The sequence below is a fragment of the Apium graveolens genome, chromosome 4 (genome assembly GCF_009905375.1).
Source record: "Apium graveolens cultivar Ventura chromosome 4, ASM990537v1, whole genome shotgun sequence".
Lineage (NCBI taxonomy): Eukaryota > Viridiplantae > Streptophyta > Magnoliopsida > Apiales > Apiaceae > Apium > Apium graveolens.
In genome coordinates this window covers 281455100-281527188 of record NC_133650.1, presented here as the reverse complement: position 1 = coordinate 281527188, position 72089 = coordinate 281455100, and the positions used below count along the sequence as shown (strand labels likewise).

At 36.8% G+C, this 72089-nt stretch overlaps 7 protein-coding genes across 7 annotated transcripts; all 7 read left to right on the top strand.

Moving 5' to 3' along the window:
* The first annotated feature begins 11867 nt into the window (after window positions 1-11867).
* LOC141719722 (uncharacterized) lies at window positions 11868-12769 on the top strand. Its single transcript, XM_074522095.1, has 2 exons — window positions 11868-12120; window positions 12285-12769. The coding sequence occupies exons 1-2, from the start codon at window positions 11868-11870 to the stop codon at window positions 12767-12769; spliced, it is 738 nt and encodes a 245-aa protein (XP_074378196.1).
* A 4836-nt stretch (window positions 12770-17605) lies between these two features.
* Window positions 17606-19434, top strand: LOC141721081 (anthocyanidin 3-O-glucosyltransferase 2-like). Its single transcript, XM_074523823.1, has one exon. The coding sequence runs from the start codon at window positions 17758-17760 to the stop codon at window positions 19219-19221; it is 1464 nt and encodes a 487-aa protein (XP_074379924.1). The 5' UTR covers window positions 17606-17757; the 3' UTR covers window positions 19222-19434.
* A 444-nt stretch (window positions 19435-19878) lies between these two features.
* LOC141721083 (anthocyanidin 3-O-glucosyltransferase 2-like) lies at window positions 19879-21629 on the top strand. Its single transcript, XM_074523825.1, has one exon. It carries the CDS (start codon window positions 20053-20055, stop codon window positions 21511-21513), a length of 1461 nt encoding a protein of 486 aa, XP_074379926.1. The 5' UTR covers window positions 19879-20052; the 3' UTR covers window positions 21514-21629.
* A 365-nt stretch (window positions 21630-21994) lies between these two features.
* On the top strand, window positions 21995-23890 carry LOC141721082 (anthocyanidin 3-O-glucosyltransferase 6-like). Its single transcript, XM_074523824.1, has one exon. It carries the CDS (start codon window positions 22188-22190, stop codon window positions 23646-23648), a length of 1461 nt encoding a protein of 486 aa, XP_074379925.1. The 5' UTR covers window positions 21995-22187; the 3' UTR covers window positions 23649-23890.
* A 689-nt stretch (window positions 23891-24579) lies between these two features.
* Window positions 24580-26475, top strand: LOC141721080 (anthocyanidin 3-O-glucosyltransferase 2-like). Its single transcript, XM_074523822.1, has one exon. It carries the CDS (start codon window positions 24736-24738, stop codon window positions 26188-26190), a length of 1455 nt encoding a protein of 484 aa, XP_074379923.1. The 5' UTR covers window positions 24580-24735; the 3' UTR covers window positions 26191-26475.
* Window positions 26476-27315: 840 nt separating this feature from the next.
* LOC141717181 (anthocyanidin 3-O-glucosyltransferase 2-like) lies at window positions 27316-29118 on the top strand. Its single transcript, XM_074519286.1, has one exon. It carries the CDS (start codon window positions 27478-27480, stop codon window positions 28951-28953), a length of 1476 nt encoding a protein of 491 aa, XP_074375387.1. The 5' UTR covers window positions 27316-27477; the 3' UTR covers window positions 28954-29118.
* A 7096-nt stretch (window positions 29119-36214) lies between these two features.
* On the top strand, window positions 36215-36616 carry LOC141719721 (UDP-glucose flavonoid 3-O-glucosyltransferase 6-like). Its single transcript, XM_074522094.1, has one exon. It carries the CDS (start codon window positions 36215-36217, stop codon window positions 36614-36616), a length of 402 nt encoding a protein of 133 aa, XP_074378195.1.
* The last annotated feature ends 35473 nt before the right edge of the window (window positions 36617-72089 follow it).

The following is a 72089-nucleotide window of genomic DNA, read 5'->3' as shown; positions in this document are numbered from 1 at the left end:
TCTTCACGGAACTCCTTCTTCATGCATATCTCTTCTTATGTTTATCTCGATCTTCTTTCCTTTAATCAGCTACTATCCTTATCTGATCGTCCTTCAGCACTTAAGTTCTGATATCTAACTTCTGATGATTATCTCCTGATAATATAAGTACTGATATCCTTAAGTCCTGACTTCCAGTATAAGTACTGATCAATGGTTAAGTACTGATTTGTCCTGTTAAGTAAGATCTGAAATCTAAACATAAATTATATTAGCCATGACATTATCAAATATATCTAACATAGAGGATAACTCAACTAACAAATAAGAAAAAGATATAAACAGTAATGCAAAGTAAATAGCAGAAAAGTTCTGGATTATATTTAACATTTTCCATATTCCAAAAGAAATTTATAAGTGAATACAAGATAGATGTTCCTCTAGACTGAACATATAACTACATTAGTCTATCTTGATTCATAAAGCCCTAATCATATTACATTAAGTTTTGAGCTAATTGAATTCAGTTGTCTTCCCTTCCGAATTCACCTTCTTCCAAATCTTGAAGCAATTCCTTGTCAAAGACACGATCCTTTTCAGAAGTGAAGCTGGCTGGTCTGACTGGTTGAACTCCAACTGACTTTAGCTTATTCTTGAACTGATTGTACCTTTTAATTTTCTTTTCACAATAAGCTTGAATCAAATCAGCTGCTTGAGTTTTCAACATGGATGAATATCCAGCAGTTCTTAAGTGATGTTCCATCCAGACAAGATGCTTAGCTGAGTAGTCTTTAAGAGATTGTGAATCGAGCTGGCAGATTTGAAGACAGTCAGACTTAAAGAATCTTACCTGATGAGGATTATTGACCACTTGAGGACTAGCCCTGCTGGAAAACTCTTTGAACCTTTCTCGAAGAACTTCATTCAATTTTGAGCTTCTTTTGACTTTATTGAGAAGAACCCAAATCTCTGATAAAGAACGATTCTCAAACAGATGAAGTGATACCTTAAAAGATCCTTCGCTCTGACAATATACAAATATGCTCATTTCATTTAGAGATCTGTCAAAGGCAGCTGTGATCCTTGAGACTTCAGTCTTTATAGCATTCATGTACACGTTATTGTTTGGATTAGAGATCTCCAGCTTGTCCAGAAGATGTTGAAACTGCCTATCATTGTTTGTGCTCAGCTGAGGCATATCAAGTACTCTCCTAGCTTCATCCCATTTTTCACCAATCTTCAGTCTGATATCTCTTCTCCTTTCTTTAGCTTTAATGTCATGAAGACGTTGCTTTTCAAGAGTTTATGTTCGTTCAATGTTTTTCCTCATATCAATGATCTGGGATACCTTTTTGAGTTCAGTTTCTTTTCTTTTCAACTCTGACTGCTGCTGCTGAAACTCTTTCTCAAAACAGGATCCACTGGAGCTTCCTCTTCCCATTCTCCAAAATTACTTTCCTCCTCAGCTTCAAAGAAACCATCTTTATCTTCCAAGACTGGTTCAGTGGGAACATCAAAAATATCAAAGTCATCCTGTTCCCCACTATAGTAGACATCATCAGCCTTCCCTGTGCCTCCAACAGATGAACCTTTTTCTTTTCCCTTTTCACTTCTCCCTTTCTTCTCCCCCTTAGTTGAGGAATCCTCTACAGACTTTCCCTTAGACCCTCCATGACCTCCATCACCTCCAGAGCCTGAGCCTCCACCAGACGGCCCTTCAAAGAAAGTTCTTTGTTCTTCATTAGGGCAGTGAGAATTTTTGATCATGAAGTACAAGTGCTTCATCCCTTCATTGAGATGTTCCATGCCCGTCTCTATCTTCAGAAATCTGGAGGAATCCAGTGAATGATTCATTTCAACCAAGTCTTCAAGAGAAGTCATTCTTGTATGGAGAGAGCAGAAGTTTGAAATATCTTCAGCTGATAACGTTGGAGATGCCTGAATTGAGTTAAGCTTTGGTACAACAGAGGTCTTCAAATCTGATATTTCAGTCCTGATGAGAGCCATCTGATTATTGACAGAGGTGGAAGAAGAAGACCGTTCAGCCACTTGTGCTTTGAATGATTGAGCCTCAGCCTGACTTTTTGCAAGTTGTTCTTTCAGTTCAGCAATTTGAGCTAACAGATTTTCAGTGTTTGTGTCTGTGTGTGCGCTCATCTGAATATCTCTCCTGTTTGATTCACTCAACTCACGTGCTTGTGTATCTCTCAATATTATTGCTCGTGAGGAGTCTTCCTGATGCTGATCGTCTGTACCTGCAATTGAAATCACCCTAGCCTCTTCAAGAGAGGTCAGTGGTGGTGCAATGGGAATTCGCGAGTCCCGATCCTCAGTCAAACCTATCTTTTCATGTGAAATAGATGTCTGAATTGCTTCAGGGATAGATTGACCGAGTTACCCTCCACTTTCTCCAGATAAATCTGCGAGTGGAGAATCCCGTGAGGGAGCCAGAGGTGTTGGATCTGGGAGGGGAGAAAATGACTCTATTAAAGGTGGCTGAGAGTCAGATTTTCCCTCAAAAGCATGTGACTGCTCTTCTGCCGTAACTATGGCAGGCACTGTAACCGACTCAATGTGCACTCCTCGCTCCGTGTCCTGAGTATCATCTATTGGTCTGTATGCTTCCATTGTGAGTAATGGAAGTGTGTTTGACTCAGTATAGGATGCCATGGCGAATTTCAATAGATTCATCCTGTTGATAGAATGTCTCTAGTAACTGTTCACTGGCCATATCAAAGTCCATGTCCTGTTGGGAGGACAAGGATGGGCTTTCAGATGCCTCAGTAAATGATCTTCTTTTCTTGGGAGGAGGCAGAGCTGAGGGTTTATTCACATCCACCAACATACTACTTCCTACTAACCTTCTAGGCAACATTTTAGACAGTGGGGGAGAGGTTGAGATAGGTTGTGACTCTGTGTTTGGCTCTATGACCTGGGATTGAAGCTGTGGTTCTACAACTTCATGGTCAGTCCTATCAACCACTGGGGGTCTTTCAACAGAAGTAGGAATAGTTTGAGTTTGAGGAATTATTACCTGCAGAGGAAGAGCATCTGATGTTTGAGCCTGGGTGGTTTGAACCACTGGAGGTTGAGCTTGCTGTTCATGACCAGGAAGATTGAAGATAGGTAAAGGAATGTAAGTGGTCATGAAAGCAGATACAAGTACTGGAACTTGCATGAATTTGAAGGTTGTGTCTTGGCGTGTGTGAATCTTTTTGCTTACTGGAGGGGGTTCAGTTACTGAAGAGTTAACAAAAAGAGCTTTATGCTCAGGTGAGAGAAGATGTTCTGCTATGAGCATGAGAAAACGAGCGTAGTAGCACGAAACCCTATGATTTGTAGAATGATCACGTAAAGCAGTAATGAGACGTCTCAGAAGAATGGGTAAAAGTAGTTTGCCAAAATTGATCATTTGATTGAAAACAACCGCAAGACCAATATACTGCAGAGTGGAAGTGATGTAGTGAAAGTTGGATTTAGTGCAGTTGGCAAACACTTTGGAAAGTGTATCAAAGAAAATATCCCATTCAGAAACCAAATTGGATTTAGACAACTTGGTTAAATTAATCACCCCCTGATAGTGAATAGCATGGAAAAAGTTTGAAATATTATTTTCAGAGGGTAAATTACAGAAATTGTCCATTGGAAAATTTAACGCTCGATTGACGACTGTTTCATGAACTACATACTGTGTGTTTGCCACGGTGAATGAAAAAGATTTAAAATCATCGGCGACAGTAGAGGTTGTGCAAATCAGTCTGAGCAGATCGACATTTAAAAGCACATTTAATTTAATAGCAGAGCTAACAATCGAATGGTCATTTAAAAATCTAATCCACGGCTTAAATTTTTCCACATCACATTTTTCTGGATTAAAATAACCAACAAGATTATGCGAGACAATTTGGAAATTAAGAGCCATTTTAAAAACAAATAAAACAATACACACACTGTCAGAATTTTAAGAATTAAATTAAGAAAATTCGAATTAAAAATTAATTAATAATTCGAGTTAATTCAATTATATCAAAAAAAACTTAGAAACAAATGTGTCTTGACCACCAAAATCAGATATGCAACCAGATAAGTCAAACACACAACACAACAACCAATGAAATGAAAGATTGGATTTTGAAAAATATATATTTTTTAAAAAAAATTGGCAGCACTTCTGTATGTATATACGCGTATGTATATATCTCAGAAGTGGAGTTTTGAGAAGTTGAGTAAACACTCGAGCAATGAAGTATCAATGGAGGTTTGTGATCGAATTGAGAGAGAGAAACAAAAGAGAGAAAAAAAACTGTTGGAATTTGAAAACTGAACTGAATTGATTTTACAAAACAAAACAAAAAATCGTTAAGTAGAACAACTGGTATGACAATCGAGGAAAGTCATACTGATTGTCTTCCCGATTGTCATACCAGGCAATTGAGAAAACAAAAATACTAATAATATAACTGGTATGACAATCTGATAGTCATACCGATTGCCATACCAGTACAAAATAAAAATAAATATTATCTGATATAAATTTTTATTACTGGAAAGACTATTGATAGTCATACCGATTGTCTTGCCAGTTATAAAATTAAACTGAATTAAAATTAAACACATATATGTATTGAAATGACTTTCAACAAGACAATTTCAATTGTCTTGCCGATTGTCATTCTAGTATAAAATAAATTTATACACAGAATTAATACTTACAGTTTCAGAATAAATTTATAAAAACAAAAGCAATATTTCAGAAATAATTATATTTTATTCAAAAAATAGATTTTTGTTGAATTTTAGCAAATAAAATTCATAGAAAAATATTTTTAGAGAAAATAAAATATTCCGAGATATTAAAATTAACAAGTAGAATAAATAAACAAGATAAGATAATAAAACTTACATAGAAATAAGCAAGAAATTATGGAAAATATGATAAAATAAATTTGCAAATGAATTTTTTTTCATTTATGAAAAATTCATTTGTAAATTCATTCAAGAACAGATTTCAGATATGCACAAGTTTAATCACTAAAGCTATTCAACATACCTAATTTACCAACTAATTTGGTAAATGTGGATTCATCAAGAGGTTTAGTGAAAATATCTGCTATTTGTTCTTCTGTTGGAACAAAAAATAGTTCAACAGTACCATTCATGACGTGCTCTCTAATAAAATGATACCTGATGTCAATGTGCTTGGTCCTTGTATGCTGCACAGGGTTGTTGGTGATGGCTATTGTACTTGTATTGTCACATAGAATAGGTATTTTATTCAATACAGAGCCATAGTCCCGTAGCTGATTCCTAATCCACAAGATCTGAGCACAGCAGCTTCCAGCAGCAATATATTCAGCCTCGGCCGTTGAATTGGAAACTGTTTGTTGTTTCTTGCTGTACAATGAGACTAGTCTGCTACCTAGGAATTGACAACTCCCTGAGGTGCTTTTTCTATCAACAACACTTCCTGCGTAATCTGAATCTGTATATTCAACAAGGTTAAAACCAGATTCTTTAGGGTACCAAATACCTAGATTTGGTGTTCCCTTAAGATATCTCAAGATTCGTTTAACAGCAACGAGATGAATATCTCTAGGATCCGCTTGGAACCTTGCACATAAGCATGTAGCATACATAATATCTGGTCTACTTGCAGTAAGATAGAGTAACGAGCCAATCATACCTCTGTAGCTTGTGACATCTACCTTAATGGAGTTTTCACATGGTCCAAGCTTGACAGCTGTAGTTGACGGAGTCCTTGCTGATGCAGAATCCTCTAAATTATACTTTTTGAGGAGTTCCTTGAGATACTTGGATTGAAAAATAAAAGTTCCATCTAACCTTTGATTTACTTGCAATCCAAGAAAGAACTTCAGCTCTCCCATCATGCTCATTTCAAATTTGTTGTGCATTAACTTAGCAAATCTCTTACAAAGATTATCATTAGTAGACCCAAATATTATATCATCCACATAGACTTGGACTAATATAGTATCATTCTTATGCTTTTTAGAAAAGAGAGTTTTGTCTATGACACCTCTAATAAAGCTATTTTCAATAAGAAATTCAGAGAGAGTGTCATACCATTTTCTCGGAGACTGTTTGAGTCCATAGATAGCCTTGAAAAGAAAGTAGACAAAATCCAAATGATCTGGATCTTCAAAACCAGGAGGTTGCTCTACATACACCTCTTCATCCAGCTTTCCATTCAGAAAGGCACTCTTGACATCCATTTGATAAATTTTAAAGTTAGAGAATGCTGCGAATGCTAGAAATATCCTAATGGCCTCTAGTCTAGCCACTGGAGCATAGGTTTCATCATAATCAATGCCTTCAGCTTGAGAGTACCCTTTAGCTACCAGTCTTGCTTTGTTTCTTGTAACCACACCATCTTCATCTAGTTTAATCCTGAATACCCACCGAGTACCAACAACTTTCTTGTGTGTAGGTCTAGGTACCAGTTTCCAGACTTGTTGATGTTCAAACTGATTGAGTTCATCTTGCATAGCAATCACCCAATCTGGATCAGTCAGTGCTTCTTCAATCTTCTTAGGTTCCATCTCAGAAAGAAATCCTGAGAATAGACATTTATTTTGAGTAGCACGTCTAGTTCTGACTCCAACATCTGGATCACCAATAATCAACTCAAAAGGATGAGCTTTATTCCAGACAGTCTGTCTTGGAAGATTTGATCTTGATGATTCGCCTCGAAACTCATTGGGATGTTGTGTCCTACTAGTTGATCCTTCAGCATCTCCCCCTGAGTTGTTGTTAGGTTGACTTGATGATTCTTCGTCAGTAACAGTGGTATCTCCATTTTTGCCAATGTTTCCATCACCATTACCTTAGTATCATCATGATTAACAGGTTCTTCACCAGCAACAACCTCAGGTTCTTGATCATGTTCTGATTCTGAATCTGACATATCATCAAACTTCAGTTTCTCAGAAGATTCTTCAGTTTGGATACTAGGGAGTTTAGTGTCATCAAATGTAACATTTACACTTTCAGTTATTTTGTGTTGATCAATGATATACACCCTGTATGATCTTCTTCCATGTCCAACAAAAATACCCTCATATGCCTTTGCCTCGAATTTACCACGACGATCATCTCCATCCTTGAGCACGAAGCATCTGGCACCAAATACATGAAAGTATTTGATAGAAGGTTTCTGTTCATTCATAATCTCATAAGGAGTTTTCATGAAGTCTTTGTTGATTAGAGTTCGATTCTAAGTATAACATGCAGTATTGACAGCTTCAGCCCAAAAGTACATTGGAAGACCTGATTCACTTAACATCATTCTTGCAGCTTCAATCAATGTACGATTCTTCCTTTCTACCACTCCATTTTGCTGAGGGGTTCTAGGAGCTGAAAATTGTCTGGTAATCCCTTTGTCTATACAGAATCCATTGAGAAGTGAATTCTTGAATTCTGTTCCATTATCTGACCTTATTGCTCTAACAGGGACATTAGAATCTAACTCGATCAACTTGATATGATCAATCACAACTTGTGGTGCTTCATCCTTAGAGTGAAGGAATAAAACCCACGTATACTTGGAATAGTCATCAACTATCACAAGACAGAAACACGTCTTTGACATCGAAAGAACATTAACTGGTCCAAATAAATCCATGTGCAATAATTGCAGAACACCAGTTATGGAGGATGTGTTAGTGCCTCTGTGACTTGCTTTCTTTGACTTTCCTTTCTGGCAAGCCTCACACAGTCCTTCTGGGGAGAATTCCAGCTGAGGCAGACCTCTGATCAATTCTCTTTTGACAAGAGAATTCATTGTTTTGAAATTGAGATGGGAAAGTCTCTTGTGCCATAGCCAACTCTCATATGACGATGCCTTTGAATGGAAACAATTGACTTCAGGATTGCTTCCAGAGTTCATGTCAGCTACGAACAGATTTCCTTTCCAGATTCCCATCAAGGAGGGTTTTCATTTTTCTTGTGCAAAATCTGACACTTCAGCTTGTCGAATAAAACATTGTAGCCGTTGTCACAGAACTGACTAATGCTAAGCAGATTGTGTTCAAGTCCTTGCACAACATACACATTTTCAATGATAACATTTCCAGCTAGCAAACATCCATATCCCTCAGTTAAACCTTTGCTGTTATCTCCAAAGGTAACCACTGGGCCAGCTTTCTCAACCACATTTGATAGCAGGGCTCTATCTCCGGTCATATATCTTGACGATCCGCTGTCAAGAATGCACACTACCGGTTGTACCTGTTTAATGCCCTGCAATACAAATGGATTAGACCTTCTTCAGAACCCAAGCTTGGTTGGGTCCGGCATACTTGTAAAATTGGCCTTTATCAGGCAAAACAACATTCTTAACTTTAATGTTCTGAACTTTCTCAATGACTGGATATTTGACCTTGTAAACAGCCTTGACAAATTTCTATTTAGGCTTAGGCACAAATGTCTCCTTTCTAGCTTTAGGAGGACTAGCAGTCTTAGACCTATCATGCTTCCTATTATTCACATGCTGACGAGGAGTAGTCTTATCATTAGAAACATGCTTACCATTAAAATAAGCATACATCAAATTAAAAGCACAAGACATACAATCAGGAACACCACATGCTTTATGAGAGGGATTAACAACATGTAACTTATGCATGGTAAACATGGCATTTTTGTTATCCAACTCATGTGTGTCTGAGTTAGTCTCAGTTGCTTTCACAACTTTGACTGGAACCTTTGACACACTTGACTTGGAAACAACTTTCTCATTAGCAAGATCTTCAGCACAGATTTCTTCTTGAATAATAAATGAGGTCTCATCAAATGGTTCAGCAATTGATTTTTTATAGAGGGGTTCATCAACACCCTTAAGCACATGTGGTACTTCCCTACCTTTAGCACAAACATGAGGAGGGGAGTTTATGCCTAATTCTCCAATAGCAACATTATAATCATAACCTACTCCAGATGTTTGATTAATAGCTTGCTTATTATAGAACTCTTTAGCCTTAGAGGAAGAATTAAAGTAAGCTTTGACCTTAGTCTCAAGACCGGTGATCTTGTCTTTGAGAATAGTTTCGAGTTGTCTATAACAGTCAACTCTATTCTCTAGAAAAGATACTTGTTCTTTTAATTTATCTTGATTAATGTGCACAAGTCTTAATTCATTGACCTCTTTCTCAAGGTCTTTGATTTGTTGATTTAACATTTCATTATCACGACGAGCACAATCTAAGGAACCTCCTAGATGATAAACTAATTCAGCATCAGTAAATTTTACCTCTTTTCTTGACGATGAGGTGTTTGCATCACTAGCCATGAGAGCAAGATTCCCAACTTCTTCATCTTCACTGTCAGTATCATCCCAGCTTCTTCCCTTTGCCAGGTAAGCCCTTTCAGATTTACCCTTCCGATTAGAATCATAAGAGTTCTTTCTAAATTGTTTTGGCTTCCTGCATTCTGTGGCAAAGTGTCCCAACTCATTGCAGTTGAAGCATCGAATGGTGCTTCGATCAACCATCCCTGTTTTGTACCCACCACTGCTGGTGTTAGAGGATGAAGATCCACCTTTCTGGAATCTGTTGTAGTTGGACTTGTACTTGAACTTGGGATTCCTCTTGAATCTGACATTGGAGAATCTCTTGACAATCAGGGCCACTGACTCATCTTCCAATTGCTCCAGTTCTTCCAAGGAATAAAAATCATCTCCTGATTGATTTGTAGTAGGAGGATCAAATTCTGCTACTATCACATTTTCTTCAGCCTCGGAAGACTGTACCATTCTTTCTGACTGTTGAGATTGTTGTTGTTGTTGTGGTTGTTGTTGTTGTTCTTCAACTACTAGAGCAGTAGACGTGCTGACCACTCTTCCTTTCCCGTAGACTTCCTTCTGCTAAATCTGCTCCAACTCATAAGTCTTTAACACACCATAGAGCCTTTCCAAAGAAATCTCACTCAGATCTCTTGCTTCTCTTATGACAGTGATTCTATGTTCGAGATGAGTTGACAGTGTTAAAAGGAACTTTTTGTTGACCTCCCTGATTGAATAGTTTTTGCCATCAATGTTCAGTTTGTTGATCAATGCATTGTACCTCTCAAACACTTCAGTGATTCCTTCTCCTGGATTGGATTTAAAGTATTCATACTCAGAGGTAAGGATTTCTAACTTGTTCTCCTTAACTTCCTCTGTGCCTTCATTAATCACCTCAATAGTTTCCCAGATGTGTTTGGAATCTTTACGGTTCATCACATGTCTATTCATCAAGGGATCAAGGGAATATATTAAAATTAATTGAAGGCTAGCATCCAGGGAGGCTTCTTCTTTTTCAGCAGGAGAAAAATCCTCAGGATCTTTTACATAAGTTCTAGCTTTGGTAATCACCACATCATCTTCTATTACCTCCGGTTCAATAACCATCGGAATTTTTGGACCCTTCTTTAACACTTCCAGATATTTGGGATTTGCAACTTGTAAAAACAATAGCATCTTCTTCTTCCACATAACATAATTTTCTTTATCGAATAGTGGAATTTTAACGGTTCCAACTTTTTGTGTAGACATTATGATTTTTTTGAGTAAATAAAAATTCAAGGAGTGAAAGAATCACAAAAGTCTAGGATCTTGATTTGTTCGTTAATCAGAAGGCTCTGATACCAATTGTTAGGTCTCAATATGTTTGTAGAAGGGGGGTTGAATACAAACAATACCGTTTAATCGAATAAAATACGGAATAAAAAAAGTGAAACAAAATTCAAGTTAAATAAAACTATTATTAAACTTGAAAGGTGTTACAACAACGGTATCGTTTACAAGGGATTAATCTCAAATAAATTATTCCAAATCTAGAATAAATTCGACATGAACTTTTTCTATTTTTGTAATAAAAAGGGTCAAATGTTAAATGCAATTTGAGATTAAGTTCTAGGGATTTTGATCCGCTAGATAGTTACACAAGAACAAGAAAAGGATTTCTAGTGGATTAGATTTAACAATAAATACTAGAAATAAATGATCTGTGAATTTGCAATAAGTTCTCTCCTGTTTTTCTCTGTTCTGTGTTCTTCTGTGTTTGATATTCAATGCACTGCTTCTGTTGAAAATCAGCTTCAATTCTTTTATATTAAATCAATCCTTGATTTAACTGGCAAGACAATCCTTTTAGCTTAGCATGACAATCCTTTTAACTGGTAGGACTTTCGGTAGGACTATCCATTGAACTGATAGAACTTTCGGCAAGACAATCTAAATGAACTAGCATGATTTTCGGTATGACTATTGATTGTCATACCGATTGTCTTGCTAATACAAAAGATAGTCTTGCTGGATTAAAACATATTTTAATCAAATAATAATTCTGAATTAATTAATCAATTAATTCAATTAATCAATAAATTAATCTTTGAAGATTTAATTTATTCTTTTAATTAAATTATATGACTTAATTAATTAATAGAGAATTAATACTAATCTTGAACAGCAACCATTCTTCTGAAAATCTTCTGAAAATCACTGTCAATTATGAATCAATTCCACCACTTCAATGTTGACACTCGATGTACTGTCTGGTTCATGAGTGACTAACTTCCGTGACGTTTCTTCATGCCTTAACTTTGATACACTTGATTTTCTTCAGACTAAATCCTTGTAATTAATTGATACCCTGACTAGATCTCTGTCACTTGATTAAATCCACAATCTTGATTTATATCACTGAGGCTTGATCAATTTCTTGAGCTTCTTCCAGTGAATTAAGTCCTCAAGTCTATAGACGAACAATGTTACTTAATCCTTTGACATATGTTACTTTGAGAGATCTCTCTGACGATAGAACCACTATTTACTTGTTACATCCTTATTTGAGTTGAGTTAAATCCTCGAATTAACAAATAGGCTATGACATATGCCTTTCATCATCCCTCCAGAAAATAACAGCTGCATTTCGAATGCTTGCTTATGGAACGCTGCAGATTCGGTTGATGAATATATTAGGATTGGGGAAAGTACAGCTATCGAGAGTCTTAAAAGATTTGTAAAGGCAGTAGTTGAAGTATTTGGTGATAAATATTTGAGACGTCTAAATATGGAAGATACAACGAGATTGTTGGCAGTGGCAGAACAACGCGGCTTTCCAGATATGTTAGGAATTATTGATTGTATGCATTGGAAGTGGAAAAATTGTTAAACCGCATGGCAATGAACTTATACAGGTCATGTTCGTGAACCTACGATTATTCTGAAGCAATAGCTTCATATGATCTATGAATTTGGCATTCTTTTTTTGGATTACCTGGATCTTTAAATGATATTTATGTGTTAGATCGATCTAATGTTTTTAGTGAATTAGCAGAAGGTCGTGGACCTGAAGTTAATTTTAGTATCAACGGGCATGAATATAAGATGGGATACTATCTCGCCGATGGTATATATCATTCTTGGCCAACATCTGTTAAAACTATTTCAGATCCTCAAGGTAACAGAAGAAATTATTTTGCCGCTGCACAAGAAGCTGTTAGGAAAGATGTTGAGCGAACATTTGGAGTGTTGCAATCTCGATTTACAATAATACGTGGACCTTCACATTTTTGGGAAATCGACACAATGAAATATATAATGATGTCTTGTATAATTTTGCACAATATGATGGTTAAAGACGAAAGGGAATTGCATATAACAGATTATAATTATGACATGGATACCGACACACCAATCATTTTTATGAATATTGGCCGTAGAAGAGACATCAAAGAATTTATTGAGATACATCGACAAATTCGAGATAAGCAAGCTCATATCCAGTTATAGAATGATCTTATCGAGCATCTTTGGAAAATTCATGGAGGTGATATATAATAATGTCCTATTCTTATTATATTTTTCTTTCAATATATATTTTAAATATTGCATCCGTGTTGTATTTTCCTTTTAAAGATAGAACATTTCTTTCATTAATTGTCAACAAATTCAACAAAATTAGAATATGTAGGTCATGCCAATATATAGGCTACACGATCTTAACATAACAATCAAACTAAGCCATTTTTTCAAGATACTTGCTTCGAGAGAATTGTAGTAACTAGCAAGATGAGGTTCCATGATACTTGTGTCTTTTTCCATGTTAGAGGCCTCGTACAATTGTCTCTCTCGCTCTTCTTTTCCTCTCTTCCATTCATGTCTTTCCTCCTCTATTTTGACTACCTTGTCAAATGCCTCCAGTCTTTGTTGTGCGATGATCGTTAAATTTTCTTTCATTTCATTGAGTATGACTTTGAATTGATCTTCTTTAGCTTCGAAGTTCAAATTTTTTAGTTTCTTTGTTGCCTTTCTTCCAATAGGCCTTTCCATCATTTCTTCACTTTCGGTATCAACACTAGCACTCACTAGACTTTCGGTGGATGGTGTGGTAGGCGACTTATCATTTGGAGATTTCTTGTTTTTTTTGACTTGGACATATTGGATGAAAATTTTGGCGAATGGCACAATTCCGTCCAACAATGCATATAAGGAAAATCATGGTTTTGAATTTTTTGATACATTTCACATGTTTCACGAACCTGAATCAACAAGAGAAAGATGTTACAATCAGAATATGTGAACAATGCATATAAAAACTGCTGCAATAAATCTCCAGGAAGGTAAAAAATTGCTGCAATAAATCTCCAGATTTTGCAAAAATTGTAGTTGGGAAACTGTAAAAAACTAATGCGAAAAATCTGCAAAAATTTGCAGAAAACTGCTGCTCAAAAATTGCAGAAAATCACATAATTCTGCTGAAAACTGCAACTAAAAACTGCGGAATTCTGGTTCAAAAAAGCTAATGAACATGGACTGCATATGAGAGTTTCTCAATTAAATAAATACATGTACCTTGTCTTCTCTAGTCATACCACTTTGATTTTGGTCGTCTATTTGATTATAAAAGCTTTGAAACTTACTCACACAAAGTTGTATCGAGGACCACCGATTATATAAGGAGCTTGAAGTTCGTTCGGTGGGGAACGTTTTGTATTCGTTGTAGTAGCTTGCAATTTTAGACTAATATGTTTGTTGTGTTTGATTGTTGCCTTGAATTGGGTCCAAACTTATATTTTTCTAAGCGGATATAAGTAGCAGATCTTCTTCGATTGTGAAATTTTTCGATCTACCCTTTTTTGATTTGCTTGTCAACTCTTGTGTTTGTGATAATGGAGGTGCTTGCGAACTCATTTCTTCATTATCATTATAGACACCATCATTTAGCAATTGAGTGAAAAATGATTCCATTTTCTACAACAAAATCAAAGTGTTTAAGAAAGGCAACAAGCAAACATAGGGGAAGTAACCTTTTATACAAATCAAACACTACACCATCCTTGCAGGTAGCATTATGACACATCATTCGTTTTATGTTACCAAGTACAATTACAACTTCTGGACATACAAAATGGTACTACTTACAACCAACAAACAAATCAAAACTTAATGTTCAACAAGTAAGATTAAAACAAGAATTCAACAATTACATATCCAATTGCAGGAATAAAAAAGGAAAATCAAAACAAGGGATAGCCCTATTTTCCCCTTTTTATGCACAAACATTGAATTAATTTGTAGTAGACATACCTTGGGTGTTGGTTTTCTAAACCAAAGAAGAACTTATGTGAATTGGTAAAAAGATACAGGTCTTCAAGAAGGGACATAAGTTTTGCCGGGAATTGGGAAATATCAGAGGGCGGGAGTCTATGTGGAGAGATTATAGAGAATGAGTTTGACTAGTGAATTTGGGGAAGCCATATACATAATTGTAAAAATTTAGAGAAGGGGGGAGCAGCGTTGGAGTGACCTAATTTTGTATATATACATAGCCACGTCAATTATACATAAGGGGTGAGTGCCCTTGGAGATGCTCTAAGATGTTAATTAAGGCAGAAGCAAGGACCTTTCCCTTTACTGCATGTGACGACCATAAAAAATACTAGTACATTTCTTTTGATTTTAAACCTATCAATTGTAAATAATATTCACAATTAAGATTACGATAAATAAAAAAATCTAGTCGTCTCCTTCCTCTCCTCCCCTCTTCTTGTTCATCTTCAAGTAAATCGAGGGGATTCCACTAGTTTTCTCTGGTGAAAAACCCCAACCCCTTCATTCTCTTTTGTTCTTGTTAATTTCCTCCAATAAAACTCATTTTTTTATGTCTGTGTGTCTCTCCTTTTGGAGTGTGTGTTTTGTCTCTACTTTTGAAGTGTTTTGTTATGTTTTTGTTTAATTATGGTTGGTTGAGTTTATTTGGTGTTGAATTGGTTGAGAACGAGTTTATTAATATTCTTGGTGATATGTAAAGCCTACATCGAATCTAGAGCAGTGGTGATTATTGCAAGAGCTCACCTTTCACAGCCAAAGATTGTTCATCTTTCACGGGTTTACACTTTCGGCATGTCTATAGCTGGTATCCGGCATCTAACAATGGTTGTTATGTGATATGGTCAATTACAATGTTGTTATTTTCAGAGATGTTGGTAGAATTTGGATCGCTTGGGATGTCTTTGATTTCGTTTTTAATTTTAAGAATTTTAAAATTTAATGTGTTAAACGATCAGAAAACAAATCATCTAATTATTTTTAGTATGTTATTTATTTTACCATCTGGTTGTATCGACAGTTGACTGTATTATATTCAAGTTAATAATTTTTTTTTGCATTTGTCAAAAAAAACATTTAAAATATATATTTTAAAACTAAAGTTAAAAAAAATGCAAAAAAGCAAAATAAGTTGAGAAAAAATACGTGTTACTAACGTTCAACTTATCAGCTTATAAGTTATAAATTCAACTTATAATTTGACAAACAGTTCTCGATAAATAATTAAGGGCTTAAATCAGATAAGTCACTTATAAGTAGGCCATTATATTTTTTTTCTTATATCTATTTGCAAGATATGAAATTTATCTACATAAGTGTTTTTAACTACTTATTGCAAATCTAACCATACAAAAAGAAAAAAATGCTTAACACTATGTACAAAAAAATTTATAAAATTCTTATAAAAAATTAAAATTATCTTAACATTATAAATTATATTTATTTGCTATGATGGTTTATATTGTATTGTAGTTTACAAATTTAAAATAATGAGAATTTCAGGAGTTTTGGTAGAAAATATATAATTAAATTGATCAATATGCTATTTAAGATATGTACCGAATATCAGGACAAACAAAAGTCTATCATATTTTTATGTTCTCTGTAAGTTCAAATAATTATTTTGCTCACAAGATATTAGTTTGCCTGATCGTTAAAATTTGAAGGATATCAATTAACAAAGTAGAATTACATAAAAAATGTAATTAAAGATTTAATAATTTTATTATTTTAGAAACTTAATATAAATCAAACCTCATTTGTACAGGTTATTAAAGGTTTATATAGGTGAAAAGGCATAGCAGATGTTAGGAGTTATGCGTATAATTATCATAGTTACTATATTTTTTAAATCACAAACTAGATCTTTCAAGTAGAAAATGAGAATCATTAAATCTAAATTTTAAAAATATAAATAATCAAAATTTCCGTTTCTAATCCTTCCCGCTAACATATTTTAATATAATCTTGTTATTCATGTTTGATGGATTATGATTTGGAGGAATCAAAAATTACAAAACATATATGATGGCATTCATCCTATTAAGTACTCCTCTGTCTCATTTATAATTTCATAATGTTTTTTTTTTCTGAATAAAAGTTTAAATAAAAGTTTTATGTTTAAACTTTTATTTTAAAACAAAATTTTTTAAAAAAATACTATAAAACTATATTTTATAAAAATCTCCAAATATATGTATAAATAATAAACCTATACAACCTAGGATGGAAATAGTATTTTTTATGTGATAGTCGGAAAATTGAGTTATAATATAATAATGACTCATTCTATTTCCGCTTATTATGCAACAATCCGCCACTTCTACAAACGTATTCTTAATACCCAAGTGTATGTGGGCACATCAACTATATATGGAAATGACAACTATCCATTAGAATACAAGATCCTCCTTCCTCTAAGTTCTAACACTTTAAAATTTTGGGAAGACTGATTTCTTGATATGATATCAGAATAAGTTAGATGACACATGTTTGATCGTGTTAGAATATAAGGGGTTTTAGAGCGACCGGCCGGGTTCCTCGACACTACCAACATAATATTCATAGCAAAATCATACTCCCTCCATCTCTCCCAAATGTTTACATTTGGGTTGGGCACGGAGTTTAAGAAAAATGATAAAATAGTGGAGGAAAGCTAAAATAGTGAGTAAAGTAGTGTGACCGATTAATATTATATGTATAAAGTGAATATAGTGGAGAAAAGTAGTGGTTGTAATTATTTTAAAAATTATAAAAACTTTACTATTTTTGAAAAGTTTTGAAATGTAAACAATTGGAAGGGACATCAAAAAAAGGAAAGTGTAAATAAATGGGAGGGACGGAGGGACAGAGGGAGTATCACTTTTAAATAAGTAAAAAAAGAAAAAATCATATCAGTTGTTGGATAGAATACTAATACTTGTAACCTCAAACAAACGTATGTGCTTCCGTAATCACAGGATATGCCTCAAAATGGCCTCCAGTATAATAGAAATGAGAAAGTGGACTTTGCTTCTTAATAAACAATACACGAAATCAGACAAGTCTTATAATTGATTATTAATTGGTTTATTAATCGATCTATACTAGCTTGCACTGATGTCCACTCTTCCAAAAGGTCAATGTACCTTTTGTAAACCTTTTCTTGCGCTAATTTTTCGATACTGAAAATGTTGAGAGCAGAGTTAATCTTTATCCCAGCGCCTGAAGTTGGCCATCTGGTAGCTGCAGTAGAACTTGCAAAGCTGCTTGTTTGTCGCGATGAACGAATCTCCATCACATTCCTTTTACAAAAGATGCCTTATGACACTGGCGTTGTAGCCTTCACTCAGAACCTTAAGAAAGATGATCATGACCGCATTGACTTTGTAGACATTCCAGCCCCGGACGAGACTACTATGACAGAGCTTATGTCCCTGCCACCCACATCTTTCCATGAAGCCTTCGTCTCAAATCAGCGGACTCCGGTGACGGATATAGTTACGACAATTTTGAAGCGGTCCGAGACTTTAAAGCTAGGTGGATTTGTCCTTGACATGTTTGTCACTCCCATGATAGATGTGGCTAATGACTTCAATGTTCCAGCTTATGTATTGTTCACTTCTGGTGCTGCTTTTCTTAACCTCATGTTTTATGCTCAAGATCTCAAAGACAACAAAAACCTGGAAATTTTAAAGTACAAGGACTCGGATATTGAGCTCTCTGTTCCGGGTTTCTCTAACCTAGTTCCTGCTAAGGTTTTGCCTCCCGTGATGCTAGACGAGGGTGGATCCGCCATGATGACAACTATAGCTACAAGGTTGCGAAAGATCAAAGCTATTTTTGTTAATACAGTTTTGGAACTCGAAGCTCATGCTATTAAGTTCCTTGAAGATGATAGAAACTTGCCTCTTATTTACCATGTAGGCCCTCTAATTAATTTAAAATATGTCGAGACGACATCCCATGACAAAAAATCCGATTTGGACATTGTGCCCTGGTTGGACAGGCAACCATGTTCATCTGTAGTATTTTTATGCTTTGGTAGTAAGGGAAGCTTCGATACAGAGCAAGTAAAGGAGATAGCATGTGCTTTGGAGCTCAGCGGACAGCGTTTCTTGTGGTCTCTACGACGCCCATCTCAAAATAAGGAAATAATGGAACCGCTAAAAGATTATGAGGATTATAATGAGGTGTTGCCAGAAGGATTCTTGGAGCGGACTTCAGAAATAGGGAAAGTTATTGGATGGGCGCCACAGATGACTATACTTTCCCATCCAGCAGTTGGAGGATTTGTGTCACATTGTGGATGGAACTCTACATTAGAGAGTATATGGTTTGGTGTGCCAATAGCTACGTGGCCAATGTACGCGGAGCAACAGATCAATGCATTCCAGTTAGTAAAGGAATCAGGAATTGCCGTGGAGATTAAAATGGACTACAGAAAAGACGATTTTCTTAACAATGAATCAGCAGAAGTTGTGAAAGCGGAAGTGATAGAGAGGGGTATAAGATTTGTGATGGATGGAGAAAGTGAATTAAGAAGTAAGATGAAAGAAATGAAAGACAAATGCAGAGAAGCCACTGCAGAGGCTGGCTCATCATACACTTCCCTGGGACAGTTTATTGAGGCTGTCATTGATAACATCCGATAAGGAGCTTCCAATTTAAATCAATAATAATATTTCTACAGCTCTAAACTATATTGCAAATCAAGATTCTGTAAATTATTACCTCAGGATCATCATAGCCAGTTGTTTATTGTTTTAGTGAATCTTAGGCCTTGATATCTTCTCTTTATATTCCCTTCTAAAATGTAATGTATGTTATACATTGTAATCTATAGTAAATAATCCGAGTTTTCTGTTTTTCTTGGATTGATGCATGGATTCAGTTTCAACTGTTCAAGTTATACGATTTATTAAACCATCCTCCGGATCCAGTTGTTTGAGTTGGTTTCAGTAATCCATCCAGGAAGCTCAAAAGCATAATAATGTTTTTGTTGGAGTTGATCTTGAAATCTGTCTACAGTTTTATGTTGTTAGTACAATCAAGATATTCTAATACTTTTGACACATTTCTACAACTTTAAAAAGCGGATAAAAAATTGATATATAAATGTATTTTACTATAAGCGCAAAGTAAAACGCATCCTGCAACTTTTGAAGTAACAACCTATTGCCATCAATGATGAACGGTAACATGATAGCAAGGCCAAGGAGGGTCACCTGCAAATATACATGCATCAGGAATACATAAAAAATAATAATAAAATAATTGAAGAAAACTACACAAGCATTTTTCGTATCCATCTGTAACCATGTATTGATCTTATCTTTTCTTATAATGTCCACATATATTTTTGTGTAGATTAGATTGGCAGCGAGTTCATAGCATTATTATCTAAAGGTTGTGGCAAAGCTAATTCAATCCCTTTTTCTATATCTTTGATCACCTTACTCGACCAACTTCTAGTTGTAAAAAAGATGAGAGCAGAGCTAATTTTTATCCCTGCGCCTGGAGCTGGTCATTTGGTATCTGCAGTTGAGTTTGCGAAGCTCCTTGCTAGTCGTGATGAGCGTATTTCAATCAGCATCTTAATAATGAAGTTTCCTTTTGACTCCACCACAGGAGCGCTGCCTCGGAACCTTAAGAAAGAGGCTCATGAACGCATAGCCTTTGTGGACATTCCTGATTTAGATGAGAGCACGCTGACAGAGCTCATTTCTCTACCAATGATATCTTTCTTCACTTCCTTTATTGAGAGCCAGCAGGCACCGGTAAGAAATATAGTTACAACAATTTTGAAACAGTCCAAGTCTGGTAAGCTTGGTGGATTTGTTATTGATATGTTCTGTACCTCAATGATGGACGTCGCGAATGAATTCAAAGTCCCGGCATATGTATTCTACACTTCTGGTGCTGCTTTACTTTCCCTCAAGTTTTACATTCAAAATCTTAAAGACAGCGAAAACAAGGAAAGTTCTGAGTTCAAGTATTCAGACCCTGACCTCTCCGTTCCTGGTTTCATCAGCCCGGTACCTGTTAAAGTTTTGCCTTCGGTGATGCTTACTAAGGATGGGTCTGCCTTCGTAGTAGGTATAACCCGAAGGTTACGAGAGGCCAAAGCTATCTTGGTAAACACAGTGCGGGAACTGGAAGCCCATGCTATCAAGGCCCTTTCTGATGAGGAAAACACACCTCTGATTTACCATGTAGGCCCTATAATTAATTTTACAACTGGTGGGGCGACAACCGATAAGGAAAGGTCAGAAGAGGACCTTGTTTGCTGGTTGGACTGTCAACCACCTCTTTCTGTAGTGTATCTGTGCTTCGGCAGTACGGGAAGCTTTGATGCAGAGCAAGTAACAGAGATAGCACACGCATTGGAACTCAGCGGAAAACGTTTCCTGTGGTCTCTACGACGCCCATCTCAAGAGAAGGAAAAAATGAAACCACCAACAGACTATGAGGATTACAATGAGGTGTTGCCAGAGGGATTCTTGGAGCGGACATCAGGAATAGGAAAGGTCATTGGATGGTCGCCACAGGTGACTATCCTATCCCATGTATCTGTAGGAGGATTTGTATCCCATTGTGGATGGAACTCTACTTTAGAGAGTATATGGTATGGCGTTCCAATGGCTACCTGGCCTCTGTCTGCTGAGCAACAGATCAATGCCTTTCAGTTGGTGAAGGAATTGGGAATTGCAGCGGAGATTAAAATGGACTTCAGAAAAGACAATTTTACTAACATTGAACCAACAGAAGTTTTGGAAGCGAATGTGATAGAAAGGGGCATAAGATGTCTGATGGATGGAGAAAGTGAAATAAGAAGTAAGATGAAAGAAATGAGAGACAAATGCCGAGAAGCTACTGTAGAGGCCGGCTCATCTTATACTTCCGTTGGACAGTTTATTGAGGCTATAATTGAAAGCATCCGATAAGGAGCTTCCATTTATACCAATGATAATTTTTCTGGAGATCTAAAACCTATGCATATCAAAGTCCTACAAATTATTACCTCTGGGTTATTCTAGCAGTTCTTTCTTGTTTTGGAGAATACTTGATATCTACTCTTTATGATCCTTTCTACTCCTGTAATGTAATGTATGTATGCAATACAACAGAAGTTGTAACAACAGAAGTGATAAAATGTCTGATGGATGAAGAAAGCGAAATAATAGTAAAATGAAAAAAATTGAAAGACAAATGTAGAAAGGCTAATGTTGAGTCTATCATTGATAACATCCTGGGAGCTTCCACTTACATCAATAATAATATTTCTTAACATGTTTTAAGCATTTTTTCATGAACTGACGCAGATGGTTAACAACCTATGTCATCAATGATGAAATGTAGCATAATAAGAGAACAATAAGTTTGTCAGAATATTGTGCAAATAATTGAATAAAATTTGAGTCCGCACAATATCTTATGACGAATACACATGCATTTTTCGTATTTATCTGTAGCCAATTATTCATCTTATCTTCTCTTATGATGTCCACATAAATCTTTGTCTAGATTAGATTGGCGGTGAGTTATATCATTATTGCAAGGAAACTCATTCTAAAGATTATTTTTGATCATCTTACTCGACCAATTTCTAGTAGTAAAAATGATGAGAGCAGAGCTAATTTTTATCCCTTCGCCTGGAGTTGGTCATTTGGCATCTGCCGTTGAGTTTGCGAAGCTCCTTGCTGGTCGAGATGAGCGGATTTCAGTCAGCATCTTGATAATGAAGTTTCCTTTTGACTTCAACACAGGACCGTTGGTTCAGAACCTTAAAAAAGAGGCTCCTGAACGGATAGCCTTTGTAGACATCCCTGATTTAGACGAGACCACTCGGATCGAGCTTATGTCTTTACCACGGATGTCTTTCTTCACTTCCTTCATTGAGAGCCAGCGGCCACTGGTAAGAGATATAGTTACAACAATTTTGAAACGGTCCGAGTCTGGTAAGCTTGGTGGATTCGTCATTGATATGTTCTGCGCGTCAATGATAGACGTTGCAAATGAATTCAATGCCCCAGCTTATGTGTTCTTCACTTCTGGTGCTGCTTTTCTTTCTCTTAAGTTTTATATTCAAAATCTAAAAGACAAACAAAGCAAAGAAATTTCTGATTACAAGGATTCAGATGCTGACCTCTCCGTTCCTGGTTTCATCAACCCAGTACCTGTTAAGGTTTTGCCTTCCGTGATGCTTACTAAGGAAGGGTCTGCCTTCGTTATAGGTGTAGCCCGAAGGTTACGAGAGGCCAAAGCTATCTTGGTAAACACAGTGTGGGAAATGGAAGCCTATGCTATCAAGGCCCTTGCTGATGATGAAAACACCCCTCTGATTCACCATGTAGGCCCTATAATTAATTTTACAACTGGTGGGGTGACAACTGATAAGAAAAAGTCAGAAGAGGACATTGTTTCTTGGTTGGACTCTCAACCACCTCTTTCTGTAGTGTATCTGTGCTTTGGCAGTATGGGAAGTTTCGATAGAGAGCAAGTAACAGAGATAGCACAGGCATTGGAACTCAGCGGACAATGTTTCTTGTGGTCTCTACGACGCCCATCTCAAGAGAAAGAAAAAATGAAGCCACCAACAGACTATGAGGATTACAATGAGGTGTTGCCAGAGGGATTCTTGGAGCGGACATCAAGAATAGGAAAGGTCATTGGATGGGCGCCGCAGGTGACTATCCTTTCCCATCCATCCGTTGGAGGATTTGTATCCCATTGTGGATGGAACTCTACATTAGAGAGTATATGGTGTGGCGTTCCAATGGCTACTTGGCCTCTGTCCGCTGAGCAACAGATCAATGCCTTCCAGTTGGTGAAGGAATTGAGAATTGCAGTGGAGATAAAAATGGACTACAGAAAAGACCATTTTACTAATGAACCAACAGAAGTTTTGACAGCACATGTGATAGAAAGGGGTATAAGATGTGTGATGGATGGAAAAACTGAAATAAGAAGTAGGATGAAAGAAATGAAAGACAAATGCAGAGAAGCCACTGTGAAGGCCGGCACATCTTATACTTCCCTTGGACAGTTTATTGAGCCTATCATTGATAACATCCGATAAGAAGCTTCCATTCTTACCAATGATAATATCTCAAGATCTCTAAATCAAAATGCAAATCAAATTCCTATTAATTATTACCTCAGGGTTATTCTAGCGGTCTATATTTTAGATTGTTCTTTCTGGTTTTGGTGAATCCTTGATATCTACTCTTCATGATCCTTGTTACTCCTGTAATGTAATTTATGTATGCAATACAATGTAGTCATATAGAAATCTATAAGAGATGATCCGAGTTTGTTATTCCTGAATTGATGCATGAATTTATGAATACAACATACTGTTGGGAGGAATCAAACCGCAGACTGTGCTACTATCCACACAATCTCCATTTGCCCTTACCACCTGACTACCTGAGCTACCCAGGATCGTTAACGCCTTATTTGAGAGAACAAGTCCAAGTCATTTTATCTAATATAATTTTTTTTTGCCAGATATCTAATATAATTAAATGATAAGAAATTCAGAATAAACACTATACATCGAGCCCGACCTACAGTGTTCTAGATTGCATTTGTCTGTGCAATCAATATATAGTAACGCAGCAGTTTGACACGTTTCTGAAAAAATAAAAAGCATTCTGCAACTTTAGAAAAACAAAAAATCGATAAAGAAATGCCTTATAGAGTGTGGAAAAATACCAAAATTTTCTATTTGTCGTGTTTTCAAATTTTTTTTTCTTGAAATTATGGTGAAAAAGGTCAAGACACTGTAATCATCTATGATCAGTGGGTAACATGAAAGTGAAAGGAGGGTCGCCTGCAACAGAAAAAGAAGATTGGCAGAATATTCTGTCTGTATAAATTGCTATTAAGAAAAGTTGATAAAATTGAAAAAAATTAGAGTCCGCATAATATGTTCAAATAATACAAATGCATGTTTCCTAAATATTAGCACAATATCTTAGAATACACATTCATTTTTGCTACTACATCTGGCCTTACCCTTTTCTTATCATGTCCACATACATCTTTGTCTACACTAGATTGGCATTGCGTCTACAGCACTATCACAACAAAATTGATTCAAGATTTTGCAATATAAAGTTGTAGATAATTTTGGTCATCTTATTCAGACTCATTTTAAAAAGATGAGAGCAGAGCTAATTTTCATCCCTTCTCCTGGAGTTGGTCATCTGGCATCTTCCGTTGAGTTTGCTAAGCTCCTTGCCAGTCGAGATGGTCGGATTTTCATCACCATCTTGATAATGAAGCATCCTTTTGGCTCCAACACAGGAGCATTGGCTCAGAACCTTAAGGAAGAGGCTCCTAAACGCATAGCCTTTGTAGACATCCCTGATTTAGACGAGGCTACTCGGAAAGAGCTCATGTCTTTACCACCGATATCTTTCTTCCCTGCCTTCATTGAGAGCCAGCGGGCACTGGTAAGAGATATAGTTACAACAATTTTAAAACAGTCCGAGTCGGGTAAGCTTGGTGGATTCATTGTTGATATGTTCTGCAACTCAATGATAGACGTGGCAAATGAATTCAATGTCCCAGCTTATGTATTCTTCACTTCTGGTGCTGCTTTTCTTTCTCTCATGTTGTACGTTCAAAATCTCAAAGACAATGAAAGCAAAGAAATTTCTGATTCAGACGCTGAGCTCTCTGCTCCTGGTTTCATCAACCCGGTTCCTGTTAAGGTCTTGCCGTCAGTGATGCTTACTAAGGATGGGACTGCCTTCATCGTAGCTACAGCCCGAAGGTTACGAGAGGCCAGAGGTATCTTGGTGAATACCGTGTTGGAACTGGAAGCCCACGCTATCAAGTCCCTTGCTGACGATGAAAACACTCCTCTGATTTATCATGTAGGCCCTATAATTAATTTTACGACTGGTTGGGCGACACCGGATAAGAAAAAATCAGAAGAGGACATTGTTTGCTGGCTAGATCGTCAACCGCCTCTTTCTGTAGTTTTTCTGTGCTTTGGGAGTAGGGGAAGCTTTGATGCAGAGCAAGTAACTGAGATAGCACACGCATTGGAACTCAGCGGACAACGTTTCTTGTGGTCTCTACGTCGTCCATCACAAGAGAAGGAGAAAATGAACTTACCAACAGACTATGAGGATTACAATGAGGTGTTGGCAGAGGGATTCTTGGAGCGGACATCAGCAATAGGAAAGGTGATTGGATGGGCGCCGCAGGTGACTATCCTTTCCCATCCATCTGTGGGAGGATTCGTATCCCATTGTGGATGGAACTCTAGTTTAGAGAGTATATGGCATGGCGTTCCAATGGCTACATGGCCTCTGTATGCTGAACAACAGATCAATGCTTTCCAGTTAGTCAAGGAACTAGGAATTGCAGCGGAGATTAAAATGGACCACAGAAAAGACCAATTTACCAAGTTAGAATCAACAGAAGTTGTGAAAGCGGAAGTGATAGAGAGGGGTATAAGATGTGTGATGGATGGAGAAAGTGAAGTAAGAAGTAAGATGATGGAAATGAAAGACAAATGCAGAGAAGCTACCGTAGAGGCCGGCTCGTCTTATACTTCTCTTGGACAGTTTATTGAGGCTATCATGGATAACATCCGGGTGTAGGAGTTCAAAAATTGCATCAATAACAATAATATTTCCGGAGCCTGCAACTAAGGAGCAAATCTTCGTCCTATAAAACAGGAAGTCAGGATTATTAAAGCAGCCTATGTTTTAGTTAGTTCCTTGTTGTTCTTGTAAACCTTTCAACTTGAAATGTTCTCTTAATAATCCCTATTTTTATGTAAGAAATCCATTAGGCCTTTACAGTTTCCAGTACTTAGTTAATATATTTTTGATGTATGTTATACGATGTACTAGAGTATAGTAAATTATAATTTAAGCTCCGCAGATGTTATGTTTTCTGGATTAATGCATGATTTTCAATCGTTCAAGTTATATGCTACAGTTGAGCTATCCTAAAAGGGATGTAACTTAGTTTTCTAGTCCAGCCAACCAAATTTGAAAACTTCAAACCTGCCAGATTCTGTTTTAAACCGATGATCTGTAAGAAGATAAAGATTTAGAAAGAAAACAAAGCTGCAATCTTTATTCATTTTTCAGGCCATCAATGTAATAAAGTCATTTAGTACGAGCAGGGGCGGATCCAAGCACAGATAATGGGTGTTCTTGATCCCCCAACTCCCAAAAGTCCAAAACAATGCTATCTTTGATGTCATTTCTATAATTTGAAACAAAATCATAAGAAGTTAAAATCCAAAAATATTCTATACTCTGAATTACATGTTCATAAATCTTACATAATTATGTAGTTGCTGGAATCAGACCCCATTTTAGATTAAAATTAATTAATTAAATTATATAGTTTTATTTCGGTTAATCAAAACCCAAATGTAACTAAAATGATACCGAACTGAGGTTTCATAATTGTTAGCTAAACTGAAATTAATTTGATTTTTCGGTTAGTTTTGCGTTAACGTAACCGAATGCTTCTACGAGTAATTGAAAATACATTTTTTTTATTTCAAAACCTTGGAAAAGACAAATTTAGAAACTAAACTAGGTTAGTGGGCGGCCAAAGCTGTTCTGAATATTGTTGTGATGAATGATTGAACCTGTTCTTTGTATCTCAGATGTTTCATTTATAGTTTTATACTCCTGCCTGCTTTCCTCGAATTGCACAACAAATGGAACTTGAACACGCATGGCCAACAAGTCTTCACGCATGGCCAACAAGTCTAAAAAGTTAAAGGGACGGACGACTAGACTTTGGTCCGTCCTTGAAACAATTAGATTTCTCTTCTACTAAAACTAGTTAGAGCTTGTTTCAAAGATTTATAAAAAATTTAGTCATTGCCAACCTTTTTTCATCCCAGTTATTGTTATAAAAAAATGATGATATCAGAGTTGATTTTTATCCCAGCTCCTGGAGTTGGTCATCTGGTATCTGCAGTTGAGCTTGCAAAGATGCTTGTTCGTCGCGACGAGCAAGTCTCCATCAACATCCTGATAATAAAGATGCCTTTCGACAGTGGCGCTGCTGCCTTAACTCAAAACCTTCAGAATGATGCTCCAGACCGCATTAATTTTGTAGACATCCCTTCTCTTGACGAGAGCATTGTCACAAAGCTCAAGTCTTTCCCACGCATGTCGTTCCTTGATTCTTTCCTCTCGGAACAGAGGACTCAGGTTAAAGATGTAGTTCGAGAGATTTTGAATCGGTCCGAGTCTTCTAGGCTTGGTGGATTTGTTCTTGACATGTTTTGCACCCCTATGATACAAGTGGCTAATGATTTTAATGTGCCAGCCTATGTATTCTTCACTTCTGGTGCTTCTTTTCTTGGCCTCGTATTTTATGCTCAAAATCTTAAAGACAATGAAAACCTGGAAATTTCAGAGTACAAGGACTCAGATATTGAGCTCTCTGTCCCGTGCTTCTCGAACCTGGTTCCTGCTAAGGCTTTGCCTTCCGTGATGCTAACGGAGAATGGATCTGCCATGATGACAACTATAGCAAGAAGATTACGAAAGACCAGAGCTATTTTGGTCAATACAGTATTGGAACTGGAGGCTTATGCTATTAAGTCTCTCGAAGATGATGGAAACATACCTCATATCTACCCTGTAGGGCCTGTAATAAATTTCAAGAAAGGTGAACCAACATCCAATAACAAGAATTCTTATGAGGCCATAATGAGCTGGTTAGACAGGCAGCCAAGTTCATCTGTGGTGTTTTTGTGCTTTGGAAGTATGGGAAGCTTTGATATCGAGCAAGTAAAGGAGATAGCAAGCGCGTTGGAGCTCAGCGGACAGAGTTTCTTGTGGTCTCTGCGACGCCCATCACAAGAGAAGGAAAAGATTGAATTGCCAAAAGATTACGAGGACTACAATGAGGTGTTGCCAGAAGGATTCTTGGAGCGGACATCAGAGAAAGGAAAAGTTATTGGATGGGCGCCGCAGGTGACTATCCTTTCCCATCCAGCAGTAGGAGGATTTGTGTCACATTGTGGATGGAACTCTACACTAGAGAGTATATGGTGTGGAGTGCCAATAGCTACTTGGCCAATCTTTGCTGAGCAACAATCTAATGCATTCCAGTTGGTGAACGAGTTGGGATTAGCAGTGAAAATTAGGTTGGATTATCGAAACAATTATTTTGCTCCAAATGAATCACCAGAACTTGTGACAGCGGAGGAAATAGTGAGTGGTTTAGGAGGTCTGATGAATTATGGTGAAATTACAGACAAGGTAAAAACAGTGCAAGACGTATGCAGAAAAGCTATTATAGAGGGAGGCTCATCGTACAATTCACTAGGGCAGTTTATCCAGGATGTCACTGATAACATAAACCAACGTTTCAACCTATAAAACACCAACTCAGGATTAATAAAGTAGCCCTATATTTTAGCTAGTTCTTTCTTCGTTCTTGTATGCCTCAGAACTTGAAATCTATTCTTTATAATCCGTTTTGTTATGCAAGAAATCCATTGAAATGGACAGACAAGGCTTTCCCTGTTACTACTAGTTAACATATTTTTGATGCATGTCAAATAATGTAATCATATACTAGCATTTTACAATTTAAGATCTGCAGATGTCGGTTTTCTTGGATTAATGCATGAACTCATTTTCAATCGTTCAATTAATTTGATATAATAAAGCTATCCTTGTGATTAGGAAGTAACCGGTTTGGGACTGGCAACCAAAATTGAGAAGTTAAACGGTGCTAATGACTTGATACTTACTTACAGATTATCTTCATACATTTTTTTCCCATTTAAATTCTATTTATATATGTTTACACCTTTATTGAATAGTCGATAATTTAAATAACGAAATAACTTTCCAAATTCGAATCCAAATAAACACATGTATACGAATGATTCTCCATCTTACATACTTTTACGTACTCCCTTCATTTCTCCTTTCAACAATTTTCATTAAATCCACTTTTCACATAACGGGCCGCGTCTCAACAGACGGCCCGACAATCAATCCGACTCGACCATACTTACATACCATAACTAAGTCCTTTTCTTGATATACAATCAATCACAAAATTTATTTTTTATTCCCGTAATCTATTTCGCGAAAATCCCAGTCGTTACAATATATATATATTAAAACGAATAGTGTTACATTATAATTTAAATTTATAACCATATGTTAGATTTTGACTATACGATCATCTGATGCAACACGGAAGCGTAGGATAAGTAAGCGCTAACCCTTAGGAACAAACACGAATCCACAAGCACGAATTCGAAAAGATAACTCTGTAATTTACCAGAAATATGAGAAAAATTTCAAGGTTTTTTTTATTAATAATAAGATTTTTTTCAATACGTTACATTGTACGACTGTTTATATAGGGATATAAAACCGTAAAATAAATAAAAACAATTCCTAATTAAAATAAATAATAATTAAAAGCAGCGTGATCATGCAACTTTGAGCATGAGCATGCAATGTCTTCAATCTGGCCACCAAAAAGCTATTGTTGTTTTTTTCACTTTTGGCATGACCATGCAATCCAACGGCGTGAGCATGCCACCATATATCCTTAACAGCGTGATCATGCAGTTCTCAGCGTGATCATACCTTTGTTCTTCTCACACTCATCATACCCTTGATATGTTCCGAAAATCTTACTACATCAGACTCCTTCACTTCAAAAGAACTCGACCTCGAGTTCTCATCTAGAATAACAATTGCGTCGACCTGCCGCTTTTTTCTCGCCATGATGGTATTTTTAAAGGTAAACACCTTGTTAGAACCTTATACCTCTATTCCAACCTCACTAATTTCTTTTCATCTATTCCTACCACTATTCCAACCTCACTAATTTCTTTGAGTTCCAGTATGGCTACCATTCTATTGGCCAAGATAGCAATTTGCTCTTTCTTTTGTTTAGCCTTTTTAGCATCTAGAGCAGCTTGCTTCTTTTCCTGCTTCAATCTAGCCTTTTCTTCTCTCTTTGCTTGAGCAAATTGAGGATGTCCAGCCATCAACAAATTCCTGCTCAGCCGTCTGAAATCATTGAATCTCAAGATCCAAAGAAGCAAGTTGAACAACAGAAGAAGTCTCCAAGAATCAAGGAATTGGCTAAAAGAACCAAAAGGAAACTGGACATTATTGATAAGAAATTGGAGAATCAGTTTCCCAAGGAATCCACTCCAACTACAACTACAACTCAAGTATCAAAACCCTCTGTGGTATTTGAAGATATCAAGGTAGTGGATCCTTACAGGAACATTCATGGTGAACCTATTGTGCCTAAGGATGAGCCAATAGAATGGGAGAACATACCAATTCCTGACTTCAATCTGCCAATCCTCAACAAGCCAAAGAGAACAAAGTCAAGAGCAGTCAAGAAAGTGAAGTTGTCACCTCTCAAATCTAAATCTCTAGTCAAAGCTCAATCTAAAGTCAACAAAGGAAATTATATGTACTTGTGTGACATCAAGGAGTTTTCTGATCTAAACCTCTATCTAGATGAACTAGATGAAGTGAGAGAAATTGATGCATACAGAAACCTACCTGAAAGGTTAGTGCTCAAGTACAAGGGAGGAAAGGAGATTCAATGGCCACTTCACAGGATCCTTCAAGAAAGTCAAGCTGTACTGATTAAGGTTTACTCATCTTTCAAGAAGAACTTTGGGTTCAATGTTACTGCAAGAAGATTGGTACTGAAGAAGATTGAAGAACTAAGGAGTGTTAGAGCTAAAGATGCACTCCCAAAGACTCTAATCATCCCTTACACAGGGAGAAGATTGCATCTAAAGCCCTACTGGCTGATGGAGTTCATGGATTATAAATGTGTGAGAAGATTTTTCAGATTAGAAGACCAATTGAGCATCTCTAGCAATGAGACTCTCTTGGAAATGCAAGAAAAGCTAAATCTCTCAGAATCTGATGAACTGGAAATCCATAGGCAGCCCCAAAATCAGATTGAAGAAAATAACAGAAAGCTTGGAAAGAGATCCAGACCTTCAAGGAACTAGATAAATCTGCTCAGGCTAGAGGAGCATCTTGAAAATGACTGTGAGCAAAACTTGGTACATTTTATTAATTGAAGCACTTTTCAGTATTATCTACTTTCTTTTAAAGTGGAATTTTTAGGGTGTTTTGTTATCATCAAGTATCTCTTAATTTATGGCCACAATTCTAGTAGACATAAATTGGGGGAGATTGTTGTGTATATGTTGTGTACTTGATGATTTCATGAACAAAATACCTTGGTAGATTTTACTTAGTGAAAATGTAGCACTCGACGGATAAGGATTATAGTCCCGACGGATAACTTATTTTAGTCCCGACGGATGATGACTTATTATCCATCGAGTGAGTAGCTTATGTAACAATAAGTCTGTAGCACATTTCTGTATGACTTTAACTAGATATGCAGAATAGGTTGATTAATTATACATAGATGATGTCTTGTAATTCTGCATAGATGAAATGAAGTCTAGTGGCTGATTCCTACCCGACGGATAAACAACAATGAAATCGATGGATGATCAACAACCCGACGGATGATCATTAACTCGACGGATGATCATAAACCCAACGGATAAAGAATTCAAATATATGTTGACAGTGACAACACAATCACATGCGTCGAGTGTATGCAAATGGAATGTGATAGCCTATTCAACTGGGTTTTCGAGAACAAAGAAGCATTGCCATTTCCATGCTATTATGAAGATATTCAAAGATACTGGAATAGAGTAATGAAGTAGCATTGTATTAGACTTGATAGTTTTTGTTTTATTATCCTGTCTTATTTCTTTGTAATCTTGGTGATATATATAAACCAAGAAGCAACAATAGAATAGTAACTAAGGAACTAAACAACCAAGAGAGAAACATTTATAAGCTGTATTCTTAGCATTTCTCTCATTCTTAGTTGTTATCATTTTGTAAGCAGCTGTGAGCTTTTTGCGCACAGAGTTCTCTCGATATATATTATATATCTTTGGTGGAATCATTCAAATCCACCAGAAAGTTTTTAAAGACTCTTGTTTTTAATTACTTGTGTTTTGATTAATTCCTAACTCTTGCTAATCAATTCACACTTATATATATATTTGAGTTAGAACATTTTTATTCAAAAAAAAGTTTCAAGAATTCCATTCAACCCCCATTCTGAAATTCTTGTTACATTGTTAAGGGACTAACAACACTTTTCAATCGAACTGTTACCATCTTAACTTTCTTATTTTCAAGAACACCCATAACATCAAAGAATTTATCAACATCAATATACCAGTTCAGAAACTCATCAACTCCTAGAGACCCATAGAATAATGGTATATCGTCCTCTACAACATCATTGAGTCGATTACCCAAATTTAAAGCCAAGTCTCATACACATAATATTTTTTGCCTCGAGGGCTTAATTCATATCGTCTCTTTCACCTCTACGTTGCTTCTTCTTGTTATTCAATTTATCCGTCAATGTAGTCGTCCCGTTTGTTGAATCCATGAGAGTCGTGGTAAAAGCCGACATAACCTCTACAAGATCTTCTATGGTAATTGGTTTTCCCATATTGAATCAATTAACGAAAAGACAGGATAAAACATGCTCTGATGTCAATTGACGCAGCATAGAAACATAGGATAAGCAAGCGTTAATCCTTAAAAACAAACACGAATTCGCAAGCACGAATTCGAAAAGATAACTCTGGAATTTATCAGAAAGATGAGAAAATTTTCAAGGGTTTTTTTATTAATAATAAGATTTTTTTTTCAATACGTTACATCGTACGACTATTTATATAGGGATATAAAACCGTAAAATAAATAAAAACAATTTCTAATTAAAATAAATAATAATTAAAGCAGCGTGATCATGTAGCTTTGAGCATGAACATGCAATGTCTTCAATATGGCCACCAAAAAGCTACTGTTGCTTTTTCCACTTTTTGCATGGCCATGCAATCCAGCGACATGAGCATGCCATCATATATCCTCAACAGCGTGACCATGCAGTTCTCAGCGTGATCATACCTTTGTTTTTCTCACGTTCATGATACCCTTGATATGTTCCGAAAATCCTCCTACATCATCATATGTTACATTAAAATTGAAATAATGAATTTATGTCAATAACATTTTTTTTAATATTTGAACAATCTCCTCAAAGCAAGAAGTAGTTAGAATGAGTAAATCAGAGAACTTAATAATACTCTTTGTTGTCGTGATTTTGTAACATGCATTTTTTTCCCAATCTATTCACAGCCATGCACTTAACCTACCCTTTTAATATAACCACTAATATCTGGGTACATCCAAAATGGACGGTCCTTGTATTACCTTCTGGAATTTATTACAATAAAATGGAATCTAGATTATTTCAAACTCTATGATTTGAATTTTGAACCACACTAGGTTGTGGTGAAGCTGATCCCCGTGCTAATCCCTTACTGATGAGCGCGGTGCTGAAATTCATCCCTTCGCCAGGGGTTGAGAAGCTTCTTGCTAGTCCAGAGTATCAGACTTTCATGTTAGAATATTATATAAGATTTAGTCGGGGCCTTCATTACGATTTACGGGGTTTCAAGTTTGACTTCTTAGCACCCACAATATTATCAATATTTAATATGGACACGAAGGAAAGTTGTTCCCTAAAGATGAGCATCCATATTCTACTTTTCCACCCAAAAATCTTGTCTTCCTCTTAAGAGGACGAAAACTAAAACAATCAACCGGTATGTTGTATATAATAACAAACAAAAAGGCTCTAAGTTTTTTTTAAATTCACATAAAGTTTCTTCAAGTTGGTGTGCAATCTCTTTCGGTGAAATAGTTCATTTTATAAACGTGGTTATTCTTTGCCATGTAAAGCTATGTACGGGCTTTAACCTTTCTTATAATGTCCAAAAACACCGGTGATTAGTCCACTGGAACTTTATCACGGGAAAGTGATTTCAACCTCTTTGTTTTAAACCATACTAGTTTGAAGTAAAGCTAATCCATTCACAACTTCTTTCCTATATCTTTACTCATCTTATTCGACTGATTATTGATACTAAATATGGTGACAGTTTTAGGAGTTATCCCACATCGTTTGTGGGAGAGATAAATTGCTAGGATATAAGCATCCAGATAACTCTATTAGTATAAGGCCTTTTGGGAGTGACCCAAAAATAAACCCGTGAGGGCTCGACCCAAAGCGGAAAATATCATACTAATGTAGAGTTAGGTCTGCTCAGCAAGCCCAAGAAGTGGTATTAGAGCTATGGTTATAACAGTCCAAAACAGTCTCAATTGAGCTCCCAGAATGGACCTAGGATGAGGTTGATGGGCTACCCAATATGGGCTCAAGGAAAAGGCATGTGGTCCTTCCAATATGGGCCAAGGGGGAGCGAGGGCCAGGTGGACTTCCAGTACGGGTCGAAGGGGAGCTAGATCAATCAGGAGGCAGATCCGACAGGTGTTGATCCCGATGTGTGAATTGGGAGATTGTTAGGAGTTGTCCCACATCGTTTGTGGGAGAGGCATATTGCTAGGATATAAGCAGCCTGATAACTCCATTAATATGAGGCCTTTTGGGAGTAACCCGAAAACAAACCCGTGGTGACTCGACCCAAAGTGGATAATATCATACTAATATAGAGTTAGGCCTGCTCATCAAGCCCAACAGACAACAGAGTTGATATTCATCCCCTCCTCTGGAGTTGGTCATCTGGTATCTAACATTTAGGTTATGAAGCACCTTGTTAGTCAGGATGAGCAAATTTCCATCAACATCTTGATAATGAAGATGCCTTTTGACTCTGGCAGATCAACATTCGCTTCAAACCTTAAGAGAGATGTTCCTGAACGCATTACCTTTTTAGATATCCCCGATTTGGACGAGACCACTATGACCGAGCTTATGTCATTGCCAAAGATGACTTTCTTCGCTTCCTTTATTGAGAGCCAGCGAACATTAGTTAGAGATTTAGTTGCTAGATTATTGGAAAATTTCAAGGCTGCTAAGCTTGGAAGATTTGTTATTGATATTTTCTACAGTCCAATGATAGACGTGGTATATGAATTCAATGTCCCATCATATGTATTCTTCACTTCTGGTGCTGCTATTTTTCCCTCATGTATTACATCCAAAATCTCGAAGACAACGAAAGCCAAAAAGTTCTCGAGTACAAGGATTCAGATGTTGAGCTCTCTCCTCCTAGTTTCATGAACCCAGTACATGTTAAGGTTTTGCCTTTACTGATGTTGTCTAAGGATGGATCTGCCATGGTTGTAGCTATATTCCGAAGGTTACAAAAGGCCAAAGCCATCTTGGTGAATACAGTGTAGGAACTGGAAGCTCATGTAATAAAGGCCCTTTCTGATGATGAAAACATCCCTCTAATCTTCCATGTCGGCCCTATAATTCATTTCATTAGTAGCGGGGCAAAGATCAGCAGCAAAATGTCAGAAGATGACATTGTATGCTGATTGGAAAGCCAACCACCTCTATCAGTAGTGTATCTATGCTTTAGCACTATAGGAAGGTTTAATACAGAGGAAGTAACAGAGATAGCTCACACATTACGAGGATTACAATGAGGTACTGTCAGAAGGATTCTTGGAGAAAACACCAGGAATAGGAAAAGTTATTGGATAGGCGCCACAGATGACTATACTTTCCCATCCAGCAGTTGGAGGATTTGTATCCCATAGTGGATGGAACTCTACAATAGAGAGTGTATGGTGTGGTGTTACAATGGCTACTTGGCCTATGTATGCTGAGCAACAGATAAATGCATTACAGTTGGTGAAGATATTAAAAATTGCAAACGAGATTAAAATGGACTACATGAAAGACAATTATGTGAGCAGTGAACCATCAGTACTTGTGAAGATAGAGAGGGGTATTAGGTGTCTGATGGATGGAAAAAGTGAAATGATAAATAAAATGAAAGAAATGAAAAATTACTGTAGAGAAGCCACCATAAAGGGCGGCTCATCGTACACTTCACTTGGGAAGCTTATTGAGGCTATCATGGTTAACATTCAGGAAGGAGTTTCCGATTAAAACAATAGTCTGATAAATATTTTATTTCCTGTGCTCTGAATTTAGGAGCTAATCAAATTCTAATGAAGCTTTATCTTTTCATCGTCATTTGAAGCAAACTAACTTCCAGCATCCACCGATGATTCTCGAACCGCCAACCTCTTATTACAAGGAGGAGATGGGTACATGTTAGGCTAAGTTAAGATTTACAATAAATATTTACCCATGGGTCGACCCGTTTAGCATTTTTAAACTAATTAAAAAATATGTTTTAATGCATATAGAGAAATATAAAGCAATTCCTTGCATTTAAAAATTAGTAAACAATTAAAAAACCTACGTATCATTCCAATCATAGATCCATATCATACGTTAACCTATTTTGAAATTCAAAAACTCTCGCTATTTTCTCTCCTGATGAACCTATCATCTCTGATCTTCTCCTAACCTAACCAATTTATGATCGTATATTCATTATTTCAATGGTTCGACGTCTCATTTGTATTGGACTGTTGAAGAAAAAATCAAAATCATTTAAATATATCTCATCAAATCATCTGTTTTCAGTTTATAGTGTAATGCATAGTGGTAATAGTGGTCGTAGCGATGAGGAGAAGCTCAATACATTCCTTCAGATGCATGAGCAAGATAGGTTGCATCAGAACGTTAATAATGGTAATTACTTTTCATATATTCATTGGAACCTCTGTTTGTTCGTTTAATATGTATGTTATGATGTTTGTTTGTGTTAAATATGTATAATAGCAGTTCTTATTCATAGTAATTTCGTTCATGAGAATGATCGTGTATTTTCTGATTCTGATATGAATCTTTCTGCCAATTTCATAAATATTGATTCTCAGCCACATCCCTTCAACATAAACATTATGCAGTCTGGTAAATCTTTATTTAAAGTCTTATGTTTATTTTTGACATATTTGTGTACGGTACTTTTATTTGGTAAACTATGTACAAGTTTTATTCGTCCCAACCATGTTTCCGCCCTCGGCAGATTTTTACATAACAAAATGCTTAACATGCCAAATCTATCCAAGGATAAGGAGAATGTATCTTCAATTGGTTGGTGTTTCTGTTTCCTTATATATACATTTTGTTTGCATCAGTTCTGATATTTGTATTACTTCATTTGCAGGTTCATTGCAGGAACAACACAGTAACAATTAATCTCCTAATGTCCACCAACTTAATAAACAAAACAGAAAAACACAGTCTCCGTTATCATGTGTTTCTAATAGTATGTTTATCCACAATACTTTATTCCTAATTATTGTTATAGTTTGTATGTACTAGATTACAATTTTTTTATTTATATTAGTCACTCCGCTATCTCATGGTCATGTAATTCATAAAATTACTAAAAATTATTGATTTCGGTGGACCTCAGATCCAAGTGGTATAAGTTATACTACATGTATTAAATTTGAAAAAAAATCATTTTGTCTTCAATTGTGGTTATCAAATTTAATTTTTTAAATCATCCATTGATACAATATTTATATATTGCCAATACATTACAAGTTGCACCAGTTAATAAAAGATGCAAAGTGTTCAGAAATGATACAAGTACACCGCCAAAAGGTATTATTTTTTTAATAGTTATATAGTATTATTACGTGTTTAAAAATATCATGGACAATGTTGTTCATATCAGTTTAAATATTTATTATTATTATACGTTTTAATGTTGAATTAATGTAAATGCATCTCGCAATATTAGATCGAGGGGCCCTCTTTCTGATATATCTAATTCATCTGTTAAGAGAACAAGAGGTCAACCAATGAGTACAGTTTTGGAAAATACAATGAAAAGTCCACCGCAATTTGGTATAATTGAACTCCAACATTCTAGATTTTTAACATTTTTATGTTTGTTCGTCTATTTACAACAATTGTTTTCATAATTTTACGATAGAAAATGCATATAGCAATGTTAGATTGAGTAGCCCTATTTATGATGTATGTAATTCATCTGTTAAGAGGACTAGAGGTCCATCAACTAGCATAATTTTGAAAAATCAAGTAAAAGAGTCGATCACAACTAGGTACTCTATGACATATTTAGAGTTTTTCACATTTTGCAACTTAATTTTTATAATTCTGTAATATTTTGGAATTTAGATTATTCACTAACCACAAATAAATGTTGTATGTTTTGTTGCATGTACAAATTTCGTTGATGATGGATCATCATCTGGAGTTAAAAATTTGTTTGACAGTTTTAATGAGGCTAATGAAGTTAATCATTTTGTAGAAGAATTATTGGATGAAGGTTTGTGACATTATTGACACTTACATTGTGTTTTGCTTAATTTCATTATTCTAGGTATGTCCTAACATACCACATTTGAATACAGATTTAAACAATGGCGACATAAATAATTTAGATTTGTGGGCAAGTTACATGAATTTTTGAGGTCCAAACTGCATTTGGAATATGTGCGGTGCCATTATGTGAAATAATAAACGAAATAACAAGTTGCAAAAGTATGCTCAACATACCTTTTCCCTATGTTGCAAGAATGGTCAAGTGAGTTTACCTGAAGAAAAAGATGACCCAGAACTCTTAAAAAGTCTACTTGGCAGCAACCATAGATCTTCATATTCCATGCCAAATATTCGTGTGTACAACTCCATGTTTGCAATATGTTCAAGTGGTGAACAAGTTGATCACACAATAAACGGGAGAGGTGTCCCTTATTTCTTTAAAATCAAAGGTATGAACTTGCATTTACTTGGTAACATGATTCCCGAAGAAGGCCAGAAGCTGAGATTTTGTCAGGTATATATATAACACCAATAATGAGATTGATAATAGGATGGACCTGGTTGAAAATACAAGGGATTTTGTTGATCAGGGAATTATGGAGGATTTATTGCGTATGTTGTATCGGTAAAACAAGTTGGCTGAACAGTTTTTACAGGCTCGAGAACGCTTTCAAGAAAATGAAGTTGATGAGTTCAAGTTAATCCTTCTTTTATCTAGATCTGCCAGTGGTCGACCCAAGGTTATTGGCCCCAACAATGAGATTGCGGGTCTTATTGTCAGTAAAGATACTGATACTGCAGGATGTAGGGATATAGTTGTAAAAAAATATCAAGAATCATTAAAACGTGTTTGAGAGACTGATGTATTTTTTATGCAACTTCAGTATCCTTTATTATTCCCACATGCTGATGATGGTTTTCACCTCAAAATACCACTGATTAAAAATAAGAAGCAAGTAAAAAATGACAACTGAAGATGATAACAGTGGGGAGAGCAAGGAGGGGTGTATGTTATAATGAGAGATTATTATTGTTACAAGTTAATGATACGCTTATGTGAAGGTATATTATCACCGTTACTAAATTTCATTGAATTATTATAAAATTTATTTGTTCCATCATATAAGATTTTATTTTACACCTATTATGCCATTTCATAACCCATCAACTTGCTGATATGTGTTATTCCCAAGGAACTAACAATGAGATTTACAGAAGGGGGGTTGAATGTAAATCTCAAAACTTTTTCAAGTTTTGAGCAATTTCAAAGGCTATGTGTTTTAATGAACAAGTGTGTGTGAATTGCTTTGAGCTGGTGCAGACAGATATATATTCAAACACAAATGTAAAGAACACAAAAGACTTAAAAACTTTTCTGGTGGATTTGTTGTTCCACCAGAGATGTGTTATTTGAGAAAATTTGTGATTCAAGAAATTGATCACAGCTGCTTCCTAGTACAAACTAGATGATTTTCTCTCAATGTTTTTCTAAATAGCTCTGGAAAATTCACACTCTAATTACTAGCTGCAACTTGGTTTATATATCACCAAGTTTACAAGTGAAGACAAAAATATAAAATACAATTGAAAAGATTCTTTACATGTTTCTGCTTCATTTCTCTATCTAATGCAATCTAGGATAATCTGTGAATCTTTGAATACTTCCTTGTTTGCACCAGAATGGAAATGCTGCATTTTCTTGATTCCTCCAAGAGACTACCACATTCCAATTGTCTCTGTCAACCCATGTGCCTCAGTCAGCTTATGAATTATCACTGTCAACTGCTATTGAACTTAGCATCCGTTGAAGCCTTCATCCGTTGATGGATTTATCCGTTGATGTATTAGCAGTTGAAGTTTTATCCGTTGATGCACTCATCCGTTGATGGATGTTATCCGTTGAAGCTTTAGATACATCCGTTGAAGCTTTGGTTCTTATCCGTTGAAGGCCTTTAACTTATCAGTTGATACTACTTCACTTATACAAAATTACAAGGCATGGAATATTTACAGTTAGCCCTCCTATTTGCATATCCACTAGTAGTCAACATGACTTATAATTTCCCACAACATCTAAGAATTATAACTTGAATACAGAAACTTAAATGTGCTACAATACTAAACTTATTTCTAAGTAAAGCTACTCCATCAACTGATAGCCAGAATGGTCTTATCCGTTGAGGCTACAGACACTGGATTCCTACTTAAGTGTTTTGTTTAACTTATCATCAAACTAATACACATATTCCTAACAATCCCCCCTATTTATGTCTACTAGAATTGTAGGCATAAATTTGGGTTTAACTTGATGATAACAAAACACTTAACAAATATATGAATTGAAATCAAGTAGAAATTCAAAAGTGCTACAAAAGTGTATGTACTGAGATAGAATTGAAGGATTACATTGTTTTCAAGGATGCTCCTTTAGGCTGAGCAGATTATTTTCTTTTCCTTTGATCCCTTGTTTTCTTCCCTAGCCTCCTGTCATTTTCTTCTACTTGGAGTTGGAGTTGTCTGTAGAATTCAGCTTCATCTTCTTCACTGATGTCCAACTTAGATTGCATGTCCTTGAGAGTTTCATTACTGGCAATTCTAAGCTGGTCTTCAAGTCTGAAAAATCTTCTGACTCCTTTATTGTCTCTGAACTCCATCAGCCAATGAGGTGATTTATGAATTATAATTCCATGCTCAGGGATGAGTAATGTTCTAGGCAAGGAATTGGGCTCCCACCAAGTTTTCCTTATGCTGGAAATCTTGTTGAGAATCTCAGTTTTGGCAGTCCTGGTAAAGCCAGAATCCCTTTTGATAGCTGAGTAGACTCTAACCAAGGTAGAATAGCCTTCATTCAGAATTCTGTAGAGGGGCCAAGTCCTTTCCCCATTTCCTTTGTACTTGAACACTAATCTTTCTGGTAGCTGTCTGTAGGCATCTATTCCCCTTACTTCCTCCAGCTCATCCATGTGGAGTTCAATGTCTGTCTGTTCCTTTATGTCACAAATGTGAACATAATCATCCTTTGAGGCTTGTGGCTTAGGCTTAGGTTTCTGAGTGAATTTTCTTGAGGTTAGGGGAGGTGTTAATTTGGTTTTTCTTTTCTGTTCCTTTGGTGGTGGAGAAGTAGTTAAGAAGGTGGGCAATTTGATGGTATCCCAATCAATGGGTTCCTTCTTAGGAATGATTGTTTCACCATGGATATTTAAATAGGTATCAGGCACAATGGGTTCAGGAATAGAAGGTAGTGGTTTAGATTTTGATTGGATTTCCTCAGTGTTATCTACAATCTTCCTTTTTGCATTTGCCTTTCTTCTGTTCCCTTTCTGCCATTCCTTTCTTTCCTCACTTCTTTCTTCCACATCCTCACTAACCATGTTCCCCATACCTTCATCTTTACTCTTGTCTTCAATTTCTTTCTTCTCTTCAATTTGACTTGACTTTAGCTGTTTTTCAAGCTTTGCTTGTGCTCTTTTGTCAGCCCTTAGCTTTTTAGCTTCTTCCTTTAACCTCATGGTTTCTTCCCTCTTGGCTTTAGAGAATTTGGGATATCCTTACATCACACAGACACTCTTTCCTTCTCTATAAATGATAGCCATGTTCATTCTTTCCACTACATCATTAGTCTCTTTGTGCTTTATTATGCTACCACCCAAAACTTTGTCTTCATCAGGTTTTGGAAGAGGAAAATCTACTTCTTTTAACTGACTAAAGTTTAGAGGGTTCTTTGTAGAGTCCTTGTTGAATCTAGTGGATGGCTTGAGTACCATGGGTTTCAAATTCCTGAAGGAAGTCTCTCCAATCTTATTCCTCCTTACTGGCTTGTGCTCCATAATGATTGGCTCAACCTTTGTGCTATGTTTCACGGATAATGATTTTGTTGTTGTAGAGCCAAACACTTGTTGCATCCTTTCATCAATTCTCCTCCTTTGCTCTTTCACCTGCATCTCAGCTGCTGCTAGCTGGATTAGATCAATTCCATCAAGCTTTCCTTTGATTTGAAGTGTTGGAGAAGTAGTGATGGAAGGAACTAGCACTTTGAATATTTGAATGTTTGTAGATGGCTCTCCTTCCCCTTCCCTTTTATTCTCCCCCTTTTTGTTATCATCAAGGAGAGGGGTCAAGCCTTGTGCTTTTGCCAGCTGTATAAGTAGACTTGTTTGAGACTGTTGATTTTGAAGAATGGTGAACACAGAATTTTCAATAACTTGAACTCTGTCTTCCAACTTGGCCAGCCTCTTTTCAGCATCTGATTCTCTTCTCAATCTCAGTAACAAGTCCTGCATGGTACCATAGGGAATGACTGAATCCAGCTTCTCAGAATTGTAGGACTTCAAGTCAGCTATATCCTTCTTGAGTTCATCTACACTTAGATTCTGTCTTAGTTGTTGTAGCTTCATGAGATGTAGAGAGTCTAGGTGGGCTTGAAGAATAGCCTTGGTACCAGCATCTGAAGTTTCCTGAAGGGCCTTTTGAATAGCCATAACTTGTTTGACCAAGGAGACATTGAAATGCCCTGGTGTAGATTCCTTAGTCAAGGCCCATTTAGGTAAATCTGGAATTGAACTAGGGCCTTCATCTCCCCCTAAGTTCATGCTTCCATCAAATGAGACAGAGTCATCATCATTAGAATTTACTCTAAATTCTTCAGATGGCTCACCAGCTTGAGAAGGCATCCTATTGACAACAGTTTTATCCCTTTGTAGAGATTCTGAAGTGTGTACTAGGTGCAAAGTCTGTTCTGCCTCCACATTGCCCTGAGCAGCCAACAGTTGATAGGCTGACACAGGATGAGTAAAAGTGTCAGCATCCAAGGAAATGTTATCAATTATAGCTTTGGAATGTTGCTGAAATTGTCTTTCCTTGTCAGCATCATCCACAATCATTAACTCATTAGCAATGGTTGGATCCACCCTTATATCTACTGTACCTACTTTTCTCTCAATTTCTCTATTTTCTTGCATCAGGGGCTCCCCATGGCTCACACACCTCACACCCTCACCCTCACCTACTAAGGTGGCACTCCTCTCACTTTCTTTTGCCATGCTGGAAGAAATAGCATGCATATTTAGACTCTCAAGCTCTCCTTTTGCCTGGGAGCAACCCAGCCTCTCACTCAAATTTTCACTCCCTTTCCTCAATCCTAGAAGTGATTGTACAGTAACCATGTCTTCTACACTTGGAATTGATTCAGTTATTTTTGTAGAGACTATCACGGATAGGGAGTATCCGTTGAAGTGGGAACTGATGGTATCAACGGATAACTGCTGTTAAGCTTATCCGTCGAAGAACAACCACTTATCAACGGATGAGAATTATCCGTTGAAGAAGGAAAAGAAGTAGAAATTGAAAGTGACATGATTGTTGAATCTGTGTGGATTGATTTTAATTTAGGGGACACAGATTCTTCAACCAAATCTGAAAGAATTGGCTGATGATCCAACAAATCATCTAAAAGATGATGATCACCAGTATTTGAGTGGGGCTCCTCCCTGAGTTGTAAAGAGGGAGAATCAGGAATTGATATGAATATCATGTCCACATCCAGAGATGGTGATGGAGAAGTTGGTGATTGATGTGTGTCAATTTTGAGAGAATGGGGCTGTGACTCCACATTTGTTGGAGTCACATCAAGCTGAATTTGAGAAGGAATAGATACAAGTGGGTGTATCTGTGCAGTGTTTGCACCCTATATGGAAACTAAGGTTTAACCTTCTTTCTTCTTGTAAAGGCTTTTACAGGTGAGTGTGTGGCTTCAGTGTCCCTCCCTCTTTTGTTCTGTGTCCCTGGTTGGGGACTATTTTCAATATCTGCACCCTTTTGGGAGGATGCAACTAGGGATGAGTTTGATTCCTTTTCAACCACCACAGTCTTTTGAGAAACTGTGGCTTGGCTAGCTGGGGTACCGCTTACCTCTTCTACCTTATCCTGGGGGGTTTCTTGATGTTCACCCCTCCCCTCACCACTCACACCCTGTTCACTCCCCTCAAGGTTTATGGTAGTTGTTACAACTGTTGTCTTTTGAGAAACAACAGAGGTGGTTTTCTTTGACTTTGGTCTTGAAATTTTAGGTTTGTTGGCTTTGGTAGAAATCTGTTGGGACAGAGGCACAGATTCCATGGCCACACTTGAAGGCAAAGAAATAATGGGGTTGGAAGTAGTAGGAGTTGAAGAAGTATTTACCTCACTTACCTGAGGTACATTCATTATTGGCAAATATACCAATGGTACCTGATTGTTGAGGTCAATTCTCAAAAGGTCAGCAAGAACCCTTTTCTCTTGTGCCCAGCACTTGAGTTTATTACTCTCATTTGTTATGACCAATCCTTCAGCAACATGGTTAGCCAATAACATAAAGAATCTAGCATAGTAGATATTATGGGGTCTATTAGCTTTGTTACCTAACCTGGTGCCTAATTCTAGCATGACATAGTTGCTAAAATTAAAGTACCTATCAGAAACTAGCATATAGAGCATGTTAACTAGAGATGAAGTTATTGCATCAAAATTACTAATTTTCCCAGAGAAAACCTTGATAAAGGCATCACCAAGAAAACTCCATTCTTTTCTAAGACCTTTTCTTTTAATACTACCCAAGCTAGCAGAATTAAAGGAATAGCCTATGGAATCTAACATGCTAGATACATCACTATCAGTGTGTGGTGTCATGGCATTGTTCTCAGGTAGTTTGAAATAAGACTGTATATCATCACAGTTAATACAGTAATTTTTACCTTTGAGAGAGAAAGTGATGGTCATTTATGTGGGATCGAACTCTGCAGTTGTCCAAATCTCCTCAATTACCTCACAGTAAATAGTTGGGGCTTCCAGCATTGCATAACTTAGTTTGCAATTTTTGATGAAGTCCATCATCTTGTGATAATCTGAGTGGGCTTCATTCTTTTCCACCAAAGCTACGAAATTGTTCTTCTCATAGACAAATCCAGACCGGGACATTATCTTTACTACTGGTGCCATTGTAGTGAGTAGAGGTTGCGGAGAATAGTTGAGAGTTTTGGGAGAGAAAGAGAGTAAAAGCTTTTGAAAAAAAATTACAAGAAAACGTAAAGTGAGAATAAGAATTCAAAAGGCTTTTATACTTTCTTGAATTAAAACGTAAGGAGAATGATTAAATAATACTTTTAAGTAAATTACAGCCATTTGAGAATAAAGAAAACTGTATGTATTCTAAAAACTGCCTTTAATACAAATACATACAACTATGTATATATATATGTATCAACGGTTAAGTAAAAGAATCAACGGTTGTGACTTACTTAAAACAACTGATGTGACACTTCATCGGATAAGGTAAACAGTTATCAGTTGAAGATTAATCACAGTTTTATCCGTTGAAGGATAAAACTACCAGAAATGTATTTGTCTTTCAATGGATAATGAACATCCGTTGATAGAACAATTTTGTCTTTCAACGGATAGGGAATATCAATTGATAGAATAATCTTTACTTAAAGCCAACTTTGTTCTTGCAGCAAATTCATTTCAGGCTTCAAAATAGATTATAATAAGGACATGAATTTATGAATAATTAAGCATACCTAGCTCACTTACTAATCTTGTGAATGTTGATTCATCAAGTGGCTTGGTAAATATGTCTGCAATCTGCTTTTCACTTGGAACAAAATGGAGTTCCACTGTACCATTCATCACATGTTCCCTTATGAAGTGGTACTTGATGTCAATGTGCTTGGTTCTTGAGTGCTGCACTGGATTTTCAGTAATGGCAATGGCGCTTGTATTGTCACAAAATATTGGAATTTTGTCAACAGTTATCCCATAGTCAAATAGTTGATTCCTCATCCACAGTATCTGTGCACAGTAACTACCAGCAGCAATGTACTCAGCTTCAACTGTTGATGTAGAAACATAATTTTGCTTCTTGCTGAACCATGACACAAGCTTATTCCCTAGAAATTGACATGTGCCAGTTGTACTTTTCCTGTCTATTTTGCAACCTGCATAATCTGCATCTGAGTATCCAATTAGATCAAAACCAGACTCTCTAGGATACCAAATTCCTAGATTTGGAGTCCCTTTGAGATATCTGAAAATTCTTTTAATAGCCACTAAGTGAGATTCTTTAGGGTCAGCTTGGAATCTAGCACAGAGACATGTAGAAAACATTATATCAAGTCTACTAGCAGTTAAATATAGAAGTGAGCCAACCATGCCTCTATAACTTGTAATATCCACAGACTTTTCAGCCTTGTTTAATTCAAGCTTGGTGGCAGTGGCCATGGGAGTTTTTGCAGATGAACAATCCATTAAGTCAAACTTCTTTAAAAGATCATAAATATATTTAGTTTGACTAATTAAAATTCCACCACTAACTTGTTTAACTTGTAAACCAAGAAAATAAGTTAGCTCTCCCATCATACTCATTTCATATTTACTTTGCATTAACTTAGCAAACTTTTTACAAAGCTTATCATCTGTAGAGCCAAATATAATACCATCTACATAGATTTGAACAAGTATTGTAGAGCCATTAACATTTCTAAAGAAAAGAGTTTTGTCAACAGTACCTCTTGTGAAGTAATTATCTAGAAGAAATTTTGACAATGTCTCATACCAGGCTCTAGGTGCTTGCTTTAGTCCATAGAGTGCTTTCAACAGATAATACACATAGTCTGGAAAATTTGGATCTTCAAATCCTGGAGGTTGGCTTACATAAACTTCTTCCTCCAATTCTCCATTCATAAATGCACTCTTGACATCCATTTGATAGACTTTGAAGTTGGCAAGTGCTGCATAGGCTAGAAAGATTTTGATGGCTTCAAGTCTTGCAACTGGAGCAAATGTCTCATCAAAATCTATTCCCTCTTGTTGAGAGTAGCCTTTGGCAACCAATCTAGCTTTATTCCTTATGACAATGCCATTTTCATCCATCTTGTTTCTGAATACCCATTTTGTGTCAATAGAGCTCTTGTTCTTTGGCTTGGGTAACAGCTTCCATGCCTTGTTCCTCTCAAATTGGTTTAGCTCCTCTTGCATTGATAAAATCCAATCTGGATCCAATAGAGCTTCTTCCACTCTCTTAGGTTCCTCCTGTGATAGAAAACTACTATATAGACATTCATCTTGAGTAGCCCTTCTAGTTTGCACTTTAGATGTTGCATCACGAATGATCAATTCAAAAGGGTGATTCTTGGTCCATTTTCTTTGAGGTGGTAGATTAGCTCTAGATGAGGTTGCCTCAGTATTGTCATGATGTGAGATAGAGTATTGATTGGTTGAGACTCCCCCTGAGTTACTGATCCTTTGAAAGGAACTGGGAGTTCTATCAACTGATGAAGTGAATTGATTATCCGTTGATAGACTATGATCAAAAGATGCTTCATTATGTACTTCAACGGATGATGCACTTTGTCTTTCAATGGATGCTGAATTATGACTTTCAACTGATGCAGCATTTTGTGCATTATCCAAAGGCAAATTTTAAATTCTTTTCGAGATGCCTTCTTCATCATTCTCATCTTCACTATCATCACAATATATCTCAATGTTGTCAAATTTGAGTCCTTCATGATGTCCCTCATCTATTAGTCCATCAATCTTTTTATCATCAAACACAACATGCACAGATTCCATGACAATGTTGGTTCTTAGATTGTAGACCCTATATGATTTTCCAGCAGAATAGCCAACAAATATTCCTTCATCAGCCTTTGCATCAAACTTCCCTTTGAGATCTGGTTGATTCCTTAGAATGTAGCATTTGCAACCAAAGACATGAAGAAAGTTTAAAGTTGGTTTTCTTCTCTTGAATAATTGATAGGGAGTCATGCCTTTGCCTGATTGATTAGAGAAATATTCTGAGTCTAACATGCACAATTAACAGCCTCAACCCAAAAGTATGTTGGGAGTTTTGACTCTTCAAGCATTGTTCTTGCAGCTTCAACTAGTGATTTGTTCTTCATTTCCACCACACCATTCTGTTGTGGAGTCCTTGGAGCTGAGAACTCATGCATTATCCCATTTTCTTCACAGAACAACCTCATGGTAGAATTCCTGAACTCAGTTCCATTGTCACTCCTGATATTCCTTACCTTGAAATCTGGATGATTGTTGACTTGCTTGATATGATTGATGATGATTTCACTAGCTTCATCCTTTGATCCAAGAAAGTAGGTCCATGAAAATTTTGAGAAATCATCTACAATTACTAGGCAATATCTTTTTCTTGAAATTGACAATACATTGATTGGTCCAAAAAGATCCATGTGTAGCAGTTGTAATGATTCATCAATTGTTGATTCAAGCTTCTTGCTGAATGATGCTCTCTTTTGCTTTTCTTTTTGACAGGCATCACACAGTCCATCCCTTGAGAATTCCACTAGAGGTATTCCTCTAACTAAGTCCTTTTTGACTAGATCATTCATTGTCTTGAAATTCAAATGAGACAGCTTCTTGTGCCATAGCCAACTTTCATTTGGACTTGCTTTGCTGAGAAGACAAGTAATTGATTCTGCATCTGTAGAGTTGAAGTCAGCCAAGTACACATTCCCTTTTCTAACTCCAGTTAGAACCACTTTGTTGTCCTTCTTACTTGTGACAACACAGGCTTCAGAATTGAAGGAAACAGTATTCCCTCTGTCACATAGTTGACTGATGCTCAATAGATTGTGTTTGAGACCATCAACTGATGCAACTTCATCAATGATGACATTTTCTTTTAAAATCAAGCCATATCCCATAGTGAACCCTTTGCTGTCATCTCCAAAGGTTATGCTAGGGTCAGCTCTCTCCTTGAACTCTGTGAGCAGGGTGAAATCTCCTGTCATGTGCCTTGAACAACCACTGTCCAAGTACCATAGATTCCTTCTTTTTCCCTGGTTGCTTGATGAACTGGTTTCATTTTCATCAGAATTAGCCATCAGGGCTAGGTTGACATATTCCATATCATCATCTTCATTGACTCCATCTGCTGCCCAGTCATCCTGAGTCAGAAAAGCTCTTTCCTTTTGTTTGAGCAAATCGAAATATTTCTTTTTATAATCCACCTGCTCAAATTTCTTCTTATCAGAGGTTGGCTTTCTGCACTCATTTGCAAAGTGTCCACTTATGCCACAGTTATAACATTTGAACTTAGATTTGTCCACCATGTTCTTGTTTAACTTAGTGAATTTAGCATTTTTCTTGAATTTCATCTTTGCAAACCTCCTGGACAGAAAAGCCAGATGTTCATCAACATCATCAGAGTCATCTTGACCAGAATTATCTTCAACCTCAGCTACTTGTTCCTTTCCCTTGCTTGATTCTGATTTGCTTGCGCCAATTTTGAGACTTGGCATTGTCTTTTTTTCATTCCTGGCTTCAGTCTTCTCATTGTCAGCTACAAGTGCAACTGATCCACCTTTTCTCTTTCCCTTTTCTAACAGCTCATCTTGCTCCATCTCAAGTTCATAGGTCTTCAAAATTCCATATAATCTTTCAAGTGTGAAGTCCTTATAATCTTGAGAATTCCTTAGTGAAACAGTCATAGGCTTCCATTCCTTTGGTAGAGACCTCAAATTTTTTAAGTTGGAGTCCTTGACTTGGTACACTATGCCATACAACTTCAATCCATTCAACAGTTTCTGAAATCTATTGCACTAGTTCATAAGGATCCATTGCACTAGTTGCTGAGTTGGAAAATGAGAAGGAAGTGAAGATGGAAGCTGATGAATCAACTTCAAAGGTCTGTGAGAATAAGGTCAAGGGGCTTGCAGTAGAAAGTGAAAATTCATTGAGCCAAGATGACATGGAGGACATTGATGAGCATCTAGCATTTCTTTCCAGGAGATTTTCCAAGCTCAAGTTCAAGAAGAACTTTGGAGCAGCCAAGCCAAATAGAAACATGGTGGATAAGTCAAAATTCAAATGTTTCAAATATGGCTTGGCAGGGCATTTTGCCAGTGAGTGTAGGAAGTCATATTCCAGTAAGAAAAAGTTTGAGTCTGTGGATTATAAGCAAAAATATTTTGATCTACTCAAGCAAAAGGAAAGGGCTTTCATTACACAAGAAAATGACTGGGCAGCAGATGGTCTGGATGAAGATGAAGATGTCAGCTATGTCAATCTAGCCCTAATGACCAAGTCTGATGAGACAGAGACAAGTTCCTCAAGCAATCAGTTAATTACTACAAACCTTGCACATTTATCTAAAGCTGAGTGTAATGATGCCATAAATGACATGTCTACAAAATTATATCATTTGCGTGTTACACTTAAGTCTCTTACTAAAGAAAATGCTAAAATCAAAGAAAACAATTTGTTTTTAAGTGAGAGGAATAATGTGCTTGAGTCTCAGTTTATTGATTTTGAGAAATTAAGAATTGAGTGTAAGATTGCCAAGGAGGAATTAACTGAGTCCTTGAAAAAGGAAGAAATTTTAAAGAAGCATCTTGAGCGTGAACAAGAGGTGATTAAAACATGGAAAACATCCAGGGATGTCCATGCTCAAATCACCAAAGTTCAAGGAATTGAGTCTTTCTGTGATGAAGCCTGGAAAAAGAACAAAGAGAAACTAGAACCTAATTTGGTAGATGGACTGCTAACAGATGTAGACTCGACGGATGATGAGGACTATCCGTGGGATAACAAAAAGTGTTATCCGTTGAATGATGAAAATCCTCATCCGTCGGCTGTGAGCAAGCCCATTAGCAAAGCCAAACTAGTTAAGCTGAATGAGAAGTATGGGTCTGTTTCCAAGAACTTTGTTTCAGGAGAGTCAAGTCAAGTTAAGAAAGGGAAAAAGGCTAATATTGGTCACATGACTGTCAAACAGTTAAGTGACAGACTTGGGAAAATTGAGGTAAAAACAGAGGCTAAAAGGATAAACAATAGGAATGGTAAAGTAGGAATTAACAAACACAATAACTACACACCTGATAAATATGCTCCTAGAAAAATCTGTGTCAAGTGTGGTAGTGTAAATCATTTATCTGTTAATTGCAAATCTGCTATGCCTACTCCCATATTTGTTTAGCCTCAATTTCCTAACATGAATGCCATGTCTCCCATGCATGTTAATGCAATGCCTACACAGAACATGAATGCACGGTTTGCTAATATGCCATTTGCACCTAATCCTTATTATGATGCATATAGTATACCACAAATGCCATTTAGCATGCCTTACTGGAATAACATGTTTACACCAAGCATGCCATTTCCTGTTAGTCATAATATGCATGATAATTCTGTTGTAATGAATGGTTTCAAATGTCCAACTCAAATGACTAAGGATGAATCTGAAATTCCCAAGTCAAATGAAATAAGACCTAAGAAACAGAAAAAGAAAGGTAACAAGGCAGGACCCAAGGAAACTTGGGTACCAAAATCAACTTGATTTGATTTTGATGTGTGCAGGGAAACAAAAAGAATCTTTGGTACTTGGATAGTGGTTGTTCAAGACACATGACTGGTGATTCTACCCTGCTCACAGAGTTTAAGGAGAGAGCTGGCCCAAGTATTACTTTTGGAGATGACAGTAAGGGTTATGCTGTGGGATATGGCTTGATTTCAAAGGACAATGTCATCATTGAGGAGGTTGCCTTGGTGGATGGTCTCAAACACAATCTGTTGAGTATCAGCCAGTTTTGTGACAAAGGCAATTCAGTAACCTTCAATTCAGAAGCCTGTGTTTTGACTAATAAAAGAAGCAACAAAGTGGTTCTCACTGGTGTGAGAAAAGGAAATGTGTACCTGGCTGATTTCAACTCATCCAATGCAGAGTCTGTAACTTGTCTTCTCAGTAAAGCAAGTCAGGATGAAAGTTGGCAATGGCACAAGAAGCTATCCCATTTAAACTTCAAGACCGTGAATGAGCTGGTAAAGAAAGAACTGGTCAGAGGCATTCCTCTAGTGGAGTTTTCAAAGGATGGACTGTGTGATGCCTGCCAAAAAAGGAAGCAGATTAAAGCATCATTCAGGAAGAAACTTGATTCAACAATTGAAGAACCTTTGCAACTGCTTCACATGGATTTGTTTGGACCAATCAATGTATTGTCCATCTCAAGGAAAAGATTTTGCCTAGTAATTGTAGATGATTTCTCAAAGTTCTCTTGGACATATTTCCTAAAGTCTAAAGATGAGGCTAGTGAAATCATCATCAATCACATAAGGCAAGTCAATAATCATCCTGATTTCAAGGTTAGAAGAATCAGGAGTGATAATGGAACTGAGTTCAAGAATTCTGTTATGAGAGCATTTTGTGAGGAAAATGGGATTCTGCATGAGTTTTCAGCAGCAAGGACTCCACAACAGAATGAAGTAGTGGAAAGGAAGAACAGATCACTCATTGAAGCTGCAAGGACAATGCTTGAAGAATCAAAATTGCCAACATATTTCTGGGCTGAAGCTGTAAATATTGCATATTACACTCAGAATATTTCTCTGGTTAATCAAGCAAGATGCATGACTCCCTATCAATTGTTCAAGAACAAGAAGCCAACTCTAAACTTTCTTCATGTCTTTGGCTGTAAATATTATATTCTGAGAAATCAAACTGACCAAAATGGGAAGTTTGATGCTAAAGCAGATGAAGGAATTTTTGTTGGATATGTTGTTGGTAAAGCATATAGAGTCTACAATCTAAGAACCAACATTGTTGTGGAATCAATACATGTTGTGTTTGATGATAAAAAGATTGAAGGACTGAAAGATGGAGATTACCATGAGAGCCTCAAATTTGACAATGTGAAGATGGTTAGTGATGACAGTGATGATGAAAGTGATCAAGAGAATGTATCTAAGGATAATAGGGATAAATCTACCACCAATGAAGCACAAAACTCAACATCTGTCGAGTTGCATAATGCTTCATCCGTCGGAAGGCAATCAGCGTTATCCGTCGGGAGACAACTTGCTTCATCCGTCGGTACTCAAAATTCACCATCCATCGGGTTATCAAAAGGAACAGGAAGTCAAGATAGATCACCTATAGAAAGTTCCCCTTTCTCAAATCAAAGATCCACAAACTTAGGGGGAGTTTCTAGCAATCAAAACTCAATTACACATCAAGACAACAATGAGGTTTCTTCATCTAGAGATAATCTACCTCAACAAAGGAAATGGACAAAAGATCACCCCTTTGAGCTTATCATTGGTGATGTTTCTTCTAGAGTTCAAACAAGAAGAGCATCTCAGAAAGAATGTCTATACAACAGCTTTCTTTCAAAGGAAGAACCAAAGAAGGTAGAAGAAGCTTTGTTGGATCCTGATTGGATATTAGCTATGCAGGAGGAGCTAAACCAATTTGAAAGGAATAATGTGTGGAAGCTGGTACCCAAGCCTAAAGGAAAGAATCCAATAAACACCAAGTGGGTATTCAGAAACAAGATGGATGAAAATGGCATAGTTGTCAGGAATAAAGCTAGATTGGTTGCCAAAGGCTACTATCAACAAGAAGGAATAGATTTTGATGAAACATTTGCTCCTGTTGCAAGACTTGAAGCCATCAGAATCTTCTTAGCCTATGCAGCCCATGCCAATTTCAAGGTCTATCAAATGGATGTCAAAAGTGCCTTTTTGAATGGAGATTTGGAGGAAGAAGTTTATGTCAGTCAACCTCCTGGCTTTGAAGAACCAAATTTTCCAGAACATGTCTATTATCTTTTGAAAGCACTTTATGGACTGAAGCAAGCACCTAGAGCCTGGTATGACACTTTATCAAAGTTCCTTTTGGAAAATCACTTCACAAGAGGTACTGTAGATAAAATTTATTTTTCAGAAATGTTAATGGCTCTAGTATACTTGTTCAAATTTATGTAGATGATATTATTTTTGGCTCTACAGATGAGAAACTTTGTAAAAAGTTTGCCAAATTGATGCAAAGTAAGTATGAAATGAGTATAATGAGAGAACTAACTTACTTTCTTGGTTTACAAGTCAAGCAAGTTAGTGATGGAATATTCATTAGTCAAACTAAATTTATTTTTGATCTTTTAAAGAAGTTTGATCTAATGGATTGCACATCTGCAAAAACTCCCATGGCCACAACAACTAAGCTTGAATTAAACACTACTGAAAAGTCTGTGGATATTTCAAGTTATAGAGGCATGGTTGGCTCACTTCTGTACTTAACAGCTAGTAGGCCAGATATAATGTTTGCTACATGTTTATATGCTAGATTTCAGGCTGATCCTAGAGAATCTCACTTAATAGCTATTAAGAGAATTTTCAGATATCTCAAGGGAACACCAAACCTTGGCATTTGGTACCCTAGAGATTCTGGTTTTGATCTAACTAGTTATTCAGATGCAGATTATACAGGTTGTAGAATTGATAGAAAGAGTACAACAGGAACCTGTCAATTTTTAGGAAACAAGCTTGTGTCCTGGTTCAGTAAAAAGCAAAATTCAGTTTCTACTTCTACAGCTGAAGCTGAATATATTGCTGCTGGCAGTTGTTGTGCACAGATTTTATGGATGAGAAATCAATTGCTGGACTATGGTTTGCAAGTTGAGAGGATTCCTATTTTCTATGATAACACAAGCGCAATTGCCATCACTGAAAATCCAGTGCAACATTCAAGGACAAAGCACATAGATATCAAGTACCATTTCGTAAGGGAACATGTAATGAATGGTACTGTGGACCTACATTTTGTTCCAAGTGAGAAGCAACTTGCAGATATCTTTACCAAGCCACTGGATGAATCCACCTTTTCAAGGTTGGTAAGTGAGTTAGGTATGCTTAATTACTCTTAAATCTAACTGAGTTATTTTGCAAGTTGATATGCAGCCAGAAATTTAATTGATTTTTCAGTCTTTGATGAAATTTTGGCTAAGTCAAAATTTACATCTCGACGGATGACCCTTATCCATCGAGTTTGGTCATCCGTCGATATACAATTTGTTAATAAAAATTAATTACTTTTCTGGAATATTTTATGTCTCAACGGATAACAGTTTATCCTCATCCGTCGAATTGTCTTAATCTCAGCCGTTAATTCCCTGTACATTATCCATCGAGTATACTTACAGTTTGTAAGCATTACACGACGGATAATGGGTGGAATTTTTACAGTTTATTTTTAAATGGCTATTTTAGGCAATTACTATTGGTTACTTTATTTAACTTTATCATTTTTATCAGTTATTTTTGAGATAGTATAAAAGCTTATTTCATTATAATTGCTTTTCTTTTATCATTCTCAAATTCAACTGCTCTAATTTCATTCTCTCTCAAGCACCTACTCTCCTTCTCTTCAAGTTCTTATTCTCTAACAATGGCACCTGTAGTAAAGATCATGTCTCAAATTGGGTTCATTTATGAGAAGAACAATTTCACTGCATTAGTTAACAAGGGTATTCAGCAATCGGATGACTATCACAAGATGATGGAATTTGTGAAGAATTGTAAGCTCAATTATGCCTTGCTAGAATCACCCACAATCTTCTGTGAAGTTGTTGAAGAGATGTGGACCACTGCTACCTACAACTCTACAGATAAAACCATCACTCTAACCATCAAAGGTAAAGAATTCTGTATCAATAGTGATGTGATAAAAGCATGTTTTAAAAGTCCTGATAATAATGTGACTTCACCACACAATGACACTGATATTATAAATATGTTTAATTCCATGCACTATGCACTTCCTACTTCTAAACTGAGTGATATTAGGAGAATGGGTCTTAGGAAGGAGTGGAGTTTCTTATGTGATCTAATTACAAAAGTTTTCTCAGGAAAGATCAGTAATTTTGATTCAGTGAATATTTTCATGCTTAACATGCTATACATGCTAGGTACAGATAAATTTTATAATTTCAGTGACCTTGTTTTGTTTGAGTTAGGTTTTAAATTAGGTGAGTTAGCTAAAAGAGGTAAGAATGTGTATTATGCTAGATTTCTTATGTTATTGGCTAACCACCTATCTGAAGAGATTGTGCTTGAGAACCCTAACAACAAACTGGATTGTTGGGTTCAAGAGAGAAGGCTCATTGCAGATTTGAACAGGGCCAATCATCACAAGGATGTGCCAATGTTCTACTTTCCTGTAATGCAAGCACCTCAGGTAAGTGAGGTAAGTTCATCCATCCCTACATCTATTCCAACCTCCACAATTTCTTTGAGTTCAGGAGTAGATATGGCAACTGTGCCAATGACCAAATAGTTGCCTACCAAAGCTGCCAGACCTACTACTATTTCCAAATCCAAATCAAAGAAAACCCCCTCTGGTATCTCTCAAAAGATGCCAGTTGAAAAATCCACAAAAGCCAAAGAGGGGAGTGTGAAGGAGGGTAAGTCAGGTGAGGAAATGGGTGAACATAAAAGAAACCCCAAGAATAAGGTTGGAGAGTTGAGTGAATCCCAGCCTAGCCACACTGTAGTTTCCCAACAAACTGCAGTGCTTAAAAAGGACAAAAGCTCACTTCTAGCTGCATCCTCCCAAAAGGATGTAGCTATTGAACAAAGCTCTCAACCAAGAGCACAGGCCAAGAGGGTTAGGGACACAAGCTCACCCCAAACTTATGTCAGAAAGAAGAAATCAAAAACATTTGGGGATGCACAGGGTTCACACACAGTGCAAACTGGTGTAACAGACACAATCACTGCACCTTCACAAATTCAGCTTGATGTGGCTCCAATAAATGTGGAGTCACAGCCAAAATCTTTAGTTATAGAAGCACCTCAAACACCATACTCACCAACAAATTCTCTGGATGTGGATATGATAAACACATCAATTCCTGATTCCCCTTCTTTAACTCTGTTGGGGAAGCCAAAATCTAGTGCAAGTGAGCATCATCTTTTAGATGATTTGTTGGCTCACTTGCCAATTCTTTCAAGAATTGTTGTGTCATCTGTGCCTAAAATATCTTCAATCAGCACAGAGTCAACAATAGTTTCTATTCCCACCTCATTCATTTCTACTCTCTCGACGGATATTGCTCATCCGTCGACTAGTGATTGTATCCCGACGGATAAGCCTAACAGCAGTTATCCGTCGGATAGCAAAACCACTCACTCGATGGATATCACTCATCCGTCGAGTATCTCTGCACAACTTCAAACTTCAATTATTTCAAGTGCAGAAGATTTAGTGGTTGTACAGTCACTCTTAGGATTGAGAGAGCAGAGTGTTTTGAGTGAGAGGCTGGGTTGCTCCCAGGCAAAAGGAGAGGAAATGAGTGAAAATATGCAATCCATTTCTTCAGGATTGGCAAAAGGGAGTGAGAGGAGTCCCACCTTAGTAGGTGAAGGTGAGGGTGTGAGGGTGGGGAGCCAGGGTGAGACCCTGATGCAACAAAAGAGAGAATATGAGAGAAAAGCAGGTACAAAGGGTATAAGGGAGGATCCAGCCATTGCTCATGAGTCAATGATTGTGGATGATGCTGAAAAGGAAAGACAATTTCAGCAACATTACAAAGCTGTAATTGATAACATTTCCCTTGGACGCTGACACTTTTACTCATCCTGTGTCAGCCTATCAACTATTGGCTGCTCAGGGCAATGAGGAGGCAGAGAAGACTTTAAATCTAGTATATACTTCAGAATCTCTACAAAGGGATAAATCTGCTGTCAATTTGATGCCTCCTACAGCTGGTGAGCCATCTGAAGAATTTAGAGTAAATTCTAATGATGATGACTCTGTTTCATTTGATGGAAGCATGAACTTAGGGGGAGATGAAGGCCCAAGTTCTATTCCAGATCTACCTGAATGGGCATTGACAAAGGAGTCTACACCAGGACAATTCAATGTATCCTTAGTCAAACAAATCATGTCTATCCAAAAGGCCATTCAGAACACCTCAAATGCTGGTACCAAGGCTATTCTTCAAGCCCACATAGATTCTCTACATCTCATGAAGCTACATCAATTAAGACAGAATCTGAGTGTGGATGAACTCAAAAAGGATATAGCTGTCTTGAAGACCTACAATTCTGAGAAGCTGGATTCAATCATTCCCTATGGTACCATGCAGGATCTGCTACTGAGACTGAGAAGAGAATCAGATGCTGAAAAGAAGCTGGCCAAATTGGAGAACATAGTTCAAGTTATTGAAAACTCTGTGGTCACCATTCTTCAAAATCAACAGTCTCAGACCAGTCTTCTAATGCAACTGGCTAAAGCACAAGGCTTGACTCCTCAACTTGATGTTAACAAAAAGGGGGAGAAAGGACCAAGTGAGGGGGAGAAGCTACAGATACAAATCAGTAAAGTAATTGTGCCTTCAATTACTGTCTCAAAGCCACCAGTTGCAGATGGTATAGATCTGATTCAAGCAGCAGTAGCTAACTTGAAAGTTGCTGAGAAGGAAAAGTTGAGTTTAGTCAACTGGGAGAAGATTGATGAGGAGATACAGAAAAAGTTTGAACTTGTAAAAGAGCCAGTTAAGTTAGCCATCCATCACTCTCAAGTCAAGCAAATTAGTGTGCATGAGATAAACATGAACTATCTGGAAAGAGGACAATCTTCCTGCATCAAGTCTCCAAAGGCTGAAATGATTCTTAAACCAAGGGTAAACTACTCAAAATCATCTTTGAAGAACCCCTTGGACACTGTGTATGAGACACTCAAGCCTGATGAAAAGAAGCTTCTGTCAAGATCAATTGTCTTCTATAAAGATCCAGCTGATTCAGTTTCTAAAAGAAGGATTGCTAAAATTGTCAGAAATGGGAAAGAAATTTGTGTGGTGGCTGGACACCCTCAATTTGCTCAAGCAAAGAGAGAAGAAAAAGCTAGATTGAAGCAGGAAAAGAAGCAGGCTGCTCTAGATGCTAAAAAGGCTAAACAAAAAAGAGAGAAGATTGCTATCTTGGCCAAGCTACATGCTGTAAACACATCACAACAAATTCCCTCTCAACCATCTGAAGCTACTGAATCAAGGAAGCAAGTTGAAGAACAGAAGAAATCTCCGAGAAAGAAAGAATTGGCTAAAAGAACTAAAAGGAAACTGGATATTGTTGACAAGGAATTGGAAGATCAATTTCCTAAGGAATCCACACCAATTACAACTCAAGCAACAAAGTCTTCTGTGGTATTTGAAGACATAAAGGTGGTGGATCCCTACAGGAATATTCATGGTGAACCTATTGTGCCCAAGGATGAGCCAATAGAATGGGAGAACATACCAATTCCAGACTTCAATCTACCAATCCTTAGCAAGCCAAAAAGGACAAAGTCAAGAGCAGTCAAGAAAGTGAAGTTGTCACCTCTCAAATCCAAGTCTGTAGTTAAAGCTCAGCCCAAAGTCAATAAGGGAGACTACTTGTACTTGTGTGACATCAAAGAATTTTCTGATCTAAACCTCTATCTGGATGAACTAGATGAGGTGAGAGGAATTGATGCATACAGAAACCTACCTGAAAGGTTAGTGTTCAAGTACAAAGGAGGAAAGGAGATTCAGTGGCCACTTCATAGGATTCTTCAAGAGAGCCAAGCTGTACTGATTAAAGTTTATTCATCCTTCAAGAAGAACTTTGGGTTCAATATCACTGCAAGAAGACTAGTATTGAAATAAATTGAAGAACTAAGGAGTGTTAGAGCTAAAGATGCACTCCCAAAGACTCTAATCATCCCATACACAGGGAGAAGAGTGCATCTAAGGCCCTACTGGCTGATGGAGTTCATAGATGACCAAGGTGTAAGAAGATTCTTCAGACTAGAAGACCAATTGAGTATCTCCAGCAATGAGACTCTCTTGGAAATGCAAGGAAAGCTAAATCTCTCAGAATCTGATGAATTGGAATTCCACAGGCAGCTCCAAAATCAGATTGATGAAAACAACAGAAAGCTTGGAAGAAGATCCAGACCTTCAAGAAACTAGAAAAATCTGCTCAGGCTAGAGGAGCATCTTGAAAATGACTGTGAGCCAAACTTTGTACATTTTGATTAATTAAAGCACTTTTCAGTATTATCTACTTTTCTTTAAAGCTGTATGTTTAGGGTGTTTTGTTATCATCAAGTATCTCTTAATTTATGGCTATAATTCCAGTAGACATAAATTGGGGGAGATTGTTGTGCATATGTTGTGTACTTGATGATTACATAAACAAAACACCTAAATAGAGTTTACTTAGTGAAATATTGTAGCACTCGACGGATAAGAATTATAGTCCCGACGGATAACTCATTATAGTCCCGACGGATGATGACTTATTATCCATCGAGTGAGTAGCTTATGTAATAGTAAGTTTGTAGCACATTTCTGCATACACCTTTGTATAGATTCTGTGGTAGCATATAAGTCATGTTGACTTTAACTAGATATGCAGAATAGGTTGATTAATTGTACATAGATGATGTCTTGTAATTCTGTATAAATGAATTGAAGTCAAGTGCCAAAATAGCTACCAACGGATGATTAACAAAGCCATCGATGGATGATCAAATAGCTATCAACGGATGTTCAATATAGCAGTCGACGGATGATCAATGAAGCCATCAACGGATGATCATAAAGTCGACGGATGATCATGTACTCAACAGATAAAGAATTCAAATATCAGTTGACAGTGACAACTGGTCATATGCGTCGAAGTGTATGCAAATGGAATGAGGAAACCTATTAACTGGGTAATAGAGAACAAAGTAGCAAAGCATTAGACCCGATAGTTTTTATAATGATTCTATCTTTTGACTTTGTAATCCTGGTAATATATAAACCAATAAGTAGCAAATACAAACAGAGATCTGAGATACAAAAAGTGAGAAACATTTGTAAGCGGAATTATTAGCATTTCTCTGTATTCTCAGTAGTTCATATTTGTAAGCAGCTGTGAGCATTCTTGCACACATAGTTCTCTCGATATAATATATATCTCTGGTGGAATTGTTTAAATCCACCAGAAAGTTTTTAAAGACTCTTGTTTTTAATTACTTGTGTTTTGGTTCACTTAAGTTTTTATTCTGTATTGTGCTAATCAATACACTTATATTTATATTCGAGTTTGAACATTTTTATTTTAAGAAAAAGGTTCAAGAATTCCATTCAACCCCCCTTTTGTAATTCTTGCTATATTATTAAGGGACTAATAATTGGTATTAGAGCAAGCTCTTAACTTATAAAGAGTTTAAAGAGTGTGTTTCGCTCCATCTCATTCAACCCTAAATGAGTGTGTTTCGCTCCATCTTATTCAACCCTAGACTACTCATAAATTATGAGTCGGCTACTAGCCATTTGACGTCTAGCGTTATTCACAACTAGCAATGAAATCCAAGTTTTTCTCCAGATTAAAATTTAGTGTTCCTACATCATTACAGGAATATCACAAATTATAAATATAAACAAGTGATTAAATCTCCACTAATAAATAAATATGATCATGATCTAGCTCAAAATCAATCCTTAAGACTTGTAAATTTATTTTTTCTGGCATGCAAATCAATTCATTAGACATAAACAACCCTATATTCGTCATCACCACACTCAAATTAACATCAACGAATAAGTCAGAATTAGCTCAACCTAAGGGATCATGTTATATGCATGCGAATGCAATTACATGGACTCACATAAAAACATAAATAAAAATGTCCTATATGAAAAATCATGCCAAAAAAATGAATGAAATACAACTAAACATGCAACATGAATCTATATGAATCTATATGGACACACACAACTAATCCTTACATTATCAACCCCAAACTTAAAATTTTCAATATCCTCATTAAAGGCAATAATAAAGATTTCAGGCATACCAAGTTAGCGGAAAGATCACCCTCTTCAGGTGGAGGATCAGGTGGTCAATCAACCTCGACACCAATGTCTCGAAAAACAGTACCGAGAGCGCGTATCAAATCTTCAGCAAAATATATGTGGATGTCATGCATGTCCTCAATATGCCGAATCAACCTTCTATACTGCGCATCACCAAGACCAAACCTATCAACTGTCTGTGGTGCACGAGAGGGACCCTCTGTAAGCACGGGAGGAACCGTCCGGTCACCCTTTAGATTATTATAGATATATCCCAATCCCTTGTCAGGGAGTGCACCTAATATTTCATAACTCAAATGATCTAGCAACGGTTTGAGCACAAGAGTGGAAGCTTCTTCAATAGACGGCTTGAGACGCTCTTGAGAAAATTTCAGCTCTGCTAACCCAAGAGAATCGGCATATCCAACTTCCTCTTCCACGGAGGTGCATTCTAAACCTGCAGTTGCTCTGCTCCTTCTTCATCTTCAATATTTGATTTCCCTATTAAGGATCTCTCTAAGGTATCTGACTTTGGAAATTGCTCAAGCTCTGAATTCACGACATAGTCGTCCCGCTCTACTTTAAAGCACTCATCTTTAGCTGTGGGTAACTTTATTGCTTTGAACATTTTAAAAGTGACCTTCTGATCTTGAACCTTCATTGTAAGCTCTTCTTTTTGCACATCGATCATAGTTTGGCCTGTAGCCAAGAATGGTCTTCCCAAGATAATGGGAATCTTCTTATCCTCCTCAAAGTCTAGAATGATAAAATCAGCAGGAAAGATGAGCTTATCCACCTTAACCAAGATATCCTCCACTACTCCTCGCGGATAAGTGATGGAACGATCAGCCAACTGCAAAGACATGTTCACGGGTTTTGGATCAAGTAGTCCAAGTTTCTTGAAAACTGACAAGGGCATCAGATTGATGCTAGGTCCCAAGTCACACAAACAGTTGTCAAACGACAGATTGCCAATAGTGCAAGGTATCGTGAAGCTTCCTGGATCTTTAATCTTAGGAGGTAATTTCTGTTGCAGCAAAGCACTGCACTGTTCCGTTAGAGCAACGGTTCCAACTCCTCAAGTTTTAGCTTCTGAGATAGAATACCCTTCATGAACTTAGCATAACTTGACATCTGTTCTAGAGCTTCAGCAAATGGTATGTTGATATGCAGCTTCTTGAAAACTTCTAAAAACTTGGAAAATTGCTTGTCAAACTTATGCTTTTGAATCCTTTTAGGATATGGCGGAGTTGGGTAGACCTGTTTATCCCCTGTATTACCCTCAGGAGGATTACTTTCAACAGCTTTCTTCTTCGGTTCCACCTCGACATCCTTCTGCACCACTTTTTCAGCTACAATCTCATTTTCTGGGTTTGGCAAAGGTGCAGATGCACCTGCATTCTGGACAAAATTTTCAGACTCTTCGTCTTGCTGAATTTGGGGGCTTGCAACCTTTCCGGACCTCAAGGTGATGGCGTTCACCTGTTCTTTAACTTCCCTCTTGCCTAGATTGGCTTCTGTATCACTAAGAATCATTCCTGGTGGTTGATTCAATAAGGTGTTAGCAATTTGCCCTATTTGGTTCTCTAGAGTCTTGATAGAAGCAACCTGGATTTTGCATATAAAAGCCTGGTTTATGCACATAAGCCTCAACTCCTCCAATTCAGATTTTTCATTTGAAGATTGACCTGCACCTCCATGAGTTTGTTATTAAAGTTGGAGTTGTTGTCTTGGTGCATATTACGGTTGTTGAAAACCAGGATGGTTGAATTGCTTTGCTGCATATTGCTGATAAGGCTGTTTCATTGCACTATGATTTTTGCTCCAGCTTAAGTTATGATAATTCCAGTTGTCAGGATGATAAGTGGCTGGAACTGGTTGCTGCGATCTCTGAAAGTTGCTCACAAACTGAGTTGATTCACTAGATATAGCGCATCGCTCCGTCGCATGCGAACCTGCACACAGCTCACAAACACTGGTTATCTGATTAACACCATAGTTAGCCAGAGAATCGATGTTCATAGACAACGCCTTTAGTTAAGCAGTGATAGTCGTAGTTGTATCCACTTTCAGAACTCCTGCTACCTTTCCCTGTGGCAATCTATGGGTTGGATACTGATATTCATTAGCATCCATCAGCTCAATTAGACCATAAGCTTCCTCATAGCTCTTTGCCCATAATGCTCCACCTGATGCTGCATCAAACATGGGTCTAGACTATGCTCCCAAACCATTGTAAAAACAATTGATGATCATCCAATCAGGAATGCCATAATGAGGACACTTCCTAAGCATCTCCTTGTAGCACTCCCAAGCTTTACATAGAGTTTCGGGTCTCCTTTCCTTACTCGACTTTCTGTTTCCTTAGTTTGAAATGTTTCATCCTTCTCCCATACTTGGGGTTATTTTATACGTTAAAATCCTCATTTTCCACTCCATTATGTTATGGGCTCCTTCTATCTTGATGGCGACCTCCCTGACTATCACGTTCAGGGTTTGCTCTAAATCTTATTCCTCAAACTATGACTTTCATCTAAGATCTCATCTTTAAGCTCTTGAACTTTTGGAACCCAAATTCTATAGGAATACCTCATTATTCCCTTATCATCTTTCTCGGTATTTATCTCATATCTATTTGTTGGCTCTCTGCCTTCATTCATCACTTTTTCTGGCACAATATGTTCTTTTCCAATAATTCGGTCTGTATTGCAATCTCACACAGCTTTTCGGTACCGGCTCCGGTTACCTTCACTTCTATTTCCATTTTCTCAAAATCTTTTATAAACTCTCTCAAAGACATTATCATCTTGAGTCTCTCCTTTTTACTAAGGGCATCAGCCACCACATTGGCTTTGCCAGAATGATAAAGAATCTCCCAATCATAATTCTTGATTAGCTCTAACCGCCTTCTCTGGCGTATGTTGAGCTCTTTCTGCGTGAAAATATACTAGATCACTTATGGCTTGTATAAATCTCGCACTTCTCTCCATACAAGTAGTGCCTCCAATATTTAGGGCAAAACTATCGCTACGAGCCCAAACTCATGGGTGGGGATATCAAATTTTACATTCCCTTAATTGTCTTGACGCGTACGCGAGTACCTTGTTGTGCTGTATAAGAAGCACCCTAATTCCTTATGCGAAGCATCACTACACATCACAAAATCTCCTTTTTCCATCCGGCAACGCCATCATAGGGGCCGTCACCAATCTTTGCTTCAGTTCTTGAAAGTTGTTCTCGTATTTCTCTGCCCATTCAACTTCTCAGTCTTACAAGTAAGCCGCGTTAAAGGGGCTACTATCTTTAGGAACTTGAACGAACCTCTGGTAGTAACCGGCCAATCCTACCTCTGGTAGTCGCCCAAACCATAGTCATCAATTCCTCAGTGGTCCTTTATTCATTCTTGTCAGGATCCTCCACGGGATTCTTCTCAGCAACAATCCCTTCTAGGACAACATCCTCAACCGCTACATCCTCAATATGAACATCATCCGGTCCCGTGTTAGGACGCTCTATCGGATCCATAATCTGATCTCCAATAAGTAATAAAACATCATCGCGTTGTTGCTCCTCAACCTCAGGGTTCGGAGTCCCGCTACCATATACGATAACGAACTACGCTTCTATCACGATATTTATAAGGGTTCCCATAAGGGTTTTAACTGTCAGTACTACGTTAGGTAGTCCGACTATGAACTTGGCAAGAGTTCTTATTATCTTAGTGAACTTATTATCTTAACATCACATCATCTCTGAGGTTTATAACGCTTGGCTCTGATACCATTTCTTTAACACCCCCAAATCCGGGGTCGGGGATCCGGGTTGTCACGAGTTCCATTTCCCTTAATAACACCCAATCTTAATAAACAATCAACTACTCTGTACTGTGACCCCACAATAAACACACACACCACAAGTTATAGTCTCAGAGATGAATATCCAAAAGTAACACGAATCATTTTATTCCACAATTATTTGCCATTACACCTTAAAAGGGTTTCTGAATAAATTTACATTTTCTTTGCCATTATTACAATTCATAAATATACATAAGTCTGGTACATCAAAAGTTACAAGCCTAGCCTATTGGTAGATCCTACCTCAGCTACAATGGCATCAACACCTACAGGAAACTGCGGAACGTTTCTTATCCGCTCGCGAATTGGGAGCTTGATCCTGTTCATCTTGTCTATCTAATATTGTGTGATGAAAGAAGAAAGCAAGGGTGAGCAACAAGCCCACCAAAATAATATGTATAATAATTAACAATATATGAGCATTCTCATAGTACTCATGAAAGTCTTGGTCAAGAAGAAATGAACCAAGCTGAAATCTTAACGCGACCAAGTCACAAAATAATTCAGTATATATATAAATATACTTTTCAAAATCTTGGAAGTCCTCTTCCATGCATAATATACACAGAGTTCCAGTTAATAACTGTATAAAACTATCGTTGCAAGGTGATCTCATATGTCTAACCTTGTCTCAACGTTTTTCTGAAAATCTTTGACATGCATAAAATAATCATTTACTAGATATAAGTTTAAAAGATGAAGTTACAAGATACTCCAATATACTTATATCTTTCCGAATACTACTTGAACTACCACCGTTCAAGTTATAATTAGTTTCAAAAGTTCATCACATAGATGAGAATACAAGATAAGACTTGAATAGATTCAATCTTTGAAATATTATTGAATGAAATGAAGTTACGAGATACTTCATTAAGTCCAGATATATATATATCCATATATATATCTCTCATACATTTCCTGAAAACCTCTGTCATGTAAAGTATGAACAGAGTTGCAATATCCAATGAATTTTGGAAAGAAAAGAATTTTGGCATAAACCCGATATCTTGCTGATCAGGCAAAGATACCAATAAGTAACCTTTTCTACTAGTAGATGGATGAATCCCCCACCGGTCATCACCCTGGTCATATTAAGACCTTGTGCTGGACCGCCACCCGGCCTCTTACTCGTTGATGGACTGCCACCCAGCCACTTACACTTTGATAGATCGTACCCCGGTCTGTCGCTTATGTCGACTCAATTAGATGGACTTACTTCCCGAATGTTGGGTAAGTAATCAATTCATTTATCAAAACAGCAACCTTGTTGCGAATATAAAATACACCACAGAGCCGGATCCCTTAGATTTTTGAGCGAGTATTCAAGTCTCCTTCAAAAAGGAAGATCTTAAATTTGAAAACGAGTTTTGGGATCCGCTCTAACCTTTAAAAATCATTTTGAAGACTCGAAAACACTTTAAAAAGTGTTTGGAGTAATGCTGATTTAATAAAGTAAATCAGTCCCGATATATTAGAAAATATCTGAATATTATTAAATAATATTCCCATAAGGATAATCTCTATACAAATAACTTGAAGTAGAAGTTGTAAAACTTGTACTTGAAATGAGTATTAAATAACCAAAGATATACTTATACGAAAGTACTATCTTTATTTGAATAATCAAAAATAAGTTTGATTATCGACACCTTATTCTTTAATAAAATAAAGAATATATTTTAGTAAATAATCAGAGTCATAGGTCCTCAAATGAATATTCAAATAATATTCAATAAATAATATAAAGTGAGTCATAAGTCCTCGAATGAATATTCAAGTAATATTCATTAAATAATATAAAGTGAGTCATAAGTCCTCGAATGAATATTCAAGTAATATTCATTAAATAATATAAAGTGAGTCATAAGTCCTCGAATGAATATTCAAATAATATTCATTAAATAATATAAAGTGAGTCATAAGTCCTCGAATGAATATTCAAGTAATATTCATTAAATAATATAAAGTGAGTCATAAGTCCTCGAATGAATATTCAAGTAATATTCATTAAATAATATAAAGGAGTCATAAATCCTCGAATGAATATTCAAGTAATATTCATTAAATAAAATAAAAGGAGTCATAAGTCCTCGAATGAATATTCAAGAAATATTCATTAAATAATATAAAGGAGTCATAAATCCTCGAATGAATATTCAAGTAATATTCATTAAATAAAATAAAAGGAGTCATAAGTTCTCGAATGAATATTCAAGTAATATTCATTAAATAATATAAAGGAGTCATAAATCCTCGAATGAATATTCAAGTAATATTCATTAAATAAAATAAAAGGAGTCATAAGTCCTCGAATGAATATTCAAGTAATATTCATTAAATAATATGAAGTTATCGAATAAACCTTATTCGATTAATAGTTTTTAAAACCCATATCAATATATATATATATATATATATAAATATATATATATATATATATATATATATCATATACTCCGGAACATCTACTCCCGGTTTTAGAAAGGGGTTCACCTTCGGGTCCCCTATACTCAGGGTATACGCAACTACTGCTTATCTCTAGCATAAGTATTATGCAACTAATAAGCATTTGAACCAACAGATATATAAATCAAGAATACGAAACATGCATGCATATATACCATATCACATGCTCCAATATATCACAAGAATTTGCTAATAACAAATATGCATTTATTACAAGATCATGCATATACACATATACATCACAACAACAGTTATACGGGTAGAAAACTTGCCTGAGTGCTCCCGGATAGACTTAAGCTTAGAGTGGGTCCGATAACCTATGAACAACAACATAAGTCGGAATTAAACCCCGGTCGCTTAAGAAACTAGACTTTAACCATTTAGAGTCCTAACGTTCGCTTTCGCGCTTAACGATTTACTTAAGTCGCTCGAGTACCCTCGGCTCCACCATTTTTAATAAATTAACCATTAAGAATTTTAAAGCGATTCTTTCGCGAGTACCTTACCAACTGTCTAATCCACTTTACATAAATGTTTCATACCCCAAATAGTCATTTATAGTCCTTAACCAAGGTTTCAAAGTAAGGCGAGGGGTAATGGTTCGGTCGCGAAACGCCGTTACTTAAAACAGTCGTTTCTCCTAAACCGTACATCGGATTCAAACGAACCACATATCAAAAAGAATCTCGTAACATGAACTATCTAATCATGGCAATGGTCAAAACCTAACAGGGAGTTCTCGGATCCTGATGTTAAGAGCAAAAACAGTCTAAAGTAAATCGGACATTACGACGGCTATGTTTACGCGATTTCCCAAATTTTTACCATTCCAAATCATATCAATCCAACTACCAATCAACAAAAACTCAAGATACACATCAATGCTACTTATTTCAGTCATAATAAGCTCAAGGATCTCAATCCAATCATATATTATAACATCTCCAAATTCAACTAAACTACTTAACAATTAAGCTCGAATCATGCTTATCATTCAAATTACTACTCATCCATCCAAACCATCTCCAAACTTCAACATTCAAACTTATTACTAAAGGGTGTGAAGATTTATACCTTTCTTGGAGGGTGGAAATTTACTAGGAAGACTTATGGAGCCTCCTACAAGCTTGATCTTTCCAAAGAAATCAAGAACACAAAGTTAGGCTTTAAAGTTTCTAAAAGTCCGATTGAAAGAACTGTAAAAATGAGGGTCTTACCTTGCTTATTTGGACGATACTTGTGAACAAGAGTTGTAGGCCATCTCAATACCTTTCCAACGAGCTATAGAACACAATATTTGAGTGAGTATTGAAGGAGATATGGCAGTTTAAAGTTGCTGGGTTTGTTTTGGCCGAGAGCTTTTTCTCTTGGAAGTAAAAGTCAACTTCTAAATTTTGTGTTTTATGATATTTGCTTGGTTGCTTCTCCTTTTTGCCTTGGAAAATGTTTTAGCTTTTTACCATGGTAAATTTTACATGGCCCAAAATCAACCAACAAAACAAAACCCCTTGTCATGCTTATGTCATCTTGCACATGTCATAATGCTTCCACTTGTCCACACCTTGTTGGTTTGATGACATCATCATCCCTAACCTCCTTGATTAACTCCTAATTGCTTGCCTAATGACCGCTGATCTGTTATACGGTTCGCTTAACTTTCATTTTCGTTTATCGTTTGAGGGATCATACCCGGGATCTTATTACTTAGGTTTCTTTAACCTTTCTCAATACATCATATTCCTTTCATGATCCTCTCTTATAATCCTTGAATTTAAATTCTTTTTATTCTGTTACCTTATACTCAATTCTTTCTGTATCTGGTAGATTTTCGGGAAAAATCAAAGTGTTCGAATTTGGATTCTGATGATCTTTACATACACTTATTTATCATATAGAGTACTAATAATATCCCAGAAGATCAATAAAAGAGCCCCTACATAGTGTGGTATGAAAAGTTTTCTTATTCAGCATAATCGGCAAAATCACTATTCATAAGGGTTTCAAAAATTCCAAAAATTGGGGTTATTACAGTCTCCCCTTCTTAAAAGGATTCCGTCCCGGAATCAGATAGAAAATGAATAGGGATACTTTCTTGGCATTACACTTTCTAACTCTCAATTAAATTTATTTCCACATTGTGGTTCTTCCATCAAACTCTGAATAGTTTGATAACCCTCCTCCTAAGCACTTGTTCCTTTTTCAATCTATAACCCTTCCTGGTTGCTCCATATAGGTTACGTCTGGTTGCATGTCTATGCGCTCATATGCCCCTATTTATCTGGCATCTGAATTACACTTCCTTAACATTGATACGTGAAACACGTTATGACTTGCTACATGTTCTGAGGTAAGGCTAGCTCATATGCTAACTTCCCAATACTTCTTAATATATCCAAGGGTCCGACAAATTGTGGACTTAGCTTTCCTTTCTTTCCGAATCTCATCAATCTTTTCCAAGGGAATACCTATAACAACACTAGGTCCCCTACTTCCTATTCCTTGTCCTTTCGTGTCAAATCAACATATTTATCATGTCCATCTTGGGCTACTACCAGCCGTCCTCTGATTAGATCTATCATATCCTTGGTCCTTTGGACCACTGCTGGTCCGAGCATCTTGCGCTCTACAACTTCATCCTAACATAAGGGAGATCGACATTGTCTTCCCTCAAGGATCTCATAAGGCGATATCTCAATACTGATATATGATCTATTGTCGTAAGAAAACTCAATCCGTGTTAAGTGATCATTCCAATTTCTTTCAAGTCTATTGCACAGACTCTCATTATAGCTTTTAGCATTAGAGCTTTTGCTTCTCAATACCCATTCTTTTCCAGTTCGTAATCGCTACTACCTTCCGTTCCTAATATTATACTGGTTATACTTTTGCTCGTTAGCGTTCTATAACCTTTTAATAACCTCGTTAACCTTAGTATCACGAATGTGTTTCCATTCCGAATACCACCACAACTTTACTACTCCTTTTTCAGCTGCTTCTATCTTCGAAAGCTTAATCCTTCATATAGAAGTAAAAGAATTTATTGAAAGATCACTATGATCATGAACACTTGTTTTATTGCATAGTTAGTACAGAAGGTGGCCAGCCCTTAGCACTTGACAAGCAATTAAACAACAGCTGGTATCCTACTAGGCTTCTATCACACAGATAGATCGTCATTCGGCAATACCTCCCCTTCTGAAAGGGTTGTTCTTCTCAACTTACATGAAATGA

Coding starts and splice junctions, on each gene's coding strand:
- LOC141721081 (XM_074523823.1), top strand. CDS start 17,758: ATGTTGAGAGCAGAGTTAATCTTTATCCCAGCGCCTGAAGTTGGCCAT.
- LOC141719721 (XM_074522094.1), top strand. CDS start 36,215: ATGACTATACTTTCCCATCCAGCAGTTGGAGGATTTGTATCCCATAGT.
- LOC141719722 (XM_074522095.1), top strand. CDS start 11,868: ATGCCTTTCATCATCCCTCCAGAAAATAACAGCTGCATTTCGAATGCT. Junction 12,121..12,284: donor TATGTTAGGAATTATTGATT/GTATGCATTGGA, acceptor TTTATGTGTTAG/ATCGATCTAATGTTTTTAGT.
- LOC141721080 (XM_074523822.1), top strand. CDS start 24,736: ATGAGAGCAGAGCTAATTTTCATCCCTTCTCCTGGAGTTGGTCATCTG.
- LOC141721083 (XM_074523825.1), top strand. CDS start 20,053: ATGAGAGCAGAGCTAATTTTTATCCCTGCGCCTGGAGCTGGTCATTTG.
- LOC141721082 (XM_074523824.1), top strand. CDS start 22,188: ATGATGAGAGCAGAGCTAATTTTTATCCCTTCGCCTGGAGTTGGTCAT.
- LOC141717181 (XM_074519286.1), top strand. CDS start 27,478: ATGATGATATCAGAGTTGATTTTTATCCCAGCTCCTGGAGTTGGTCAT.